Genomic DNA, 72089 nt, shown 5'->3' on the forward strand with positions numbered 1-72089 from the left:
GGCAGGGGTGGGGTGTTCTACTGTAGGTTCATGAAGATAAATGATCCTTTAAAAAACTGATGTACTTAAGCATATCCTCATTTACAATATGATCGTTCTCCACACAGTTATTTTACTTTCTTAGGCTAGTAAATTAATGTATTCCTGGCATTATTTTTACTACATTGTTTAGGCTAATTTATAGTTTATCTGCGCTATTGGATTTTAGAGTAAATACGAAGATATTTCCTAATTTCAAATACATCAGTCTTGTAATTGATCTGTCACCTATTCATATTTGTCGGTGGCAGTTCTCAGCAGACCATCCAGACAAACCAACATTAAGTTTATGAAGAGGAGGGTAGTTTTGCTTTCCTGCAACTACTCCTCAGCATACAGTGATTTGTGGTATAAACAGTATCCAGGATCAGCTCCTCAATTCCTCCTCTTCATCATCCATGCCTCTAGGACTCTAGTGAGAGCTAAACCTCCATACTCTCACCTCCCTGTTAAACTGAACAAAGAAAAGACCTGTGTAGATCTGGAGATCTCCTCTGTTGAAGTGAGAGACTGCTCTGTACGACTGTGCTGTGCTCACATTGACATGAAACTGAGAAACACTGTACAAAAACCATACAACACTGCACTGTACTGCTGTGCTGTGACGTCCACAGTGACACATAACTTATTGACTCAGCAGTGAGATCAATTTTATGAATTTACAAGCATCTGCTGTCTTCTGTTAGACCACAGTGCCATCAAGTGGATTCTCTAGTGAATAAATCAAATGTATTTGAAACGTATTTGATTCTACATTGTCAGTAGGAGGAGCTAGAGTATAAAACTCAGGATTAGATCATGAATCCTCAAGATAAACATGATACTACCATGTAGATCATAGCCAGTTGATGCTGTGCTTTTCATCAGCAGCTAGTGCTTATTCTACACATCCTGCCATCTACAATGTTGTTCTGTTCACTATTACTCTTCTTTGACTTGATAGGTAAGTAATTACATTTTTCATTTAAAATTAGTGTGATTATGTTTTGGTGTATTTATTTTTCAAATCAAGGAATATAAAGATAATGCACAACATTTTTGTCTTTACACTGCTTTTGGAATTAATCCATTCTGCCATGTGGTTTTAAAGTGTTAAATGTAATATGTGTTTTATGTTTTACAGGTCTCAGTTGTGAACAGGTATTAACACCCTACACTGATGTAGAAGTGGCTTCAGAAAGGGAAAGAGTTACTCTTTCTTGTAATTACTCTTCTGGTGTCACTCTTCAGTGGTATCGACAATATCCACAATCAGCACCACAGTTACTGGTCATGGAACATATGCTTGCAAAAACACCAGGGTTCACTCTAAATCTTGACAAAAAAGCCAAACGTATGGATCTGGAGATCTCCTCTGCTGAAGTGACAGACTCTGCTCTGTACTACTGCGCCTTGGAGCCCACAGTGACAGGAAACCCATAAACACCGTACAAAAACCTGACAGCTCACGATAAACTCTTCTTATGCATATTTTAGGGCAGGGGTAGGGCTTAGTCAAGATAATACATTCTCCTTTAAAAAACTGTGCTGGAATTCACCCTAGCATCTAACCTCAGATACAGTATGGCATTTATCCACACAATTATATTACTTTCTGCACCCTCGCCTCACTGTAAAAGTGAATAAAGGGAAAACTGGGCAGATCTGGAGATCTCCTCTGCTGAAGGGAAAGACTCCACTCTGTATTGCTGTGTTGTAATGTCCACAGAGACACATAAGTCACTCACTCAGCAATCAGCAGAATATAGACCTGTCAGTTTGTGGTTTTACAAACATCTGCTATATTTCATTTGACCACAGCGCCATCAAATGGAGTTTCTTGAATAAATCATTTGTAAACTGCTTTCAAATCTATATGACACCTTTTTGTTTGATTCTACATAGTCAGTAGGAGGGGCTAGAGCATACAACTCAGGATAATGCACTACATGAGGATACATGTTTTTGAGGATACATGTTTTTACTTTGAATACATCTTATCTTTTCACTGCATTTGGAATTAATTCAATTTTCCATATGGGTTTAAGCATTAAATATAATGTTTTATAGGACTCAGTTCTGAACAGGTATTAACACCCTACACTGATGTAGAAGTGGCTTCAGAAAGGGACCGAGTTACTCTCTCTTGTAACTACACCTCTTCTGTTAACCTGTTATGGCTAGGGGGCAGTATTTTCACGGATGGATAAAAAACGTACCCGATTTAATCTGATTAGTACTCCTGCCCAGAAACTAGAATATGCATATAATTATTAGCTTTGGATAGAAAACACTCCAAAGTTTCTAAAACTGTTTGAATGGTGTCTGTGAGTATAACAGAACTCATTTGGCAGGCCAAAACCTGAGAAGATTCTGTACAGGAAGTACCCTGTCTGACCATTTCTTGGCCTTGTTGATTATCTCTATCTATTACAGGGGATCTCTGCTCTTACGTGACACTTTCTACGGCTCACATGGACTCTCAGAAGGCGGCAAAATGCTGAATCGTGGCTTTGCAGGCTCTGGCTGAAACAAAGTAGCGCGTTTGGATAGTGGCTGGTTACAGTACTGTGAGACTCAGGCTCGTGCCCGCGTCGACCGAAAGCTTTGTTTTCTTTCCTCTGTTTAGCTAAACGGAGATTCCCGGTCGGAATATTATCGCTTTTTTATGAGAAAAATTGCATAAAAATGGATTTTAAACAGCGGTTGACATGCTTCGAAGTACGGTAATGGAATATTTAGAAATCTTTTGTCACGAATTGCGCCATGCTCGCGACCCTGATTTACCATTTCGGATAGTGTCTTGGAACGCACGAACAAAAGGCCGCAATTTGGATATAACGATGGATTATTTTGGACCAAACCAACATTTGTTATTGAAGTAGCAGTCCTGGGAGTGCATTCTGACGAAGACAACAAAGGTAATGAATCTTTTGTAATAGTAAATCGGAGTTTGATCAGGGCTAAACTTGGTCGGTGTCTAAATGGCTAGCCGTGATGGCTGGGCTATCTACTGAGAATATTGCAAAATGTGCTTTCACCGAAAAGCTATTTTAAAATCGGACATATCGAGTGCATAGAGGAGTTCTGTATCTATAATTCTTAAAATAATTGTTATGTTTTTTGTGAACGTTTATCGTGAGTAATTTAGTAAATTCACCGGATGTTTGCGGGGGGTATGCTAGTTCTGAACGTCACATGCTAATGTAAAAAAGCTGTTTTTTGATATAAATATGAACTTGATTGAACAAAACATGCATGCATTGTATAACATAATGTCCTAGGGTTGTCATCTGATGAAGATCATCAAAGGTTAGTGCTGCATTTAGCTGTGGTTTTGTTTTTTGTGACATTATATGCTAGCTTGAAAAATGGGTGTCTGATTATTTCTGGCTGGGTACTCTGCTGACATAATCTAATGTTTTGCTTTCGTTGTAAAGCCTTTTTGAAATCGGACAGTGTGGTTAGATTAACGAGAGTCTTGTATTTAACCTGTTTGGGCTAGGGGGCAGTATTGAGAATTTTGGAAAAAATATGTGCCCATTTTTAACTGCCTCCTACACCAACTCAGAAGCTAGAATATGCATATTATTGTTCAGGTTTGGATAGAAAACACTCTAAAGTTTCTAAAACTGTTTGAATGGTGTCTGTGAGTATAACAGAACTCCTATGGCAGGCAAAAACCTGACAAGGTTTCATGCAGGAAGTGGCCTGTTTGACAAGGAGTCGTGCGTCTTGCATCTGTTTATTGAAGAGTAAGGATCTTAGCTGTAACGTGACAATTCCCAGGGCTCCAATAGGCTCTCAGGACCCGGGAAAATCATGAAGGTTGACGAGGCAGCCTCAGGCTGAAACAGATTATCACCTTATCCAAGTGTCCCATTAGGTGACAATGGAATGAGGCGCGTGCGCGATTAGCCCCCGTGGAGTATTTTAATTCGGCTGTTTAGTTTATTGCAGATTCCCGGTCGGAATATTATCGCTTTTCTACGAGATAAATGGCATAAAAATTGGTTTTAAACAGCGGTTGACATGCTTCGAAGTACGGTAATGGAATATTTAGACATTTTTTGTCACGCCATGCGCCATGCGCGCGACCGTGGATTACCATTCGTATAGTGTCTAGAACGCACAAACAAAACAACGCTATTTGGATATAACTATGGATTATTTGGGACCAAACCTACATTTGTTATTGAAGTAGAAGTCCTGGGCGTGCATTCTGACGAAGAACAGGAAAGGTAAGAACATTTTTCTTATAGGAAATGTTATTATGGTGAAGGCTAATCTTGCCGGGTGTCTAAATAGCTAGCCGTGATGGCTGGGCTATGTACTTACAATATTGCAAAATGTGCTTCATCCGAAAAGATATTTTAAAATCGGACATATCGAGTGCATAGAGGAGTAATGTATCTATAATTCTTAAAATAATTGTTATGCTTTTTGTGAACGTTTATCGTGAGTAATTTAGCAAACTGTTAGTAAATTCCCCGGAAGTTTGCGGGGGGTATGCTTTTTCTGAACGTCACATGCTAATGTAAAAAGCTGTTTTTTGATATAAATATGAACTTGATTGAACAGACATGCATGTATTGTATAACATAATGTCCTAGGTGTGTCATCTGATGAAGATCATAAAAGGTTAGTGCTGCATTTAGCTGTGGTTTGGGTTTTGGTGACATTATATGCTAGCTTGAAAAATGGGTGTCTGATTATTTCTGGCTGGGCACTCTCCTGACATCATCTAATGTTTTGCTTTCGTTGTAAAGCCTTTTTGAAATCGGACAGTGTGGTTAGATAAACGAGAGTCTTGTCTTTAAATAGCTGTAAAATAGTCATATGTTTGAGAAATTGAAGTAATAGTATTTCAAACGATTCAAAAATCGCGCCACTGGATTAGACTGGCTGTTACGTAGGTGGGACGAATTCGTCCCGCCTAGCCCATAGAGGTTAAATAGCTGTAAAATAGTCATATGTTTGAGAAATTGAAGTAATAGCATTTCAAAGGTTTTGAAAATCGCGCCACAGGATTCAACTGGCTGTTACGTAGGTGGGAAGAATTCGTCCCGCCTAGCCCAGAGAGGTTAATTGTTTTCAAATTTGGCGCTCTTGATATTTCACCTGTTGTTGATTGGGTGTACCAGGGGTGAGACGCTTACGTCCCACATAGCCCATAGAGGTTAAGGAATACCTAGGATAGGACAAAGTAATCCTTCTAACCCCCCCCCCCCCCTAAAAGATTTAGATGCACTATTGTAAAGTGGTTGTTCCACTGGATATCATAAGGTGAATGCACCAATTTGTAAGTCGCTCTGGATAAGAGCGTCTGCTAAATGACTTAAATGTAAATGTAATAATGATTTGAATTTTATAATCATTTCCTGATAATTCCTGTTTTCATAAATGTTTTCCAGGTGGCAGTCATGGGAATGACATTACTCTAACAACAGAAGGTGTTTGGGTGTGAGGGTGATGTCATAAATCTGTCCTGTAACTACTCCTCTGCTAGTACTCCAGTGGTATTGACAGTACCCTGGATCATCTCCCATCTTCCTCCTCCTCACTGGAGTGTCCTCAAACCCCTCTGTAGTGAAATCTAAACCTGAAGACCCTCGACTGTCTGTTAAACTGAACGATGAGAGAAACTGTGTTGATCTGGAGATCTCCTCTGCTGAAGAGAAAGTCTCCGCTCTGTACTACTGTGCCCTGGAGCCCACAGTGAAAGGAAACCTACAAACGCTTTACAAAAACCTAACCTGACACTTCCGATGCGCACATGACATGACCTACAGGAGATGGTGCATCTCATGGTTTTTCTTTTTGACAGGAAACCTGGTGGGTGTGTTTAAGAAGCAATGTCAAGAGGAGGAGCAACATTGTATATGCCTACTTATCATTTCAGAGTCATATCAGTGTTTTGGCTTTGCTGTTTTCTAAATTAGACATTCATGTCTGATCTGTCTGATCTGTAACATAGATCATGATTCTATTCTACTGATTTCAGCCCATGTAGGTGATACTTTAGAGGATGATATTACTCCAACCAGTCCTGAGGAGTATTATTTAGAGGGTAGCAGAGTTAAGATCTCCTGTAACTATAAAGTAATAGCAGATATTCTGCTGTGGTACAGACATTATTCTGGATCAGGTCTCCAATTCCTTTACCTCGTAACAACTATCAATAATCCATATGAATTGAGAGTTGATCCACAAGACATTCGACTGTCTGTTACACTGAACAAGGAGAGAACCTGTGTGGATCTGGAGATCTCCCAGGCTGAAGTGACAGACTCTGCTCTGTACTACTGTGCTCTGAGGCCCACAGTGACAGGAAACCCAGACGCACTTTACAAAAACCTGACAGCTCATGATAAACTCCGCGTATGCATATTTTAGAGCATGGGGGGCATCCTACTGTAGGTTCATGAAAATTAATTCTTCATGGGATCTCAGCATGATTCCGTGGGCCGTATTGAATTAGGTCGCTGGCCACAAACGGCCCCCGGGCCGTCTTTTGCCCAGGCCTGACGTAGATCATAGCCAGTTGATGCTGTGCTTTTCATCTGCGCTGGTGCTTACTCTACACATCCTGCAATCTACAATGTTATTCTGTTCACTATTACTGTTCTTTAACTTGATAGGTAAGTAATGACATTTTCATTTAAACTGAGTGTTATTATGTTAAGGTGTATTTATTACTAGAAATAAATAACATAAAGATGATGCACGACATGAGGATGCATGTTTTTTTTACATAGAAATTATTCAATTTTTACACTGCATGTGTAATTAATTCAATCTCCATATGTGTTTAAAGTATTAAATATAATGTATGTTTTATGGTTTATAGGTCTTAGTTCTGAACAGGTAATAACACCCTACACTGATGTAGAAGTGGCTTCAGAAAGGGACAGAGTTACTCTCTCGTAACTACACCTCTGGTAAAACTCTTCTATGGTATCGACAAAATCCCAAATCAGCACCACAGTTACTGGTTAAAAATCTAGAACATCTGATGTTGGGGAGATGAATGAATATGTCCTAAACACTAAACACCTCTATTCTACCCATAACCTGTACCCTAACTTGATGTCCACATAAATTACGAATGCTTAACTATTTTCTTCATTACGAAGTATAACATGAATGAAGTACCACTGCATCAAATACCCTAGTTTCATACTCCTAATTATCCTTACACCTCTGAAGACTAGTCACTTCCATGAAAGTCAGAAGAACTAGTCTTATCTCTGAACACTCAAAAGCAGCTTTATAAAAAGAAGAGTACAAGATATCATAAGAATTAAGTTGAAAGTATTCCCAAACCTTTAAAAAAAGAATAAGTAACAAAAAGTATAAGAAATAAACGTAACAAAATAACTAAGTTAAATGAAATAAAATCCAAAAAACAGCAACAATTGCACTGTATTGATTTTAAACTTTTTATCTTCGTGATGTAGTATAACATGAATGAAGTAGTAATGTTAAAAATGAATGAATGCACCAATCCTACGATTAAACAAGGATTGCATGGCACACACGTAAATAAATGTGGTTGCCCCCTGTCTTTGGCAGTAGGTGGAGATACAAAATTTTCTCCAATCATCAAGACTGAAAGATTGCAACAGAGAGAGATATTCAACTCTGCCTGTTTTGTGTTAGAAACGTTGGTATACTGTTTCTATCAGCTATGATGCTGCTTTCATAATTTCTCCTCCTCTCAGTCCTTGTTGGTGAGTGATTTTGGGTCAGTGATGTATTCACAAGTACACTCTCATAAACATCTGCTAACCATGTGTATGTGACAAATAAAACTTGATTTGATTTGATTCATTTTCATCATTTTAATTCCAAAGCCAGAATATATTTGATTGTTGTCAAAAAAGCTATTAAAACAGCAACACGTCTTTACTATTCTGACAGGTGGTAGTTTTGAAGATGACATTAATCCCACTAGGTCTATGGTGGGTGGTGTGACGGGTGATACCATTGTTACGCACGCCTCTAGAAAGAGGGAACGCAACACCCTGCTACAACTTAACTCTCCGTGTTGTGAAAGAGGTATGGAAGTGTAGGTGTGAGCAAGGATGACAAAAAGGCAGAGAATACCGTTTACTGGGAATTTATTCCTTCACGCGGTAAGTTGGGGAAAAGGGGCTGGACGGAACCAAAGCAAAGAAACTAAATATCAAAGCCCCCCCTCCTACCTTACCTGCCTACCCACTACTTACCTAACTAGCACCACCTGGTGCACTAACCAAAATACAGGGAATGGTCCGCCCAGGTCTTTCCTAGTGTGCATAGACAATAAATTACTACGGGTATATGTATGCCCGCGGGCCTCTTGCCTAAGCACTCCCTAGGTGCCTTCCCCTTCCCCCCTGGGAACAAATGAAACAGAATATTCCAAATGTCTTCACAACAAACCGAGAAAAAACTATTAACTCAGGACATTAAAGAAGCTCTCTCTGAGCAACAACTACACAGTACATACCAAATGTCTTAGCAACCACCAACATGCTATAACTCTCAACCATTATCTCTGGGTCTCCAAACAAATATCTATCTGCAATCATCTGTGTGTCTCCTCCTCTGAGTAACAGCACACTGGCTTATATAGCTTTAGGTGGGGTTGTTAATTGGAGACAGCTGCGTCCTGACGAGGGGGCGGGGTCAGCTCTCCAATCAGCAATGGGGCCGACCAATCAGCTGCTTCAGGAAGCCATTACCTGAAACACAAACTACAACACAGAAACTGGGGAACGTAACAACCATCACACTAGCCTGCAGCTACGCTGACTCTGTAAACAATCTACCGACCGCGTGGATCTGGAGATCTCCTCTGCTGAGGTAACAGACTCTGCTCTGTACTACTGTGCTCTAAGGCCCAGAGTGACAGGAAACCCAGAAACACTGTACAAAAACATGATCTGACACACATACATATACACAGTTCATTTTAATGCTATTCACAACACAATGCCTATAAACCAGCTATTTCCTGTCTGGGTAATGTACATCCCCTTTCTCTCTGCAGAAAACTCTCAGGAGCAAGCACTGCAGCAACAGAATCCAGTAACCAAGACAGAGATCTGATCTGGTATTTCTATGTTCCACATGGAGAACTCTCTGATACTGGTTCTCATTCTAGCCTCAGGTATCAATATTTAATATAATGTTTTATATCATGTTATGATGAATAATTATGTGCTTTTTTCCCTTTTTACTTTGTTAATATATAATTACTGTTAATACATTTCCACCCCAATTTCTACAGCACGTAGCTTTTACACTTTGTAAGTCACAATTTTACTGTTCTTTCTTTACAGGACAGATTGCTGGGGATCACATTAATCCTGTAAATAATGAAGTGATCAGTACAGAGGGAGAACTTGTGACTCTGAGCTGCTCATATGATACAAGCAGTGAAAATATTTGGCTGAACTGGTACCGGCATTATCCTCACCAGGCTCCTGAGTTACTACTGTATAAAGGTGCCAGATCACAGAGCGGGAGTGAATATATCCCTGATAAGAGATATAAATCCACAACATCCTCGACATCAACTGAACTGGTCATAACAAGCCTAACCCTGGCAGACACAGCTCTCTACTACTGTGCTCTTGACACAGTGATACAAATTGTATAATACACCATACAAAAACCTGCAGACCAAAATGCTTTGATGAAGTGGAAATCATGATTAAACAGCAACCACATTTGATGTCATGATGGCAGAAGTTGAGATCAGAGAACTCTGGTCACACCTGTGCTGTGTGCAATCACCAGCTGGTCTAGTGTTTATCTGTCTTCATATTCAATGCACTGTGAGAAATATGTATTCTTCACTCTTCAATCAGTAGTCTTCAATTTCACTTACCGTAGGCATATTTTTTATATATTGGTTGGATAATCACTTGGGAATATGACAAAGTGCAAAAATATTATTATTGTTAGCCCTATTCAAAATTCACACAGGTTGGTGGTGTAGTATGAAAGTCAACCTGAAGGGGGCAACCTAACAAAGCACACACACCCCTGAATCAGAAGATGCCATACAGACAGACATATTTGTTCATTTAATTTATATACGTTATTATTATATGTTGTGAAGACATATTTCTCTTTCTTTTCAGGGTGCACAGCAGAAGAGAATGTAACACAGCCAACAGAAGATGTAATGGTCGTAAGAAGGACAACCAACAACACTCACTTGTCTATTTGTGATCAATCACCATATCTCTTCTGGTACAAACAACTAGCAAATGTCAACTCCATGCTTATGCTGAGAAAGGATGTTCACCTGCAGACACTACTACTGAGTTCAAGGTGAGATTTGATGCACTTCTGAATGTCACAGCAAAATCAGTCCCCTTGATGATCCAGAGGTTACAGCTGTCTGACTCTGCGGTGTACTACTGTGCTCTGATGCCCCTTGTGACAACAGGATATACTGCCTGTTACAAAACACTGTGCGTGTGTTAAGTACTTTGTGTTGTGTGACGTTTTTTAAGGGGAGGTTTTACATAATTGAGGCGGAGGAAGAGAAATGCATGTTATACTGTAGAGTACAGTGAGAAACCAGGGGAGTCGTTTTGTCAGAATTATACTTCTGTTCACTCTTTTCACTGTGTCAAATAACACTTACCAGCATGTTACCAGGATACATTTTAATATATGCACTAGTGGGTGAGTTTGATACTATTCTTCATATCTAATTACATATCCCATGTAATTAACGGAGCCTGGAGTAATATTACTGTGAATGACATTTTATCAATTTTTAATACACTTGACTAATTTTTGTTTCATACATGTTTTCCAGGTGGCAGTCATGGGAATGGCATTACTCCAACAACAGAAGGTGTTTGGGTTGGAGGGTGATGTCATAAATCTGTCCTGTAACTACTCCTCTGCTAGTACTCTCCAGTGGTATCAACAGTACCCTGGATCATCTCCCATCTTCCTCCTCCTCACTGGAGTGTCATCCAACCCCTCTGTAGTGAAAGATAAACACGAAGACCCTCGACTGTCTGTTAACCTGAACGATGAGAGAACCCGTGTGGATCTGGAGATCTCCTCTGCTGAAGTGTTGGATTCTACTCTTTACTACCGTGCCCTGGAGCCCACAGTGAAACGAAACCCAGACACACTGTGACCTGAAAACACTGACATCCCCTAAGAGAAACATTTTCAATATTAGGTTTCCTTCAATAGACAAATAATATACATGTAGGCCGGAAATGAACAGTGAATTATTTGTTGAAACAAATGAACAAATAAAAACGTGACAGACCTGATGCCTGTTAATCTGACAGTTCTGACAGTTATTAATCTGAATAAAGGGAGAACCCATGTGGAACCCTTCTGTCCTAGCCGTAACCCTAGCCCTAATACTAACCCAAGATTCATGTCCACATCCCAGATAAACCCTGGCCATAACCCGAACCCGATCACTAACCCTAGTTTCATGTTCACACCCTGGATTAACACTAACCCTAGCCATAACCCTAAACCTAAATTCATGTTCAGATCAATTGTTATTTCAAACGTTTTTCTTCCTAATGCAGTATAACATGAATATAGTGGTATTGTTAAAAATAAATAAATGCTTCAATCCTAGGATGTAATTTAAACAAGGATTGCATGGCAATCAGGATCAGGATATCAATCAGGATATGTCCAGAAACGTGTCCCTCCTCGCCTTCCAGCTCAGGCTCATACAGACCGTTCATACAGACTCCTCTACTGAAGTGACAGACTCTGCTCTGTACTACTGTGACATGGAGTCTACAGTGACAGGAAACACTTCCTCATACAAAAAGCTGACAGTCTGACACAAATATTTGGGATGTAAGAATTCTGTTAAGAATTCACTTCATCCTTATCATCATACAATATTATACAATTCTTACTATTAGGGTTTATTTGCAGATTATATATATATATGGTATAGCATGGTATATACAGTATGGTGATTTTTTTAAAATAATGCATTTCCAAACCATATTATGAATCATATCATATGGTTTATTTTTCTATGTATAATAATGATACAATAGTTCCATCTAGTGTTCAACATTCTGCCCAACAAGGTGAAACCTTGACATTGCTTATATTTTCAAGGGCAAATTACTAGTGAGAGTCAATAGATGTCAGTGGAGTCTCATAGTTTGCTTCTTTTCCTTTAAGAGAGAGTTATCTATTTTGTCGCATGGGCTGCATCTCATTCCACCACGTCAGCCTATGGCAGTCTTCTGCATCTGCGGTGGAAGGTGGCCGAGCCACAGCTGTGTTTGTCAGACCATGAGACATCCTGAAAATCTGTCTTCTCCAAAAAACGTCTGTAGTGTCTGAACGGTTTGACCTAGAAAACTGATATGACCACTCTTTAGAAAGATGAGAGTCTCATGAAATACGATGGTGGTCTCTCCTCTGGTCTCTCCACTGTTTGGGCTACAAACTAATGTGACCCAATTGTTTAAAGGGACAATTCTTACAAACAAGATGGAAAGTTTAAGGGGTTAAATATGTGTAAAACATTTTTTACATACAGTACCAGTAAAAAGTTTGGACACACCTACTCATTCTGGATGAATGAGTAGGTGTTTTAAAACTTTTGACTAGTACTGTAAATATTTCCTGAGCTTTCTTGTATCTCCTAGAAATAAGACAGACACTTCAAAACCTTATTCCTTAAGATACATTTTTTTAAATGTTATTTTTTGCCATTCATGAATGTGTTATGAATGCGTTTCAACGGGAATTGGTAGTAAAGGCCAAATTCTATATTTTATCAAAATCAAATAGTTAAATGATCCATGGAATGATAAATGATCCATTTAAGATGGAATGACCATCTTAAAATAACCCTCCTCCCTCCCCAAACTCCAAAATAATATTGAATAAACAATTAGCTCCTCCCTTAATGCCGAGTCCCGCAATTATGAGACTTCTCAGCTAGAGTGGATGGAACATAAAGTCTATAACAGTCTACTCTTCCTCGATACATGAATCATAATGGAACATTGGCTTAAGAATACTTTACTTATCCTGACTGCATGCTATTTTGGTACTGTATCGTGCTTCTCCTTCCTATTCTCTTTGTCTGAACTTGAGCTAATAAGTTAATATACAATTATTGATGAATTATTATTTTAACAACTTTTAACAACTATTTTAACAACTTTTTCAGATTGCAGAGGTGAAGAGGCTGTTGACCAGCAGAGTGGACATGTTACTGCCCTTGAAGGAGGACTGGTAACACTCAGCTGTAACTACACTACCAGTAGTCCATCTCCTGATCTCTTCTGGTACATCCAGTTAACCAGGGACACTCCTCAGTATGTCCTGAGAAGAGATCGTTATTCAGAAGGGAGCAATAGTGATGAGTTCAAGAAGAGGTTTGATTCCAGGCTGAATTTCACATCTAGCTCTGTCCCCTTGCGATCCAGAGGTTGCAGCTGTCTGACTCTGCTGTGTACTACTGTGCTCTGAAGCCCACTGTGACGACAAGTGATTCAGTCACTGTACAACAACACAGGGTACAGGGTTGTTCAGACAATGTCACAAGCTTTATGAAATTTATCGACCTTTGAAAAGATTGTGGAGTGCCGGAAATATATATTTTTTTCAAACCCAAATCATGTTTGACGATACACAGAAAGAGGAGGAGACAAGGATTTCATCATCTCATCATGGCCTAGTTACATCAGAGTGGTATTACTCTTCTCTCACTGATCTCACAGTAGCAGACATGGAACCCTGGCTGAGGAATTTACTGATTCTTGCTGCATTTTGTTATGGTATTATAATGTTATTTAGTTAATATTATTATTATCTTATTTGTTTATGTCCTTTTCTCCAATCCCTTTCTTTTTTTCAAACATATTTTTCAGTTTTATACTACTATAAATGTTTATGCATTTCAATTCCCTCTATCATGTTGCTTACCTCCTCTTTCCCCTAATACAAATCTGTGTCCTTTTCCAGAATGCAGAGGAGAAGACTCAGTCATTCAGCCACCAGGAGATGTGATCGCTACTGAAGAAGGACAGGTCACACTGGACTGTCAATTTGATGCAGTTAATACTAATGATCTCTACCTGTTCTGGTACAAGCATGAAGTAAATGACTTCCCAAAGTTCATGCTGGGACGTTTTTCTTTTGGAAGTACAAATGCCACTGGATATGAAGAGAGATTTGATGCCCATCTAGATAAAGACTCAAAATCAGTCCCCTTGACGATCCAGAGGTTGCAGCTGTCTGACTCTGCTGTGTACTACTGTGCTCTGAGGTCCACTGTGACAACAGGATATACCACCCCCCTACAAAAACTATAGGTTTCACATGTGTACATTGAAACATACAGTACCACTGAAAAGTTGGGACAAAATAACAACATGTATTTCAATATACTGTGTGTACAGTAGCCGACCTGAATTAGAAACTCTGTGGGCTACATGAGTGTTTGAACATGAATTATAATATCATATCTGTAGGTTTTAACAACAACAAAATATATCTTTATTATACTCACTTCATGGAACATTTGTGTAATTGACAATTGCTTTAGGCTACTTTTCATTTCATGACAGCAAAACGTAAGCTTTCACTTTGGTTAATGTACTGCAAAGAGTGCTTACAACTAATATTAGCGAGGTAATATTTACCCATACATTTCCATTCAATCTTTCCTCTCTCTGAGCAGACTCCTCCTTCATGTCTGTCAGTTGATGGTGATATACAGGCTGAGATGGACATGGAAGAGAGAGAGAGGATCTCTACCTCTTACTGTAACTCACAGTCACTCTCAGTGTGTTCTGTATAACCATGGTACTCTGTCTGATCATCTGGCTGGTTCTTGATGTATTCTGCTTTGGTATGATGGAACCTTTTCTCTCATTGTTTCTATCTAATTATTTTATATTTATTTGTTATTATCACTCACTTCATCTTTTTTTTATCTTCCAGAGTGCACAGGAGACCATGTCCAACAGCAACCAGGAGGTGTGATTGCTACAGAAGGTGGATTGGTAACACTGAGTTGTCAATATAACACCACTAGTGCTAATAATGTTGCATATCTCTACTGGTACAAACAAGAAGCAAATTCTTTCCCTAAACATATGCTGAACCGTTATTCTATTGGATCTGGAGACAATGCTGCAGGGTTCAAGGAGAGATTCAATGCAAGTCTAAATGCCAAGACACAATCAGTCCCCTTGATGATCCAGAGGGTGCATCTGTCTGACTCTGCTGTGTACTACTGTGCTCTGAAGCCCACTGTGACAACAGGGTATACAGCTCCCTTACAAAAACACTGTCTGTACAGTACTTTGTGTTGTGTGCTATTTTTTAAGGGAATGTGTTACATAATTGAGGCAGAGGAAAGGAAATGCCTTTTATAGGTGACAGTCAGAAACCAGGGGAGTCATTCTGTCATAACTCTACTTGTGTTCACTCTTTTCACTGTGTTAAATAACACGTACCAGCATGTCACTGGGATCAATTTTAGCATACGCACTAGTGGGTGAGATTGATGCTATTCTTCATATCCAATCACATATCAAATGTAATTACTGGAGACTTGAGTAATATTACTGTGAAGGATATTTTGTCCATTATAAATACACTGAATAATGAATTGAATTTTGTAACAATTTCCTAAAACTAATTCCTGTTTCCATAACTGTTTTCCAGGTGGCAGTCATGGGAATGACATTACTCCAACATCAGATAAGGTGTTTGGGTTGGAGGGAGATGTCATAAATCTGTCCTGTAACTACTCCTCTGCTAGTACTCTCCAGTGGTATCAACAGTACCCTGGATCACCTCCCATCTTCCTCCTCCTCACTGGAGTGTCATCAAACCCCTATGTAATGAAATCTAAACCTGAAGACCCTCGACTGTCTGTTGGACTGAAAGATCAGAACCCGTGTGGCCATGGAGAGCTCCTCTGATGAAGTGTTAGACTCTACTCGGTACTACTGTGCCCTGGAGCCCACAATGAAAGAAACAAATGAAAAAGTGACAGAAACTCATTCGGTTGTCAGAATATATTGCAGATTTATACAGTAGATTCTAGATAATAAAGATGAAAACAAATAGACCTGTGAATGAATGAATTGCCTCGTGGTGAATACAGTAGATTAATTATCTTACAGATATGCCCTTCAATCAATGTTTTCCTGTTTGACATCACAGTAAACAGGTGTCACGTCCTGACCAGCAGAGGGAGCAATTGTATTAGTTTTGGTCAGGACGTGGCAGAGGGTTTGTGTTACGTGTGAGTTGGTTGTTGGACTCCCAATTGAATGCAGCTGTGTTGAGTTGCCTTTGATTGGAAGTCCTATATAGTAGTTTGTGTTTTTCCTTGTGGTTGTGGGTAATTGTTTCTGTTCAGTGTGTTATGCTGTCAGTACTGTTTAGCTGTCGGTTGCTTCTTGTTTTGTAGTGTTCCAGTGTTCTTTTTGAATTAAATCATGAACACTAACTCCGCTGCACGTTGATCTTCTCTCCATGACGACAGCCCTTAAAACAGGTCAGGTCCTTCTGGCAACTCTGTGCCATAAAATCATGAAAATAAATGGAGATAAATAACACAGTTTTATCCAATATCCAATTAAAAGGGGGAGACTAAGGAAATCATATTTCAGTTCAGCCCTGCATTTTGAGGATGTGGCATCGAGCAGCAGCAAGAAGTCTGCTGTTACTTCTGCTCATCTGACAACTCTCTGTATTTGGGGGTGGGGCTTCAAAGGTTTGAGAAGAGATGGTCCATTCAGAACTAGAAGGAGGAGGATGTTTTTTTCAGAATACACCAATCTGTTTGTGTTTTTTGTTTGTGTAAACACATCTTGCTGTGCTGTGTTATAATTTTAACTTCCAGTTTCAGCCACAATGTAAATCCCTACATATATTTTGCTTTTAGTAGTTGCATGTAAGTAATGTACTATTATTGGTGTTATGTTTAATCTAAACTAAGTGTTGATGTGTTAAATAGATCTATAACAGAGTAATAACAGAAGAATGACATATTTTGCATCTCTTGCAGGTGACAGTAATGGCCAGAACATTGAGCCAATCAGAGAGGAGGTGAATGCTCCTGCAGGTAGCAATATTACACTTTCATGCACCTACTCATCTGCAGTCTCTCTTCAATGCTATCTCCAGGACCCTGGATCACCTCCTTAGTATATCCTGCTTATCCTGCATGGTGTTGGGTCTCCATCACGGGCTCCAGGTCTGGATCCTAGACAGTCAGTCAAACTAAATGATGAGAAGAACCGTGTGGATCTGGAGATCTCCTCTGCTAAAGAGAAAGACTCTACGATGTACTACAGTGCACTGAAGCCCACAGTGAAAGGAGACCTACAAACGCTGTACAAAAACCTAATCTGACACATTCTATACGCACATGACATGACCTACAGGAGATGGTACATACGTTTTTAGGACACTGAGAAACCCTGTACAAAAACCATACGACACGCTGCACGGTACTGCTGTGCTGTGACATCCACAGTAACGCATAACTTGAGCTGAATTGTATGGATTTACAAGCATCTGCAATAACGTGGATTCTCTGGTGAATAAATGAAATGTCTATGAAACATCTCTGATTCTAAATTGTCAGTAGGAGGAGCTAGAGTATAAAACTCAGGATTAGATTGTCACGGCTGTCTGAAGGAGCGGACCAAGATGCAGCGCTGGTGTAGTTCCACATTTTATTAAATTCGTGAAACTTTGCAAAACATAACTGAATTACAAAACAACAAAACCGTGACGTAGAGAGAGAAACAAACACTACTCAAAATATTATCACCCACAAAACCCAGGAAGAAAAACCCCTACTGAATATGATCTCCAATCAGAGGCAACGAGGACCAGCTGCCTCCAATTGGAGATCAACCCAAAAAAACAACAACGTAGAAAAACTAGAACTAAAACATAGAAATAGAAAACACAAAACACCCCCTGTCACGACCTGACCTACTCTACTATAGAAAATTACATCTTACAAGGGTCAGGACGTGACATAGAGTATGAATCCTCAAGATAAAACATGATACTACCATGAAGATCATAGCCAGTTGATGCTGTGCTTTTCATCAGCAGCTGGTGCTTATTCTACACATCCTGCCATCTACAATGTTGTTCTGTTCACTTTTACTCTTCTTTGATAAAAAAAAAGGTTTTAAACATGTATTTAATTAGGCAAGTCAGTTAAGAACACATTCTTAGTACAATGACAGCCTACCGGGGAACAGTGGGTTAAGTTTATTCAAGGTCAAGTGTCATTTGAAAATAGCACTTCCTAGAAGAAATGTAATTGAGTGATTATCTTTCACTTGTATTGAAGATGACACAGAGTATGTAATAATGTCCCATGAACTGAAAATGTTTATCTAAACTTTTATCAGCGCCCCAATTCCTCCTCTACACTACAGTCACCTCAAAGCCCTCTGTAGTTAAAGCTGATCCTCCATACCCTCGACTGTCTGTTTGTTGTGCGGAGTGGAACCGGGGAACCCAAGATCAGACTCAGATGAGGAGACTGGGATGAAGTAACCAAGGTATTTATTGAAACACAGGGGGAGATGGAGTGCAGGTTAGGGGAAGATCGGGCGGGTTGCTGGAAACCAGGTGCGGAGGCTGAGGCTGGAGCGAGAGGGGTTGAGACATGGTATGCAGGTCCGGAGGGGAATCCAAGGGAGTAGTAGAGTGGGGACTCCAGGACAGAGTAGCAGGATGACGAGACATGGAACTGGAGACAGGGACCAGAGTCAGAGCGGGCAGAACTGTAGTGGAGAGGAAAACAGCATCAGGCAAGGAGAACAGGCACATCAGGATAACAGGATCTGAATAGTAACAAACTAGAACCGTAGACTGACTGAGATTACGATATGGAACAGGTTTCAGCTGGTAGGGATTTGCTCTGACTCCAGCACTCCTGTCTCCACCCACACAATCACACACACACACACACACACACACACACAGAGAGAGAGGGAAAGGGAGAGACTACTGGGGGAGTGACGGCAGGTCAAGGAGACACAGGATGAGCAGTAGAGGGTGTTGCAGCAGCAGATGTGACACTGTTAATCTGAATAAAGAGAGAACCTGTGTGGATCTGGAGATCTCCTCTGCTGACGTAACAATGTAATACAGTGCTACAGTAAAACTTTGCAGATTAAGTTGGGTTGGAGTATTCAGCTTCTGTTGAGCTATTAGTCAGTTTGACTTCCAACCATGTTGTTAATTTGTTCAATTATTATGTTCTCAGCAATAGGTAAGTTATATATCACTTCCAAAGTAACGTCTTATTTTCTCTTTTGAAAATTACAACAATACATTTTTATTTCATTTAAAAAAATGACTCAATGTTCATCTCTTCCCATTTGCAGGAGGCAGTTATGAGCAGACTATCGAGCCAAACCAACATGAAGTGTATGCAGAAGTGGGTAGTAATGTTCTTCTTTCCTGCAACTACTCCTCAGCAAACATTCTACTATGGTATAAACAGTCTCCAGGATCAGCTCCCCAATACCTTCTGCTCATCCCACACTACACTGGGACTGGACAGAGAGCTGATTCTCTTGACTCTCGCATCTCTGGTAAACTGAACAAAGAGAAGACTCGTGTGGATCTAGATATCACCTCTGCTGAAGTGACAGACTCTGCTCTGTACTACTGTGCTCTGAGGCCCACAGTGACAGGAAACCCAGAAACACTGTACAAAAACCTAACATCGTCTAAGAGAGTATTTCTACATTTCTAGACACGGGAGACCGGTGTAATTTCATAGTTGTGATGTCTTCACTATTATTCTACAATGTAGAAAATAATAAAAATAAAGAAAATTCCATCAAAGAGTAGGTGTGTCCAAACTTTTGACTGGTACTTGCTTAATTAATTTTAATAATATTATGGTGTTTCTATTCCATGAAAAACGAAACCCTCAGGGTTTCCGGTAGGATGGAATGGAAAGAGAATTTTTTTATCATTATTTTATTAACAAAATGTGTTTCTTTGTTTATTAGGCTACTGTGCAATCTACAATACATACTGTAGTAAACATGGGAGAGTGCCTAATTCCTTACATAAGGGAGAGCAAGCCATGTCTGTACTACAGAATGCAGGGCATGTAGGAGACCGGGGTACAAATCCCTCTGGGTTTCTGTTAGGATGGAAAGGAAAATATGGTGCTGTACAACGTGATGTCCGGCAGTACAGTACTGGGGTATTTAGCTAAAGAATCCCTGTGTCGTGCTTGTCTCAGAGCAGCGTGAAACAGTGCTAAAATAGTTGTAGGCTTTTGCTTCTAACTTCAATATGCTCTTTAAATAAATAAGACCTACACCATTCTTAACAGTATATCTAAAAATATTTTTTCAATGATGTCACTCTCTGCCAATAATTACATTTAGAGGATTGGCGGACTCTATATTAATATCTAAGGGGCATTTTCCTTACATTTAGAGGATTGGAGGACTCTATATTAATATCTAAGGTGCGTTTTCCTTTAGGATCTGTGAGAATATCTGAGAATATCTAAGGGGATTTTATATAATTCTAAATTAATTAATAATAATAATCGCTTTGTTTAAAAAGTAACGATATTTTGGAGATTTTGTTTTAATTTAACCTCGAGTGAGTGAGAAAAAGGCAATTCTTGAACATGGGGTGAGACATTGTCATTAATTTGTAAATAAAGCCAGTTGTTTATTATTATACATGTCTGGACAAACCTAACTTGATTATTTAGCAGACATCACTTGCTTATATTCAATCAACACATATCTTAAGAATATCATGGAATAGTTTAACATTTTTGTTTCTCCATGCTTGTCTCAGAACAGCTCGAAATTGTGCTGAAATAGACAGCCACATCGAGAAGGCTATGTATTCTGTGCCCACTCATGGTATCTCTCTTCGGGTTACACATCCTTGGAATGGCAGAACAGTATAAAGGTCCGGGCGCACCTTGCTGTGCCTGGTGAGCAGTTAGTCAAGTTCTGTTGTCAGAAGAGGAATGGAAATGTCAGGGTGAACCGAAAACCTGACGAACCCGCCACATATGTTGCCTCTGCCTGTCGGAGGTGGAGATACACAGCTCACAGGTGTGCCTGGCATGGCATGGACTCCATCTCATTACTCACCCTTTTCAACGCGTGAGTGAGTCGACTGTTCAAGCCATTGACTCACTGGTGAATGAAGATGATGAGCGATTGGCAAAGGCAATTTGTAATTACTTTTAGAGTTTAGGAATTACAAATGTGCGCTTTCTTTTTAGTTACATTGTTTTAGTTTCAACGTGCAGACTTATTTTCTTTAAATGACTGTCTTATGTAGAATGCTACATTTTTTGACCAGTTGCAATTGTAAGTAGGCCTAATAAAAACAATCCTACTTCTTTTAGGCTGTTAAGCTTCATAGCCTACCTCAGCCAGTTAAGTTCTTTTATATAGGTCTAGGCTCCGAAGAAATACTCCAATTAACTTGACAAAGTGCAACAATATTATTGTTTGCAGTTACTCCTCCTCACAATTCTGACAGGCTTGGTGGTGTAGTATGAAAGTCAACCTGAAGGGGGCAACCTAACAAAGCACACACCCCCCTGAATCAGAGGATGCCGTACAGACAGACACCTCCCCATGGTCTACTACTGCATGTAATACAGAACAACATGAAGCATCAACAGTAGGACAGAGGGTGTCAAAGCTCTGTGATAGATAGATCAGCATTGTTCTGCTCCTTTTCCACTTCAAACTGACTGACTAGTCATGAGAAACTGGCTGATCCTGCATGTTCTGGCTGCATCCTTCTTTGGTATAACATCACTCTGTTCATCTGTCTCTTTCTGTGCATTTGTTAATTTTATTTATATACATTATTATTATATGTTGTGAAGATATATTTATTTTCTTTTCAGGGTGTAGAGCAGGAGAGAATGTAAGACAGCCAAAAGAAGACGTAATGGTCGTAGAAGGACACCCAACAACACTCACTTGTCTATTTGATACAACTTCTCAATCACAATATCTCTTCTGGTACAAACAACTAGTAAATGGCAAGCCCATTTCTATGCTGAGAAGGGATACATTTTCACCTGGGGAAACTACTACTGAGTTCAAGTACAGATTTGATGCCCATCTGAATGTCACAGCAAAGTCAGTCCCCTTGACGATCCTGAGGGTGCACCTGTCTGACTCTGCTGTGTACTACTGTGCTCTGAGGCCCACTGTGTCAACAGGATATACAGCCCCCTTACAGAAACTATAGGTTTCACGTGTCCATACAAACATACAGTACCACTGAAAAGTTGGGACCAAAGCACAAAATGTATTTCAATATACTTTGTGTATAGTAGTTGTCCTGAATTAGATACTCTGTAGATTACATTAGTGTTTATACATGAATAATAACAGAATATCTGTAGGTTTATTAACATAAAAAAAAATGAATCAGACTAACTTCATGGAACATTTAAGTAAATTCCTTTAGGCTACTTTCTATGTCAATTAAGCTAGACGTGTAGGCTTTTCACTTTGTCTATTGTACTGGAAAAAGTGCTAATGTAATATTGACAAGGTAATATTGTCTCATAAAATTCATTACAATCTTACCTCTCTCTGAACAGGCTCCTCCTTCATGTCTGTCAGTTGATGGTGATATACAGGCTGAGATGGACATGGAAGAGAGAGAGAGGATCTCTACCTCTTACTGTAACTCACAGTCACTCTCAGTGTGTTCTGTATAACCATGGTACTCTGTCTGATCATCTGGCTGGTTCTTGTTGTATTCTGCTTCGGTATGATGGAACCTTTTCTCTAATTGGTTAATATAATCGTCAAGTATCTTTTATTATCACTCAATGTACCTTTTTTTATCTTCCAGAGTGCACAGCAGACCATGTTCAACAGCAATCAGGAGGTGTGATTGCTACAGGAGGATTGTTAGCAGTGAGTTGTCAATATAACACCAGTGCTAATAATAATGCATATCCCCCGCGCATCCCGCAAAGGCGGAGGTGTTGCTAACATTTACGATAGCAAATTTCAATTTACAAAAAAGAAACTGATGTTTTTGTCTTTTGAGCTTCGAGTCATGAAATCTATGCAGCCTACTCAATCACTTTTTATAGCTACTGTTTACAGGCCTCCTGGGCCATATACAGCGTTCCTCACTGAGTTCCCTGAATTCCTATTGGACCTTGTAGTCATAGCAGATAATATTCACATTTTTGGTGAATTTAACATTCACATGGAAAAGTCCACAGACCCACTCCAAAAGGCTTTCGGAGCCATCATCGACTCAGTGGGTTTTGTCCAACATGTCTCCGGACCTACTCACTGCCACAGTCATACTCTGGACCTAGTTTTGTCCCATGGAATAAATGTTGTGGATCTTAATGTTTATCCTCATAATCCCGGACCATCGGACCACCATTTTATTATGTTTGCAATCGCTCAGACAATCTGCTCAGACAACCCAAAGATTCCTTGATGCCCTTCCAGACTCCTTCTGCCTACCCAAGGACGTCAGAGGACAAAAATCAATTAACCTCTATGGGCTAGGTGGGACGCTTACTCAACAGCCAGTGTAATCCCGTGGCGCGATATTCAAATACCTTAGAAATGCTATTACTTCAATTTCTCAAACATATGACTATTTTACACCATTTTAAAGACAAGACTCTCGTTAATCTAACCACACTGTCCGATTTCAAAAAGGCTTTACAACGAAAGCAAAACATTAGATTACGTCAGCAGAGTACCCAGCCAGAAATAATCAGACACCCATTTTTCAAGCTAGCATATAATGTCACAAAAAACAAAACCACAGCTAAATGCAGCACTACCTTTGATGATCTTCATCAGATGACAACCCTAGGACATTATGTTATACAATGCATGCATGTTTTGTTCAATCAAGTTCATATTTATATCAAAAACCAGCTTTTTTACATTAGCATGTGATGTTCAGAACTAGCATACCCACCGAAAACGTCCGGTGAATTTACTAAATTACTCATGAATAACGTTCACAAAATACATAACAATTATTTTAAGAATTATACATACAGAACTCCTTTATGCAATCGCGGTGTCAGATTTTAAAAAGCTTTTCGGCGAAAGCACATTTTGCAGTATTCTGAGTACATAGCCCGGCCATCACGGCTAGCTAATTTGACACCCACCAAGTTTGGCCCTCACCAAACTCCGATTTACTATTAGAAAAATGTGATTACCTTTGCTGTTCTTCGTCAGAATGCACTCCCAGGACTTCTACTTCAACAACAAATGTTGTTTTGGTTCCAAAAAATCCATAGTTGTATTGAAATAGCTCTGTGCTGTTTGTGTGTTCAGGTCACAATCCGAAGGGTGACGCGCTAGCGCATTTCGTGACAAAAAAAAGCAAAATATTCCATTACCTTACTTTGAAGCATGTCAAACGCTGTTTAAAATCTATTTTTATGCGATTTTTCTCGTAAAATAGCGATAATATTCCAACTGGACAATAGTGTATTCATTCAAAGAGGAAAATAAAAAACAGCATGGTCGCGGGACCACGCATATCCAATCTCTTAGTCACCAGGCAGACCACTGACAAACTGAGCTACCATACTCTGCCCAGAGACAGGAGACGCCTCAATCCACTTTCTGAAGGCTTTAGAGAGCCAATGGAAGCCTTAGAAAGTGCAACGTAACCCCTGAGATACTGTAGTTTCGAAAGGGACTTGAAAGAAGAACGACAAATTCTCAGACAGGCCACTTCCTGTTTGGAATTTTCTCAGGTTTTTGCCTGCCATATGAGTTCTGTTATACTCACAGACACCATTGAAACAGTTTTAGAAACGTCAGTGTTTTCTATCCAAATCTACTAATAACATGCATATTCTCGTTTCTAGGAAAGAGTAGTAACCAGTTTAACCTGTTTGGGCTAGGGGGCAGTATTGAGAATTTTGGAAAAAATATGTGCCCATTTTTAACTGCCTCCTACACCAACTCAGAAGCTAGAATATGCATATTATTGTTCAGGTTTGGATAGAAAACACCCTAAAGTTTCTAAAACTGTTTGAATGGTGTCTGTGAGTATAACAGAACTCCTATGGCAGGCAAAAACCTGACAAGGTTTCATGCAGGAAGTGGCCTGTCTGACAAGGAGTTGTGCGTCTTGCATCTGTTTATTGAAGAGTAAGGATCTTAGCTGTAACGTGACAATTCCCAGGGCTCCAATAGGCTCTCAGAACCCGGGAAAAACCTGAACGATGACGAGGCAGCCTCTGGCTGAAACAGATTATCGCCTTATCCAAGTGGCCGATCAGAGGACCATTGAATGAGGAGCGTGCACGATTCGCCCCCGTGGAGAAATTTCATTCGGCTGTTTAGCTTATTGCAGATTCCCGGTCGGAATATTATCGCTTTTCTACGAGATAAATGGCATAAAAATTGGTTTTAAACAGCGGTTGACATGCTTCGAAGTACGGTAATGGAATATTTAGACATTTTTTGTCACGCCATGCGCCATGCGTGCGACCGTTATTTACCATTCGTATAGTGTCTAGAACGCACGAACAAAACAGAGGATATTTGGATATAACGATGGATTATTTGGGACCAAACCTACATTTGTTATTGAAGTAGAAGTCCTGGGAGTGCATTCTGACGAAGAACAGGAAAGGTAAGAACATTTTTCTTATAGGAAATAGGATTTTGGTGAAGGCTAATCTTGCCGGGTGTCTAAATAGCTAGCCGTGATGGCTGGGCTATGTACTTAGAATATTGCAAAATGTGCTTCATCCGAAAAGCTATTTTAAAATCGGACATATCGAGTGCATAGAGGAGTAATGTATCTATAATTCTTAAAATAATTGTTATGCTTTTTGTGAACGTTTATCGTGAGTAATTTAGCAAACTGTTAGTAAATTCCCCGGGAATGTTTGCGGGGGGTATGCTTTTTCTGAATGTCACATGCTAATGTAAAAAGCTGTTTTTTGATATAAATATGAACTTGATTGAACAGACATGCATGTATTGTATAACATAATGTCCTAGGTGTGTCATCTGATGAAGATCATAAAAGGTTAGTGCTGCATTTAGCTGTGGTTTGGGTTTTTGTGACATTATATGCTAGCTTGAAAAATGGGTGTCTGATTATTTCTGGCTGGGCACTCTCCTGACATAATCTAATGTTTTTCTTTCGTTGTAAAGCCTTTTTGAAATCGGACAGTGTGGTTAGATTAAGGAGAGTCTTGTCTTTAAATAGCTGTAAAATAGTCATATGTTTGAGAAATTGAAGTAATAGTATTTCAAACGATTCAAAAATCGCGCCACTGAATTCAGGTGGCTGTTACGTAGGTGGGACGAATTCGTCCGCCTTGCCCATAGAGGTTAAATCGGGTACGTTTTTTATCAGGCCGTGAAAATACTGCCCCCTAGCCCAGACAGGTTAAGTAGTATTGTTAAAAATGTTTGAATACATCAATCCTACAATTAAACAAGAATTGCATTGCACACATATTAGGAAAAGTGTTTTTTTACCACCCCCTGTCTTTGGCAGTAGATGGAGCTACAACATTTCATCCAATCATCAAGACTGAAAGATTGCTACAGAGAGATATTCAACACTGCTTGTTTTGTGTTAGAAACGTTTGTATACTGTATCAATCAGCTATGTTGCTGCTTTCATAATTTCTCCTCCTCTCAGTACTTGTTGGTGAGCGATGTTTTTTTGTGTCAGTGATGTATTCACAAGCATTTCGCTACACTCGCATTTACATCTGCTAACCATGTTTATATGACCAATAAAATTTGATTTGATTTGATTCAATTTCAGCATTTTAATTCCAACTCCAGAATATATTTGATATTTATCAAAAAAGCTAGCAAAGCAGCAAAACGTGTTTCCTTTTCTGACAGGTTGTAGTTTTGAAGATGACAAACCCACTAGGTTAAAATGCAAATCAATTTATAACATTTTTGACATGAGTTTTTCTGGATATTTTTGTTGTTATTCTGTCTCTCACTGTTCAAATAAACCTACCATTAAAATTATAGACTGATCCTTTCTTTGTCAGTGGGCAAACGTATAAAATCAGCAGGGGATCAAATACATTTTTCCCCCACTGTATATATATATATATATATATATATATATATATATATGCACATATATATATATATATATATATATATATATACATATATTTATATATATCCCGCTTAAGACCCACCTCCTTCTCTCCGATGGTTACATCTTATTGTTTCACAGGAAGAGAATAAAGATGGTAACCAGATACCAACCCTGATTACTCCCTTAAGGGGAACTGACCTCACCTCCTGACCTCAACCCCTCCTTCATCTAATACACAATGTCCATCTGTCTTCCCTGTATCAACACATCGCTCTCCTCTCCTCCATCAAACACATTCCAAAGCCTTCTGTCTTTCTTCATAGAACCATTAACTTCTAACATAACCCAGTCTCTTTCATTTCCTATCATTCATTTAATATCTCAATGTTCAAAGTTTAGACGATCCCAACACCCAACACCAGCTAGGATCATTTTTAATATATGCACTAGTGAGTGAGTTTGATGCTATTCTTCATATCCAATCACATATCAAATGTAATTAATGGAGACTTGAGTAATATTACTGTGAAGGATATTTTGTGCATGTTTAATACACTAGACTGAATAATGAGTAGATTTTATGATAATAATTCCTGTTTTCATAAATGTTTTCCAGGTGGCAGTCATGGGAATGACATCACTCCAACAACAGATAAGGTGTTTGGGTTGGAGGGTGATGTCATAAATCTGTCCTGTAACTACTCCTCTGCTAGTACTCTCCAGTGGTATCAACAGTACCCTGGATCATCTCCCATCTTCCTCCTCCTCACTGGAGTGACTGTAAACCCCTCTGTAGTGAAAGATAAACACAAAGACCCTCGACTGTCTGTTAAACTGAACGATGAGAGAACCTGTGTGGATCTGGAGATCTCCTCTGCTGAAGTGGTAGACTCTGCTCTGTACTACTGTGCCCTGGAGCCCGCAGTGAAAGGAAACCCAGACACACTGTACAGAAATGTGAACTGAAAACACTGACATCCCCTAAGAGAAACATGTTCATTATTAGGTTACCTTCAATAGACAAAGCATATACATGTAGGCTGTTACGTTCTTCCTTGTAGGAGGGAGGTGCAGGAATCAGGAGCAGGAGAGCAAGGAAGTCCCAGTGGCACAATTGTTTATTTAAGGAGTCCCAAACAAACAACAACATGTGGGAAAACACGCTGAAACGAAGTCGCCACACACAGTGAAGAAACGCAACACACGGAGGAGAAACTTAAGTCCTAGACTAAAATAAATCAAAACGGTACCATTACCGTGAGCAAAGAAAACCCCGTGGTGCAATACACGCACCCTTAACAAAGTAACACAGAATAATCCCGCACAAAGACTAGCAGGCAGCGGGGTGTAAATAAACCCATCGAAATCAACTAAATGAACACAGGTGTGATAAAACAGACAGACACAAACGAAAAGGAAAAATGGATCGGTGGCAGCTAGTAGGGCGGCGACGACGACCGCCGAGCACCGCCCGGACAGGGAGAGGAGCCACCTTCGGTGGATGTCGTGACATAGGCTGGAAATGAACAGTGAATTATTTGTTGAAACAAATGAAAAAGTGAGATAAACAAACAGTTTTATGTAATATGCAATAGAGGGAGACTAAGGTATTCAGTGCAGCCCTACATTTTCAGGATGTGACAGTGGAATCAAGCAGCAACAAGACATCTGTTGTTACTTCTGCTCATCTGACAACTCTCTGTATTTGGGGTGGGGCTTCAAAGGTTTGAGAAGAGATGGTCCATTCAGAACTAGAAGGAGGAGGATGTTACTTTAGTATACACAAATCTTGCTGTGCTGTGTGTTATCATTTTAACTTCCAGTTTCAGCCACAATGTCAATCCCCACATTTATGTTGCTTTTAGTAGTTGCATGTAAGTAATCTATAATCTGTCAATTTTAATTGGTGTTATGTTGAATGTGAACTAAGTGTTGATGCGTTGAAAATAGATCTATAACAGAGTAATAATAGAATAATAACATATTTTGCATCTCTTGCAGGTGACAGTAATGGTCAGATCATTGAGCCAATCAGAGAGGAGGTGTATGCTCCAGCAGGTAGCAATATTACACTTTCATGCACCTACTCATCTGCAGTCTCTCTTCAATGGTATCTCCAGGACCCTGGATCACCTCCTCAGTATATCCTGCTTATCCTGCATGGTGTTGGGTCTCCATCACGGGCTCCAGGTCTGGATCCTCCACTGTCAGTCAAACTAAATGATGAGAAGAACCGTGTGGATCTGGAGATCTCCTCTGCTAAAGAGAAAGACTCTACTATGTACTACTGTGCACTGACGCCCACAGTGAAAGGTAACCTACAAACGCTGTACAAAAACCTAACCTGACACATTCTATACGTACATGACTTGACCTACAGGAGATGGAATATCTCAAGGTTTTTCTTTTTGACATGAAACCTGGTGGGTGTGTTTAAAAACCTACAATATGTGAAGAGGAGGAGCAACATTGTGTATGCCTACTTATCATTTCAAAGTCATCGCAGTGATTTGACTTGGCTGTTTTCTAAATAACACATTTATGTCTGTTCTGTAACATAGACCATGATGCTACTCTGCTATATTCTACTGATTTCAACCCTTGTAGGTGATACTTTAGAGGATGATATTACTCCAACCAGTCCTGAGGAGTATTATTTAGAGGGTAGCAGAGTTAAGATCTCCTGTAACTATACAGTAAAGGCTAATAATCTCCAGTGGAACAGACAGTACCCTGGATCAGCACCCAAGTTCCTCCTTCTCCTCACAGACACTGCAACTCCACTTGTAGTGGAAGCTACTCCTCCATACCCAAGAATGACTGCTAAACTGAACGATGAGAGAACCCGTGTGGATCTGGAGATTTCCTCTGCTGTTGTAACAGACTCTGCTCTGTACTACTGTGTTCTGGAGCCCACAGTGACAGGAAACCTGCCAACACTGTTCAAAAACTGCTATCTCTTCAAGAGGAGGAGCTAAGCTAAGCAGACCACAGGGGGATATCATTTAGTCTGTCACAGGGGAGTGCTACCTCCGTGTTAATGGGAGAGCTGCTGAACTTCCACCATCATGTTCCTCTATCCACTGTTATTAATTTCTGCACTTGTTGGTGAGTTTTCTCAACGTTCATTATAGCCACTGTTTAAACAAGGTTGAAAATGAAAGAGTAACACTGATAGTGAGCTGCAGTTCGAAACGTTAGTAAATAATGATGGTGGAGAAGGATTTATTTGAATGCCTTAAACATGAACAGAGTCCAGTACTCAGATTCAATCTCTTTTTCAGGTGTCAGTTACCAGGAAGAAATTCAACCAATCGCAAAGATAATGCATGGTGATGAAGGAGGCTTTGTAACACTCTCTTGCAACTACTCTGGTTCACCATACAGCCTCCAATGGTATCGTCAGTATCCCAGATCAGCTCCCAAATTCCTTCTCCTCACTACAGTCTCCTCAAACCCCTCTGTAGTGAACGCTACTCCTCCATACCCACATCTGTCTATTAAACTGAATAAGGAGAGAACCCGTGTGGATCTGGAGATCTCCTCTGCTGTTGTAACAGACTCTGCTCTGTACTACTGCGCCTTGCAGCCCACATTGACAGGAAACCCAGAAACACTGTACAAAAACCTGACAGCTCACGATAAACTCTTCTTATGCTTATTTTAGGGAAAGGGTGGTGTTTACAACTGCCGGTTAAAAAAAAGTAATTATGTGCTACACAATTATTTTACTTTCTTCACTGACTAGTTAGTAAATTACTGTATTCCTGTAATTCTTTTAACATTTTTTAGGATAATATATAGTTTATCTGTATTATTGGATTGTTGAGTAAACACCGAGATCTTTCCTCCTTTCAAATACATCTACCTTGTGATTTATCCATCACCTCATCACATCAGCAGGTGACAGTTTTCAGCAGACTATCCAGCCAAACCAACATGAAGTGTATGGAGAGGAGAGTGGTAATGTTCAACTTTCCTGCATATTCATATTTGTCGGTGGCAGTTATCAGCAGACAATCCAGACAAACTAACATAAAGTTTATGAAGAGGAGGGTAGTTTTGCTTACCTGAAACTACTCCTCAGCATACAGTGAGTGTACTGTGGTATAAACATTATCCAGGATCAGTTCCCCAAGTCCTCCTCTTCATCCTCCATGCCTCTAGGACTGTAGTGAGAGATAAACCTCCATCCTCTCACCTCACTGTTAAACTGAACAAAGAGAAGACCTATACAGATCTGGAGATCTCCTCTGTTGAACTGCTCTGTACTACTGTACTGTGGAGCCCACAATGACAGGAAACTGAGAAACACTGTACAAAAACCATACGACACTCTGCACTGTACTGCTGTGCTGTGACGTCCACAGTGACACATAACTTATTGACTCAACAGCGAGGTGAATATTTTGGACTTGTCTTCTGTTAGACCACAGTGCCATCAAGTGGATTCTCTAGTGAATAAATCAAATGTATATGAAATGTCTTTGATTCAACATTGTCAGTAGGAGGAGCTAAAGTATAAAACAGGATTAGATTATGAATCCTCAAGATAAACATGATACTACCATGAAGATCATAGCCAGTTGATGCTGTGTTTTTCATCAGCAGCTGGTGCTTATTCTACACATCCTGCCATCTACAATGTTGTTCTGTTCACTACTACTCTTCTTTAACTTGATACTTGGTAAGTATCAATATTTTCATTTAATATGATTTGATTATGTTAAGGTGTATTTATTTTTCAAATCAAAGATTATAATTATAATGCAATAATTGAGGATGCATGTTTTTTTACTTTGAATTGTTTTTATCTTTACACTGCAGTTGGAATTAATTAATTTCTCCATGTGTGTTTAAAGTATTAAATATAATGTATTTTTTACAGGTGTCAGTTCTGAACAGGTATTATCACCCTACACTGATGTAGAAGTGGCTTCAGAAAGAGACAGAGTTACTCTCTCTTGTAACTACTCCTCTATTGTTAATTCTCTTCTATGGTATCGACAATATCCCAAATCAGCGCCCCAGTTACTGGTTATGGAGTCCATGGATATTACACCAGGGTTCACTCTAAATCATGACAAAAATGCCAAACGTACGGATCTGAAGATCTCCTCTGCTGAAGTGACAGACTCTGCTCTGTACTACTGTGCTCTGAGGCCCACAGTGACAGGAAACTCAGAAATACCATACAAAAACCTAACATCGCCTGAGAGAGTATTTCAACTCTGTAGTTGCAGGTTTTATTTAACCTGTTTAGGATAGGGGGCAGTATTGACACGGCTGGATAAAAAACGTACCCGATTTAATCTGGTTACCACTCCTACCCAGTAACTAGAATATGCATATACTTATTACACATGGATAGAAAACACCCTAAAGTTTCTAAAACTGTTTGAATGGTGTCTGTGAGTATAACAGAACTCATTTGGCAGACAAAAACCTGACAAGGTTTCAGGCAGGAAGTGGCCTGTCTGACAAGGTGTCGTTCTTCTTGTCTCTGTTTATTGAAGAGTGAGGATCTTAGCTGTCCCGTGACACTTCCTACGGCTGCCATAGGGTCTCAGAAGGCGGCAAAAAGCTGAATCGTGGCTTTGCAGGCTCTGGCTGAAAAAAAGTAGCGCATTTGGGTAGTGGCTGGTTACAGTACTGTGAGACTCAGGCGCGTGCCCGCGTCGACCGAAAGCTTTGTTTACTTTCCTCAGTTTAGCTAAATGGACATTCCCGGTTGGAATATTATCGCTTTTCTACGAAAAAAATGGCATAAAAATGGATTTTAAACAGTGGTTGACATGCTTCGAAGTACGGTAATGGAATATTTAGATTTTTTTTGTCACGAATTGCGCCATGCGCGCGACCCTGATTTACCATTTCAGATAGTGTCTGGGACGCACGAACAAAACGCCGCTATTCGGATATAACGATGGATTATTTTGGACCAAACCAACATTTGTTATTGAAGTAGCAGTCCTGGGAGTGCATTCTGACGAAGACAACAAAAGGTAATCAAACTTTTATAATAGTAAAGCTGATATTGGTGAGTGCTAAACTTGCCGGGTGTCTAAATAGCTAGCCCGTGATGCCTGGGCTATGTACTTAGAATATTGCAAAATGTGCTTTCACCAAAAAGCTATTTTAAAATCGGACATATCGAGTGCATAGAGGAGTTCTGTATCTATAATTCTTAAAATAATTGTTATGCTTTTTGTGAACGTTTATCGTGTGTAATTTAGTAAAATGTTAGCGAATTCCCCGGAAGTTTGCTATTTCTGAACATCACATGCTAATGTAAAAAGCTGGTTTTTGATATAAATATGAACTTGATTGAACAAAACATGCATGTATTGTATAACATAATGTCCTAGGGTTGTCATCTGATGAAGATCATCAAAGGTGAGTGCTGCATTTAGCTGTCTTCTGGGTTTTTGTGACATTATATGCTAGCTTGAAAAATGGGTGTCTGATTATTTCTGGCTTGGTACTCTGCTGACATAATCTAATGTTTTGCTTTCGTTGTAAAGCCTTTTTGAAATCGGACAGTGTGGTTAGATTAACGAGAGTCTTGTCTTTAAATAGCTGTAAAATAGTCATATGTTTGAGAAACTGAAGTAATAGGATTTTTAAGGTTTTGAAAATCGCGCCACAGGCTGCAAGTGGCTGTTACGTAGGTGGGACGAATTCGTCCCGCCTAGCCCATAGAGGTTAATAATACTGCCATCAAGTGGAGTCAACATGCACCCATTCTATTGTTTCCAAGAGGAGGTTAGTGTTAAACATAACATATAATGAGTGGAACTGATTCACCCAGAGAGTGAATGTTCCAAGAGAAGATCATTTTACTGAGAAGTCTCTGTTTATTGCCCAGTGGCTATGATGCTGCTCTAATCAGTCTTGTTTATGTGCACTTGTAGGTAAGAATTCACTCTCCATTAACTGAATGTGTACTAACAGAATATACACTGTTTAGTATTCATTACAATATGGTATTATCAATATCAAGTGGTAATACACTTTGAAACACCAAGTGTGTTAATACACTTTGAAACACCAAGTGTGGATATACTGTACACTGTCTACATTGACTCAGTAATACATGTTGTTCTTTTTTATAGGTACAAGTGTTCAAGACATAATTACTCCAGACAGAGATGTAGTGGATGTTATGGAGGGTAGTAGTTTTAACAGAATGACAATACTTATGTTGTTGCAGCTGATAGTATGGAGCAGGAAACAATAACTCCTGTGAAGCCTGAAGTCAATGCTCTCCAAGGAACAGACATCACTCTCTCCTGCAACTACAAGGGCAATGTTAACTATCTTCAATGGTACCATCAATACCCCGGATCTAGACCAGAATGTCTTCTTTGGATCCTACAAACCAACAAGTATGTACAGAATACATCCATTACGACTCCACGACACACTGGTAGACTGAATGAAGAGAAGACCCGTGTTGACTTGATGATCTCATCTGTTGAATTGGAGGACTCTGCTCTGTACCACTGCGCCTTGCAGCCCACAGTGACAGGAAACCCAGACACACTGTACAAAAACCTGTCAAGACCCTTGGGGGTGAACAGTGCATTGTGTTCTAAACAATCAGTTATTTTTTAGAGTACATTAATACATATTTTTTCCTGTATCTCAACATTAAAACACATTTAATATAAATATTATTCAGGAAATAATCATTAATATTTTCCTCATCTTCCTGTTCTGATATAACATGATCAAAGATACTAGTCTGAATAAATACAGAATGAAGAGCATTTGTGGTGTTGTTTTGCTTCCTTTTAGCAAAGCTTCCCAAAATGTTTCAATCGGTGACCCCATTCCAGCATTGTGGAACATCACGCCATGTTTATTCATGTGATTTTTGAGTGACAATTTTTCCAATATCTATGGGCTAAAAAACATAAAAAAACTTTAGCTGACATGGGCTAGTTGATCTATACATTGCTGACAAGTTATAAATAGCTCTCTAAGGTATGCAATAAATAACAAGACAAGAGGAACTGATGATGCACTTTTTCAACATTGCACCTCGTGCATTCTACTATTACAACTAATACAACTTTCAAGAGTAAGTTTAAAGCCGGACTGGCCGACCCCTCGCCCCACAGTTTGGGAACCACTGCCGTAGAGGATTAAGGGCAGTAATAGTCTTATTCTTTTCCATTGGTTTTTGTGAAGAGCAGACATTTTGAGACAATATCAATAGAGGGCAGTCATGAGCTTAAATGTCTCTATTCAGAACTACAGCAAAACCATGAAGATGACATTTAGCAGCAATCCAACCCAGAAAGACAGTTGAACTCAAATACCCGACTACCTTTAGGGTAGAGAGGTGGAGCTACAAAGTCAATGAGTGCTTTGACATTACAGTATGTAGTCTACAATATGTTTGAAGAGAGGATAGTGATACACTCTTACTTGATAGCGCATGAAGCCAGTCATTCAGTCCCCATAAAGATGTTTTATACAATTCTGCTTTTTTCAATGTCATTGGTAAGTGCATAGGTTTTGCACTGGAGTTTTGGATTGCACACATACAGTATCTCACAAAAGTGAGTACACCCCTCACATTTTTGTAAATATTTGAGTATATATTTTCATGTGATAACACTGACGAAATAACACTTTGCTACAATGTAAAGTAGTGAGTGTACAGCTTGTATAACAGTGTACATTTGCTGTCCCCTCAAAATAACTCAACAGACAGCCATTAATGTCTAAACCGCTGGCAACAAAAGTGAGTACACCCCTAAGTGAAAATATCCAAATTGGGCCCAAAGTGTCAATATTTTGTGTGGCCACAATCATTTTCCAGCACTGCCTTAACCCTCTTGGGCATAGAGTTCACCAGAGCTTCACAGGTTGCCATTAGAGTCCTCTTCCACTCCTCCATGACAACATCACGGAGCTGGTGGATGTTAGAGACCTTGCACTCCTCCACCTTCCGTTTGAGGATGCCCCACAGATGCTCAATAGGGTTTAGGTCTGGAGACATGCTTGGCCAGTCCATAACCTTTACCCTCAGCTTCTTTAGCAAGGCAGTGGTCGTCTTGGAGGTGTGTTTGGGGTCGTTATCATGTTGGAATACTGCCCTGCGGCCCAGTCTTCGAAGGGAGGGGATCATGCTCTGCTTCAGTATGTCACAGTACATGTTGGCTTTCATGGTTCCCTCAATGAACTGTAGCTCCCCAGTGCCGGCAGCACTCATGCAGCCCCAGACCATGACACTCCCACCACCATGCTTGACTGTAGGCAAGACACACTTGTTTTTGTACTCCTCACCTGGTTGCCGCCACACACGCTTGACACCATCTGAACCAAATAAGTTTATCTTGGTCTCATCAGACCACAGGACATGGTTCCAGGAATCCATGTCCTTAGTCTGCTTGTCTTCAGCAAACTGTTTGCGGGCTTTCTTGTGCATCATCTTTAGAAGAGGCTTCCTTCTGGGACGACAGCCATGCAGACCAATTTGATGCAGTGTGCGGCGTATGGTCTGAGCACTGACAGGCCGACCCCCCACCCTTTCAACCTCTGCAGCAATGCTGGCAGCACTCATACGTCTATTTCCCAAAGACAACCTCTGGATATGACGCTGAGCACGTGCACTCAACTTCTTTGGTCGACCATGGCGAGGCCTGTTCTGAGTGGAACCTGTCCTGTTAAACCGCTGTATGTTCTTGGCCACCGTGCTGCAGCTCAGTTTCAGGGTCTTGGCAATCTTCTTATAGCCCAGGCCATCTTTATGTAGAGCAACAATTCTTTTTTTCAGATCCTCAGAGAGTTCTTTGCCATGAGGAGCCATGTCGAACTTCCAGTGACCAGTCAGTATGAGGGAGTGTGAGAGCGATGACACCAAATGTAACACACCTGCTCCCCATTCACACCTGAGACCTTATAACACTAACGAGTCACATGACACCGGGGAGGGAAAATGGCTAATTGGGCCCAATTTAGGGGTGTACTCACTTTTGTTGCCAGCGGTTTAGACATTAATGGCTGTGTGTTGAGTTATTTTGAGGGGACAGCAAATTTACACTGTTATACAAGCTGTACACTCACTACTTTACATTGTAGCAAAGTGTCATTTCTTCAGTGTTGCCACATGAAAAGATGTACTCAAATATTTACAAAAATGTGAGGGGTGTACTCACTTTTGTGAGATACTGTATGTCTATATAGCATTTACGGTGCATGAATTGCAATATGATTCATTCAAAACATGTCTAACATTATTTATTTCAGGTAGCAGTAATGAGGAGGAAATAATATCAGCCACAACTGAAGAGTGTGTATTTGAGGGTGATGGTGTTACTCTGTCCTGCAACTACACTGGCTCCTACAGTAGTGATACTTTACTGTGGTACCAACAATACACCAGATCAGAACCAGAAATCCTGCTTCTACTCACTGAAGGAGGGTTAAAGACACATAATGAATCGACCCATCCTCGACTGTCTGTTAAACAAAATGAAGATAAGACCCATGTGGATCTGGAGATCACCTCCACTGAAGTGACTGACTCTGCTCTGTACTACTGTGCTCTGAGGCCCACAGTGACAGGAAACCACTAAACAATGTACAAGAACCTGACAACACACAATATACTGTAGAAAGAAAGCCATAACATAAAACATTTCATGTTGGTGTCAAGAGGAGGGGCTGTATAATCAAAGACCCACATATAGCTTATGGATGTTTTGTTCAGGAAGTAGCTAGTTAGTCAGGTCTCTCAGTGCTGTCTATTGGTTTCTCAAAGGTCTAGCAAGATGTTTTTCTTCTCATTTGTTCTCTTTTCAGCTTTTTTAGGTGAGTTGTTATTATATGAATTGAAATCTTTTAATTTAATCTTACAGTGAACGAACAGCACAAAAACATGGTAATTCCACATTCATAATTTTTAAATGTCAGTTACAACTGCACAGTTGTACAGTTACAGATGTTATTTGACCAAATCTTTTTGCAGAAAACAGTTTTGTGGAAAAAATAAACCCTTCGACTCCAGAAGAGCTTGTTCAGGAGGGAAGGAATGTCCATCTCTCCTGCAAATATGATGGCATTGTGTACAATCTACAGTGGTACCGCCAATATCCCAGATCCCAACCAGAATTCCTCTTGTACATCACACCAAAGGGGTCTGGTCTGACAGTTTCCATTGACAAAGTGGACAAACGTGTGGATCTCTTCTGCTAATGTGACAGACTCTGCTCTTTACTACTGTGCCATGAAGACCACAGTGACAGGAAACTGTGACACTGTACAAAAACCATGGGAGGAAACAGACATCCTGTATGACATACTTAAGTAACATACCTACTGTATGTTAAGTTGTGTTTTCTATGTATAATAATAGTTCCATCCAGTGTTCAACATTCTGCCCAACAAGGTGAAACCTTGACATTGCTTGTATTTTCAAGGGCAAGTTACTAGTGAGAGTCAATAGGTGTCAGTGGAGTCTCATAGTTTGCTTCTATTCTTTTAACCTCTTCGCTATAGGGGGCAGTATTTTCTCGGCCGGATAAAAAAACGTACCCAAATTAAACGGCCTACTTCTCGGGCCCAGAGTCAAATATTTGCATATTATTAGTAGATTTGGATAGAAAACACTCTGAATGGTGTCTGTGAGTATAACATAACTCATATGGCAGGCAAAAACCTGAGAAAAAGTCAACCAGGAAGTGTAGGATCTGAGAAATGTAGTTCTTCTTTCTAGTCCCTTTCGAAACTACAGTATCTGTGCTGTTATGTTGCACTTTCTAAGGCTTCCATTGGCTGTCTAAAGCCTTCAGAAAGTGGATTGAGCCTTCTCCTGTCTCTGGGCAGAGTATAGGAGCTCAGTTACTGAGTGGTCTGCCTGAGGACAAAGAGATTGGATATGCGCGTTCCCGCGAGCACGCTGTTTTTTCTTTTCCTCCTTGAATGAATACACTATTGTCCGGTTGGAATATTATCGCAATTTTACGTTAAAAATAGCATAAAAATAGATTTTCAACAGCGTTTGACATGCTTGTAAGTACGGTAATGGAACATTTTGACTTTCTGTGTCTCGAATTGCGCCCTTTTTGATAGTGACCTGAATGCACGGACAAAACGGAGGTATTTGGACATAACTATGGATTATTTCGAACAAAAACAACATTTCTTGTGTAAGTAGCAGTCCTGGGAGTGCATTCTGACGAAGATCAGCAAAGGTAATACAATATTTCTAATACCGCGATGGCGAGCTATGTACTCAGAATATTGAAAAATGTGCTTTCTCTGAAAAGCTATTTTAAAATCTGACACAGCGGTTGCATAAAGGAGTAGTCTATCTATAATTCTTAAAATAATTGTTATGTATTTTGTCAACGTTTATGATGAGTATTTTTTAAAATTCACCAGAAGTTTTTGGTGGGAAATACATTTTCTGAACATCAAGCGCCAATGTAAAATGCTGTTTTTGGATATAAATATGAACTTTATCGAATAAAACATACATATATTGTGTAACATAATGTCCTAGGAGTGTCATCTGATGAAGATCGTCAAAGGTTAGTGCATATTTTAGCTGTGTTTTCGGTTTCTGTGACATATACCCTTGCTTGGAAAATGGCTGTGTGATTATTTGTGTCTATCTACTCTCCTAACATAATCTAATGTTTTGCTTTCGCTGTAAAGCCTTTTTGAAATCGGACAATGTGGTTAGATTAACGAGTGTCTTATCTTTAAAATGGTGTAAAATAGTTGATTGTTTGAGAAAACTGAATTGTAGTATTTTAGTTGTTTTTGTATTCGCGCCATGCGATCCCATTGGCTGTTGGCTAGGGGTCCCGCTGGCGGAACTGGGTTCCGCTAGCGGAACGCCTAGATGTAAGAAGTTAACCCCTTAAATTCTCCATTGTGTTCGTTAGAATCTACCCTTTCCACAGTGGGGTCACATTAGTGGTACGCTACAAACAGAAGTTGGCACATCGACAGTGAGTCTCATCTTTCCATAGAGTGGTCACATACATTTTTTTGGCCAAACCGTTCTGACGCTACAGACATATTTGTGAGAAGATCGATTTTCAGGACGTCTCATGGTCTGACGAACACCGCTGCAGCTCAGCCACCTTCCACCGCAGATGCAGAACACCGCCATAGGCTGATGTGGTGGATTGAGACGCATCCCATGAAAAAAAATGATATCTCTATCTTAAATATTTGAAATATATATATATATATATATATATATATATATATATATATATATATATATATATATATATATATATATATTCTGAGCTTTCTTATATTTCATAGTTAAAGGACAGACACTTCTTTTTTGCCATTTATGAATGTGTTTTTAAATCTGTTTTTATGGGATTTTGGTAGTATAGGGCAAATTCAATATTTTATCAAATCATCTTGTTATATATTTTTTATACCTAAAGGTGTTCTAAAATTCCAAATCAAATAGCTTAATGATCCATTCAGTATGTCCTGAGAAGAGATCGTTATGCAGAAGGGAGCAATAGTGATGAGTTTAAAACCTGTTGGGGTTACAGGTTAGCAATGAACCCCGAGCCGGGATTGCTAACAAGGCTGGAAATTGAAAACATCAAAAATCTAATAGTTTCAATTTCTCAAACAATCAACTATTTTACACAATTTAAATGATAAACATCTCCTTAATCTAACCACATTGTTCGATTTTCAAAGAGGCTTTACGGCAAAAGCATAAAGTTAGATTATGTTAGGACAGTACATAGCCACAAAAGTACAAACATCCATTTTCAATTCAAGGTCAGGCATCACCAAAAAGCAGAAACCAGCTTGAATTATGCACTAACTTTTGTCAATCTCCATCAGATGACACTCCTAGGACATTATGTTATACAATACATGCATTTTTTGTTCCATCAAGTTCATATTTATATCCAAAAACAGCATTTTACAGTAGCGTGAAATTCAGATTTTTTTTCTTCTCTGAAATGCTTCCGGTGAACATAACAAAATTACTATTCGAAAACATTGGTAAATTATAATATTGTCATTCAAAGAATAATATATTATCATCTCGTAATTGCTACCGAATGGCCAGATCTCAAAATAACTTTACTGGGAAATCACATTTTGCAATAAACGGGGTGCTATGCTAAGAACAACAGGCTATGCTATACAGTTAGCATCATCTAAAATCGATAATAACATTGTAAATACCCCCTTACCTTTGATTATCTCCATCAGAAGGCAGGATCCCAGGTCCGGAAGGCATTCCAGGTCCGGAACAAATGTGGTTTCTTTTGACAAAGTTCATAATTTATGTCCAAATAACACCAAGTACTTAGCGTTCATTATGCTCCCACAAAACGTGGTGTGGGGCTGGTAAAATCACGCCGAAATGCTAAAAAAACCTAGTAAATAATCTATTTATGTTCGTTCAAACATGTCAAATGTTGTTTAGCATTAATCTTTTGGTCCATTTTTAACGTTAAACATCAGTAATATTTTCACACAACCTATCCTATGTCTAGATAAAAAATGATGACAAACTCACGTCTCTCAGATTTATGCGCAGGCGCAAAAAAATGAAGTGATGACATGTCAACTTCCTTGGATTCTAATTTGCTCTCTGTTTATCATAGACGCTTCAAACAACTTTATAAAGATCGTTGACATCTAGTGGAAGCCGTAGGTGTTGCGAAATGAATCCTTTCTCACTATGGTATCTATAAAACAATGACACTAAATAGTACAGTCACAAAATCCACATTTTTTTGGATCTATTTTTCACAGGTTTTTGCCTGCAATATGAGTTTTGTTATACTTACAGACACCATTCAAACTGTGTTAGAAAATTCAGAGTGTTTTCTATCCGAATGTGTTAATAATATGCATATCCTAGCTTCTGAGTTGGTGTAGGAGGCAGTTAAAAATGGGCACATATTTTTTTCAAAATGTCTCAATACTGCCCCCGAGCCCCAACAGGTTAAGAAGAGGTTTGATTCCAGGCTGAATTTCACTTCTAGCTCTGTCCCTTTGACTATCCAGAGGTTGCAGTTGTCTGAATCTGCTGTGTACTACTCTGCTCTGAGGCCCAGTGTGACAACAGGATATACAGCCCCCCTACAAAAACGAGTGTATCCTTGGCACCAGTGTAGAAAAAATCTAAGCCTTACGTCTGTGGTAGGTGTGATGTTAGCAGGGCTGTACACCTCACACAGTGACACACAGAAGGACATTTCAGAGGAGAGTGAAAGCATGCAAACATCCATCTGAAGATGGAGAAATCAATCAGTGTATTGATCATTCTGATTATGACTACAGGTAAACAACACCTAAACATTTGAAATCCTTGCATCCTTATAATCAAATTATTACATTATGGTATTTGTAATAAAACATATTTTGTTGAAGTAAAGTCATTTAAATGTGAATAACTTACTTGATTTCTAAAAAGTCTTTAAAAATAAGCATGTGTCATCAATCACTTTTATTATATGTTTTTCTCTGCAGGAATGATATCTGGAGATAGTGTGACTCCTGACAAGGAGAAGTACACCCCCACTGAGGGATCATCAGTGTCTCTGAGCTGTAAATATGAAACAAGCAGCGATTATGTTTCCCTTTACTGGTACCGGCATTATCCTAACCAGGCTCCTCAGTTTCTACTGTATAAAAGTGCCAGATCAAGGAAGCGTGAATATATCCCTGATGAGAGATATACATCCACAACATCCTGGACATCAACTGAACTGGTGATAACAAGACTAACCCTGGCAGACACAGCTCTCTACTACTGTGCTCTTGACACAATGATAAAAAGTGTATAGTACACCATACAAAAACCTGCAGACCAAAATGCTTTGATGAAGTGGAAATCATAATTAAACATTAACCACATTTGATGTCATGATGGCAGAAATTGAAATCAAAGAACTGTGGTCACACCTGTGCTGTGTGCTATCACCAGGTGGTCTAGTGTTTATCTGTCTTCATATTCAATGCACTGTGAGAAATATGTATTCTTCACTCTTCAATCAGTAGTGCTCAATTTCACTTAGCGTAGGCATTTTTTTTAATATTGGTTGGATAATCACTTGGGAATATGACAAAGTGCAAAAATATTATTATTTATTGTTGGCCCTATTCACAATTCACACAGCTTGGTGGTGTAGTATGAAAGTCAACCTGAAGGGGGCAACCTAACAAAGCACACACACCCCTGAATCAGAGCATGCCATACAGACAGACACCTCCCCATGGTCTACTACTGCATGTAATACAGAACAACATGAAGCATCAACAGTAAGACAGAGGGTGTCAGAGCTCTGTGATAGATAGATCACCATTGTTCTGATCCTAACCTTTTCCACTTCGAACTGACTGACTAGTCATGAGAAATTGGCTGATCCTGCATGTTCTGGCTGCATGCTGCTTTGGTATAACATCACTCTGTTCATCTGACTCTTCCTGTGCATTTGCTCATTTAATTTAACTACATTATTATTATATGTTGTGAAGATATATTCATCTTTCTTTTCAGTGTGCAGAGCAGAAGAGAATGTAACACAGCCAACAGAAGATGTAATGGTCGTAGAAAGATAAATAACAACACTCACTTGTCCATTCGTCAGAATTAATTAATCACCATATCTCTTCTGGTACAAACAACTAGCAAATATCACCTCCATGTTTATGCTGAGAAAGGATGTTCACCTGCAGACACTACTACTGAGTTCAAGGAGAGATTTGATGCCCTGCTGAATGTCACAGCAAAATCAGTCCCCTTAAAGATCCAGAGGTTACAGCTGTCTGAATTTTAGAGTAAATACGAAGATTTTCCTCATTTCAATTACATCAATCTGGTAATTGATCTGTCACCTATTCATATTTGTCAGTGGCAGTTATCAGCAGACCATCCAGACAAACTAACATAAAGTGTATGAAGAGGAGGGTAGTTTTGCTTACCTGAAACTACTCCTCAGCATACAGTGTACTGTGGTATAAACAGGATCCAGTATCAGCTCCCCAATTCCTCCTCTTCATCTTCCATGCCTCTAGGACTGTAGTGAGAGATAAACCTCCATACTCTTACCTCACTGTTAACCTGTTGGGGATAGGGGGCAGTATTTGCACGGCCGGATAAAAAACGTACCCGATTTAATCTGGTTACTACTCCTGCTCAGTAACTAGAATATGCATATAATTGTTTGATTTGGATAGAAAACACCCTAAAGTTTCTAAAACTGTTTGAATGGTGTCTGTGAGTATAACAGAACTCATTTGGCAGGCAAAAACCTGAGAAGATTCCAAACAGGAAGCGCTCTCTCTGACCATTTCATGGCCTTCTTGATCATCTCTAACCAAAACAGGGGATCTCTGGCATAACGTGACATTTTGTAACGCTCCCATAGGCTCTCAGAAGGTGCCAGAACGATGAATGGTGGCTTTGCAGGCCCTGGCTGAAAAACATTAGCGCATTTGGATAGTGGTCGATCTGAGGACAATGAGACTGAAGGCGTGTGCATGAGCCGACACCATGTTTACTTTCTCTGTCTTTGAATGAAAACAACGACTCCCGGTCGGAATATTATCGCTTTTTTATGAGAAAAATAGCATAAAAATTTATTTTAAACAGCGGTTGACATGCTTCGAAGTACGGTAATGAAATATTTTGAATTTTTTTGTCACGAAACGTGTCGGGCGCGTCACTTCTTTACCCTTCGGATAGTGTCTTGAACGCACGAACAAAACGCCGCTATTTGGATATAACTATGGATTATTTGGAACCAAACCAACATTTGTTATTGAAGTAGAAGTCCTGGGAGTGCATTTTGATGAAGAACAGCAAAGGTAATCAAACTTTTCTAATAGTAAATCGGAGTTTGGTGAGTACCACACTTGGTGGGTGTCAAAATAGCTAGCCTGTGATGGCCGGGCTATGTACTCAGAATATTGCAAAATGTGCTTTCACCGAAAAGCTATTTTAAAATCGGACACCGCGATTGCATAAAGGAGTTCTGTATCTATAATTCTTAAAATAATTGTTATGTTTTTTGTGAATGTTTATCGTGAGTAATTTAGTAAATTCACCGGAAGTGTTCGGTGGGAATGCTAGTCACATGCTAGTCACATGCTAATGTAAAAAGCTGGTTTTTGATATAAATATGAACTTGATTGAACAAAACATGCATGTATTGTATAACATAATGTTCTAGGATTGTCATCTGATGAAGATCATCAAAGGTTAGTGCTGCATTTAGCTGTGGTTTGGGTTTATGTGACATTATATGCTAGCTTGAAAAATGGGTGTCTGATTATTTCTGGCTGGGTACTCTGCTGACATTATCTAATGTTTTGCTTTCAATGTAAAGCCTTTTTGAAATCGGACAGTGTGGTTAGATTAACGAGAGTCTTGTCTTTAAAATGGTGTAAAATAGTCATATGTTTGAGAAATTGAAGTAATAGCATTTCTAAGGTATTTGAATATCGCGCCACGGGATTACACTGGCTGTTGAGTAAGCGTCCCACCTAGCCCATAGAGGTTAACTGATTTTTGTCCTCTGGCGTCCTTGGGTAGGCAGAAGGAGTCTGGAAGGGCAAGCGTCCCACCTAGCCCATAGAGGTTAACCTCTCTGGGCTAGGCGGGACGAATTCGTCCCACCTACGTAACAGCCACTTGGAGCCTGTGGCGCGATTTTATAAGTATTATAAAATAAGTATTATAAGTATAAGTATTATAATGGCCTAGTTGATTCAGATTGGTATTATGCTTCTCCCACTGATCTCACAGGAGCAGACATGGAACCCTGGCTGAGGAATGTACTGATTCTTGCTGCATTTTGTTATGGTATGATCATATGTTTCTAATTTGTTTACTGCCTTTGCTCTCTTATTTTACAATACAATACTACCATTTTTCCCCTCTCAATCATGTTGCTACATGATTTTCCTCCTAATACAATTGTGTATTACATTATTTTCCAGAATGCAGAGGAGAAGACTCAGTCATTCAGCAACCAGGAGATGTTATTGCTACTGAGGGAGAACAGGTAGCACTGGACTGTCAATTTGATACTGTGGATACAAATCCATACCTGTTCTGGTACAAGCAGGAAGCTAATGACTTCCCAAAGTTTATGCTGAAGCGGGCGACTTTTGGATCAGATAATGCCATTGAATTCCAGGGGAGATTCGATGCCCATCTCAATTTAACAACATTTAAATCAGCATCAAAATCAGTCCCCTTGTTGATCCAGAGGTTACAGCTGTCTGACTCTGCTGTGTACTACTGTGCTCTGAGGCCCACTGTGACAACAGGATATACAGCTCCCTTACAAAAACATACTGAGCTACAGTACACAATGACAGTACACCTTTCTGTACAGTATACAACACCACTTTGAAATGTACACAGTAACTTTCTCACTACCTCCCTGATACTACCAAGACTAGTGGTAGCAGATTATGATAATCATAGTGATGATGATGATGATTATGATGATGATCATGGTGAGGATGATTAAGTCATTTTTTATTCAATAAAAGTGCCTCTCAATTCAGCTTGAAATGTGGAAAAACTGTATGTCATTTATTAGAAAATATTATATTGGTTTTGGAATGTATCTTTAGGAGACTAGAGCAATACACAGTATTGTGTATAACACAGGAATGAAAAAGAAAGCATCAACCACAAGGGGACGACATTATCAAGTTGGTGTTGATTTCTATTCTGAAATGACTTGTCTATTTGAGCAACCCCTCTGTGCTGTGCTTCATGGTCTTGGCCTGTGCTGCCACAAAGACATTAATCAAGAGAGTACCAGCTTCATACAATCTAATATTTCATTTTGCTCTTGCTGTTGCTACAGTATCAGAATACAGCGAACAGTAGCTGAGGTTTGATCTTCAGTGTAAGATTGTCATGCAGAAATGTCTAATTTTCCTTGTGGTCTCAGGTAAATGTATATGATATATAGAGAACCTAACTTTTAACATGAGAAGCATTACTAGAATAGAAAAGGATGCTGCTACCATTAGATGATATGTTACAGTGAGACAGAATGTTATGTATAGTATTATCATTTGGATTTTATTGTTCTGTTTCTGTTCACTGCATTATCTTTACAGAACTGATTGCTGGGGATCACATTACTCCTGTAAAGCCCAGAGTCATCTGTACAGAAGAAGACGCTGTGACACTGAGTTGCTCATATTATACAAGCAGCGATAAAATGATGCTTTATTGGTACGATCACGTTTACTCCCGCACCCCCTCTCCCACGCTCAACGTCGCCCGTCTATTAACCACCTGTCCTGGCAACCCATCATTACTTACACATGGCAACCTTCATTACGCACACCTGCGTCTCATCATTAGGCACAACTGGACTCCATCACTTCCCTGATTTCTTCCCCTTTATTTAGCCCTCTGTTGTCATCAGTCCTTAACCTGTTAGGGCTAGGGGGCAGCATTTGCACGTCTGGATAAAAAAAATGTACCCGATTTAATCTGGTTACTAATCCTACCCAGTAACTAGAATATGCATATACTTATTATATATGGATAGAAAACACTCTAAAGTTTCTAAAACTGTTTGAATGGTGTCTGTGAGTATAACAGAACTCATTTGGCAGGCAAAACCCTGAGACATTTTCTGACAGGAAGTGGATACCTGATGTGTTGTATTACCTTTAAACCTATCCCATTGAAAAACACAGGGGCTGAGGAATATTTTGGCACTTCATTTTGCTTCCACTAGATGTCACCAGCCTTTACAAAGTGTTTTGAGTCTTCTGGAGGGAGATCTGACCGAACAAGAGCCATGGAACGATGATGTCCCATTAGACACCTGGCGCGCGAGTTCATGTTGGGTACCCTCGTTCCAATACGTTATAAAAGAGTATGCATTCGTCCACCTTGAATATTATTCATGTTCTGGTTAAAAAAGGCCCTAATGATTTATGCTATACAACGTTTGACATGTTTGAACGAACGTAAATATATTTTTTCCCCTCGTTCATGACGAGAAGTCCGGCTGGCTTAGATCATGTGCTAACAAGACGGAGATTTTTGGACATAAATGATGAGCTTTTTTGAACAAAACTACATTCGTTATGGACCTGTGATACCTGGAAGTGACATCTGATGAAGAGAATCAAAGGTAATGGATTATTTACATAGTATTTTCGATTTTAGATCTCCCCAACATGACGCCTAGTCTGTATCGCAACGCGTATTTTTCTGGGCGCAGTGCTCAGATTATTGCAAAGTGTGATTTCCCAGTAAGGTTATTTTTAAATCTGGCAAGTTGATTGCGTTCAAGAGATGTAAATCTATAATTCTTTAAATGACAATATAATATTTTACCAATGTTTTCTAATTTTAATTATTTAATTTGTGATGCTGACTTGACTGCCGGTTATTGGAGGGAAACGATTTCCTCAACATCAATGCCATAGTAAAACGCTGTTTTTGGATATAAATATGAACTTGATAGAACTAAAAATGCATGCATTGTCTAACATAATGTCCTAGGAGTGTCATCTGATGGAGATTGTAAAAGGTTAGTGCATCATTTTAGCTGGTTTTATGGTTTTGGTTACCCTGTCTTCGAATTGACAAAACATTACACACAACTCTTGTAAATGTACTGTCCTAACATACTCTAAATTTATGCTTTCGCCGTAAAACCTTTTTGAAATCGTAAAACGTGGTTAGATGTTCTGGTTAAAAAAGGCCCTAATGATTTATGCTATACAACGTTTGACATGTTTGAACGAACGGAAATATATTTTTTCCCCTCGTTCATGACGAGAAGTCCGGCTGGCTTACATCATGTGCTAACGAGACGGAGATTTTTGGACATAAATGATGAGCTTTTTTGAACAAAACTACATTCGTTATGGACCTGTGATACCTGGAAGTGACATCTGATGAAGAGAATCAAAGGTAATGGATTATTTACATAGTATTTTCGATTTTAGATCTCCCCAACATGACGTCTAGTCTGTATCGCAACGCGTATTTTTCTGGGCACAGTGCTCAGATTATTGCAAAGTGTGATTTCCCAGTAAGGTTATTTTTAAATCTGGCAAGTTGATTGCGTTCAAAAGATGTAAATCTATAATTCTTTAAATGACAATATAATATTTTAACAATGTTTTCTAATTTTAATTATTTAATTTCTGACGCTGACTTGACTGCCGGTTATTGGAGGGAAACGATTTCCTCAACATCAATGCCATAGTAAAACGCTGTTTTTGTATATAAATATGAACTTGATAGAACTAAAAATGCATGCATTGTCTAACATAATGTCCTAGGAGTGTCATCTGATGGAGATTGTAAAAGGTTAGTGTATCATTTTAGCTGGTTTTATGGTTTTGGTGACCCTGTCTTTGACTTGACAAAACATTACACACAACTCTTGTAAATGTACTGTCCTAACATACTCTAAATTTATGCTTTCGCCGTAAAACCTTTTTGAAATCGTAAAACGTGGTTAGATTAAGGAGATGTTTATCTTTCAAATGGTGTAACATAGTTGTATTTTTGAAAAATTTGAATTTTGACATTTATTTGGATTCAAATTTGCCGCTCTTGAAATGCACCTGCTGTTGATGGAGTGCACCACAGGTGGCACGCTAGCGTCCCACCTAGCCCCAAGAGGTTAAGGAGATGTTTATCTTTCAAAGGGTGTAAAATAGTTGTATGTTTGAAAAATTTGAATTTTGACATTTATTTGGATTCAAATTTGCCGCTCTTGAAATGCACCTGCTGTTGATGGAGTGCACCACGGGTGGCACGCTAGCGTCCCACCTAGCCCATAGAGGTTAAGTGTTATTGGTTTTTCTGTCACGTTCAGTAGGCTTCCCGTGTTTGTTCTTTTGTATCTGTTCAGTCTTAAAACTTCTCTAGGATAGGGGGCAGTATTTTGACGTCCAGATGAAAGGCGTGCCCAAATTAAACTGCCTGCTTCTCGGGCCCAAAAGGCAGGATATGCATATTATTAGTAGATTTGGATAGAAAACACTCTGACGTTTCTAAAACTGTTTGAATGATGTCTGTGAGAATAACAGAACTCATATGGCAGGCAAAAACCTGAGAAAGAATCCAACCAGGAAGTGACTTGTAGTTCTTCTATCTAATCCCTATTCAAAGTAGTGTCTATGGGGTCATTTTGCACTTCCTAAGGCTTCCATTGGCTGTCAACAGCCTTTAGAAACTTATTTCATCCGTCTACTGTTACTGGGCAGAGAATAGGAGCTCAGTCAATCAGTTGACTGCCTGGGACCAGTAAGTTGTTTACTGTGCGGGCACATTGGCGCGCCTCTCCTTCTTTTTCCTCTGTAATGAATACGCTATTGTCCGGTTGGAATATTATCGAAGTTGTATGTTAAAAAGACCCTAAGGATTGATTGTTAACATCGTTTGACAACTTTCTAGGAACGGTAATGGAACTATTTGACTTTTCGTCTCTGGTTTTGTACTCTCTCGTTATGCCTTTGGATTAGGGATCTAAACGCGCGAACAAAATGGAGGTATTTGGACATAAATATGGAGTTTTTTGAACAAAAATAACATTTCTTGTGGGAGTCCTGGGAGTGCATTCCGATGAAAATCAGCAAAGGTAAGGGAAGATTTATAATACTAATTCTGAGTTTAGTTGACTCCAGAACGTGGCGGGTAACTGTATAGCTTGCTTTGATGGCTGAGCTCTGTTCTCAGAATATTGAAAAATGTGCTTTCGCCGTAAAGCTATTTTAAAATCTGACACAGCACTTGCATTAACGCTACTCCTCCATACCCACATCTGTCTATTAAACTGAATAAGGAGAGAACCCGCGTGGATCTGGAGATCTCCTCTGCTGATGTACCAGACTCGGCTCTGTACTACTGCGCCTTGCAGCCCACAGTGACAGGAAATTGAGAAACACTGTACAAAAACCTGACAGCTCATGATAAACTCCTCTTATTCATATTTTAGGGCAGGGGTGTGGCTCACTACTGTAGGTAAAAAAAAATCTCCAGCAAAACTATTATTTTCCTTTGTGTACCGACATATTAGTAAATTACTGTATTCTTGTAATTCATTTAACTACATTTGTTAGGCTAATGTATAGTTTCTGTATTATTGGATTTTAGAGTAAATACCTAGATATTTTCTAACTTCAAATACATCTACCTTGTGATTTATCCAACACCTCTTCACATGTGTAAGTGTCAGTTTTCAGCAGACCATCCAGCCAAACCAACATGAAGTGTATGAAGAGGAGGGCAGTAATGTTCAGCTTTCCTGCTACTGCACCTCAGCATACAGTGAACTGTGGTATTGTGACGGTCGTCGTATGTAGTGGACCTCGCTCCACCTTCGGCGTTGCCCACTTTGATGGCGCCGATAGCTGCGCCGGGCAGGAGGGCCCCTCGGGCTGGGCCGGGGGGCAGGAGGTTCCCTCGGGCTGGGTCTAGGGGCAGGAGGGCCCCTCGGGCTGGGCCGGGGGGCAGGAGGGCCCCTCGGGCTGGGCCGGGGGGCAGGAGGGCCCCTCGGGCTGGGCCGGAGGGCAGTCTGGCCACTCTGGCAGTTCCGGGCAGTCTGGCCACTCTGGCAGTTCCGGGCAGTCTGGCCACTCTGGCAGTTCCGGGCAGTCTGGCCACTCTGGCAGTTCCGGGCAGTCTGGCCACTCTGGCAGTTCTGGCTCAGGATTCACCAGGCTGGGGAGACATAACGGAGCCCTGGCTCTGGGCGCAGGCCCTGGACTCACCAGTCTGGGAAGACCTGCTGGAGGCCTGGTTTGAGGAGGTGGCACAGGAGAGACCAGGGTGGAGAGACCCACTGGAGGACTGGTCCGTGGAGGAGACACGGGCTTGACCAGGATAGGGAGACCCACTGGAGGACTGGTCCGTGGAGGAGGCACGGGCTTGACCAGGATAGGGAGACCCACTGGAGTACTGGTCCGTGGAGGAGCCACGGGCTTGACCAGGATGGGAAGACATGCAGGAGGCTTGGTTCTGGGCGTAGGCACAGGACGTGCAGGACTGGGAAGACATGCAGGAGGCCTGTTTCTGGGCGCAGGCACAGTCTTTACTAGACAACCAGCACGCACCTCAGGACGAGGATGGAGAGCTGCCTCAGGTGACATCATTCCCACGACACGCTCATTAGGGCGTATGCCGTATTTTATGCACCATACTAGCAGCTCTCTCATCTCTCTCTCTCCTAATTTCCCCATTAACCCCGTCACACTCTCTGCCTCATATCCCTCACTCACCTCCAATGTCATCCCGACTGGCTCTGGTTCCGACCTCAGCTCCACCGACTGTCCCGTGTGCCCCCCCCAAAAAAATTATTGGGGCTGCCTCTCGCGCTCGTTGCGCTCTCTCTCCTCGTAATAGCGCCTCTCCGCTCTCGCCGCTTCAATCTCCCACTGCGGGAGGCGATAATCCCCAGCCTGAGTCCATGGTCCCTCTCCGTCCAGGATCTGTTCCCAAGTCCATTGGTCCATCACGCTGTACTCCTGCTGCTCCTTCCTCTTCCGCCGCTTGGTCCTGGTTTGGTGGGTAATTCTGTAACGGCTGTCTGAGGAAGAAGTGGACCAAAATGCGGCGGAGTTAGGGTTCGTCATATTTAATACACGAACACTATGCAATTCACAAAAAACAACAAAACTGACAGCCAACACAGTCCTGTCAGGTGCAACCACAATGACAAGAACAATTACCCACGAAACACAAAGGAAACGTAGGCAACTTATGTGTGACTCAACCACAACCCTCTACAGCTGTGCCTGATTGGAATTCACACGGCCAAAATCAATGAAACAATAAAACACACACACTCCCTTCTGCCACGTCCTGACCCAACTACACCCTCTACTGGTCAGGACGTGACAGCCAGGGGCTGCCTCGACATCATTCAGCTTTTTCCCGGATTCTGAGAGCCTATGGGAGCCGTAGGAAGTGTCACGTTACAGCAAAGATCCTAAGTTTTCAATAAAAAGAGTCAAGAAGCTCAAGGAATGGTCAGAGAGGGCGCTTCCTGTACAGAATCTTCTCAGGTTTTTGCCTGCCATATGAGTTCTGTTATACTCACAGACACCATTCAAACAGTTTTAGAAACTTTAGGGTGTTTTCTATCCAAAGCCAATAATTGTATGCATATTCTAGTTTCTGGGCAGTAGTAATAACCAGATTAAATCGGGTACGTTTTTAATCCGGCCGTGTACATACTGCCCCCTAGCCCTAACAGGTTAAAAGATTCAGGGCAGTAATTGTTTTATTCTTCTTATTTTGGTGAACAGCATACATTTTGAGACAATACCAGTAGAGGGCAGTCATGAGCTGAAATGTCTCTATTCAGAACTACAGCAAAACCATGAAGATGACATTTAGCAGCAATCCAACCCAGAAAGACAGTTGAACTCAAATACCTTTAGTGTAGAGAGGTGGAGCTACAAAGTCAATGAGTGCTTTGACATTACAGTATGTAGTCTACAATATGTTTGAAGAGAGGATAGCGATACACTCTTACTTGACAGCGCATGAAGCCAGTCATTCAGACCCCATGAAGATGTTTTATACAATTCTGCTTTTTTCAATGTTCATTGGTAAGTGCACAGGTTTTGCACTGCAGTTTTTGATTGCACACATATGTCTATATTGCATTTATTGTGCATGAATTGCAATATGATTTATTCAAAACATGTCTAACATTATTTATTTCAGGTAGCAGTAATGAGGAGGAAATAATATCAGCCACAACTGAAGAGTGTGTATTCGAGGGTGAAGGTGTTACTTTATCCTGCAACTATACTGGCTCCTACACTACTGATACTTTACTGTGGTACCAACAATACCCCAGATCAAAACCAGAATTCCTGCTCCTCCTCACTGAAGGAGGGTTAAAGACACATAATGAATCGACCCACCCTCGCCTGTCTGTTAAACTGAATGAAGATAAGACCCATGTGGATCTGGAGATCTCCTCCACTGAAGTGACTGACTCTGCTCTGTACTACTGTGCTCTGAGGCCCACAGTGACAGGAAACCAAAAAACACTGTACAAAAACCTGACAACACACAATATACTGTAGAAAGAAAGCCATAACATAAAAAATGTCATGTTGGTGTCAAGAGGAGGGGCTGTAAAATAAATGATCCACATGTAGCTTATGGATGTTTTGTTCAGGATGTAGCTAGTTAGTCAGGTCTCTCAGTGCTGTCTATTGGTTTCTCAAAGGTCTAGCAATATGTTTTTCTTCTCATTTGTTCTCTTTTCAGCTTTTTTAGGTGAGTTATTATATGAATTGAAATCTTTTAATTTAATCTTACAGTGAACGAACAGCACAAAAACATGGTAATTCCACATACATAATTTTTAAATGTCAGTTACAACTGCACAGTTGTACAGTTACAGATGTTATTTGACCAAATAGTTTTGCAGAAAACAGTTTTGTGGATAAAATAAACCCTTCGACTCCAGAAGAGCTTGTTCAGGAGGGAAGGAATGTCCATCTCTCCTGCAAATATGATGGCATTGTCTACAATCTACAGTGGTACCGCCAATATCCCAGATCCCAACCAGAAATCCTCTTGTACATCACACCAAAGGGGTCTCGTCTGACAGTTTCCATTGACAAAGTGGACAAACGTGTGGATCTCTTCTGCTGATGTGACAGACTCTGCTCTTTACTACTGTGCCATGAAGACCACAGTGACAGGAAACTGTGAAACTGTACAAAAACCTGTCAAGAACCATTGGAGGAAACTGACATCCTGTATGACATACTTAAGTAACATACCTACTGTATGTTAAGTTATGTGACAGATCTTCTGTGTCTGTGCTCCTCCTATAGACTGCCCTCCACAGTCATGAAGTCCAGTGACAAGGTTTTCTATGTATAATAATGATACAATAGTTCCATCCAGTGTTCAACATTCTGCCCAACAAGGTGAAACCTTGACATTGCTTGTATTTTCAAGGGCAAGTTACTAGTGCGAGTCAATAGGTGTCAGTGGAGTCTCATAGTTTGCTTCTATTCTTTTAACCTGTTAGGGCTAGGGGGCAGTATTGACACGGCTGGATAAAAAACATACCCGATTTAATCTGGTTACCACTCCTACCCAGTAACTAGAATATGCATATACTTATTACATATGGATAGAAAACACCCTAAATTTTCTAAAACTGTTTGAATGGTGTCTGTGAGTATAACAGAACTCAAATGGCAGGTCAAAACCTGAGAGATTCCTTTACAGGAAGTGGCCTGTCTGACCATTTCTTGAACTTCTTTTCCATCTCTATCATTTACTAAGGATCTCTGCTCTAACGTGACACTTCCCACGTCGTCCATAGGCGCTCAGAGCCCGGGAAAAAACAGAATGTCGTCATTCCAGCCCCAGGCTGAAACACATTATCGCCTTTCTCAAGTGGCCGATCAAGGGACACTGGCTTATGCGCGTGACCCCGACCGCCCCCGCCTTTGGGATTTTTTCCTCTGTTTGCCGAAAAGGAGATTCCCTGTCGGAATATTATCGCTTTTCTACGAGAAAAATGTCGTAAAAATTGATTTTAAACAGCGGTTGACATGCTTCGAAGTACGGTAATGGAATACTTAGAATTTTATTGTCACGAATTGCGCCATGCGCGCGACACTTCTTTACTATTTCGGATAGTGTCTGGAACGCACGAACAAAACGCCGCTATTCGGATATAACGATGGATTATTTTGGACCAAACCAACATTTGTTATTGAAGTAGCAGTCCTGGGTGTGTATTCTGACGAAGACAACAAAAGGTAATCAAACTTTTATAATAGTAAATATGATTATGGTGAGTGCTAAACTTGCTGGGTGTCTAAATAGCGAGCCCGTGTTGCCTGGGCTATGTACTTAGAATATTGCAAAATGTGCATTCACCAAAAAGCTATTTTAAAATCGGACATATCGAGTGCATAGAGGAGGTCTGTATCTATAATTCTTAAAATAATTGTTATGCTTTTTGTGAACGTTTATCGTGAGTAATTTAGTAAAATGTTAGCGAATTCCCCGGAAGTTTGCGGGGGGTATGCTAGTTCTGAACGTCACATGCTAATGTAAAAAGCTGGTTTTTGATATAAATATGAACTTGATTGAACAAAACATGCATGTATTGTATAACATAATGTCCTAGGGTTGTCATCTGATGAAGATCATCAAAGGTGAGTGCTGCATTTAGCTGTCTTCTGGGTTTTGGTGACATTATATGCTGGCTTGAAAAATGGGTGTCTGATTATTTCTGGCTTGGTACTCTGCTGACATAATCTAATGTTTTGCTTTCGTTGTAAAGCCTTTTTGAAATCGGACAGTGTGGTTAGATTAACGAGAGTCTTGTCTTTAAATGGCTGTAAAATAGTCATATGTTTGAGAAATTGAAGTAATAGGATTTTTAAGGTTTTGAAAATCGCGCCACAGAATAGCAGTGGCTGTTACGTAGGTGGGACGAATTCGTCCCGCCTAGCCTAGAGAGGTTAACCTCTTTGCTATAGGGGGCAGTATTTTCACGGCTGGATGAAAAACGTACCCAAATTAAACGGCCTACTTCTCAGGCCCAGAGTCAAATATTTGCATATTATTAGTAGATTTGGATAGAAAACACTCTGTTTGAATGGTGTCTGTGAGTATAACAGAACTCATATGGCAGTCAAAAACCTGAGAAAAAGTCAACCAGGAAGTGTAGGATCTGAGAAATGTAGTTCTTCTTTCTAGGTCCCTTTCGAAACTACAGTATCTGTGTGTAACAGAAGTTGTCATGGAGAGAAGACCAAGGCGCAGCAGGTATGTGAATACTCATATTTAATTTAAAAAAAGGAGTAAAGCATCCACTTGACAAAACAATAAAGGTGACAACAGCAACAGTTCTGCAGGCTATTAAACGCAGTGCAAAAACAAACACCCACAACCCCAAAGAAAAACACACACACCTATATAGGACTTCAAATCAAAGGCAACTCAACAAACCTGCCTTCAATTGGAAATCCCAATCAACAACACAATCATTCACATACACAAAAACTGCCACGTCCTGACCCCAAAACTAATACAATAGCTCCATCTGCTGGTCAGGATGTGACAGTACCCCCCCCTCAAGGTGCAGACCCCGGAATGCACCTACCAACAGAAAACACCAACAAAAAACCCATAAACAATAACCCCTAAACAATAAGGGAGGGAAGGGAGGGTGGCTGCCGCCACCGACTGCACTGTGCTACACTCTCCCTCCCTCCCCAACCCACCTATCCTGGAGGTGGCTCAGGTGCAGGACGTGGACCTCGCTCCACCTTCGGCGTCGCCCACTTTGGTGGCGCCGATAGCTGCACCGGGCAGACGGGCCACTCGGGCTGACCCTGGCAGACGGACCACTCGGGCTGGGCCGGAGGACAGGCGGGCCACTCGGGCTGGGCCGGAGGACAGGCGGGCCACTCGGGCTGGGCCGGAGGACAGGCGGGCCACTCGGGCTGGGCCGGAGGACAGGCGGGCCACTCGGGCTGGGCCGGAGGACAGGAGGGCCACTCGGGCTGGGCCGGAGGGCAGGAGGGCCACTCGGGCTGGGCCGGAGGGCAGGAGGGCCACTCGGGCAGGGCCGGAGGGCAGGAGGGCCACTCGGGCTGGGCCGGAGGGCAGGAGGGCCACTCGGGCTGGGCCGGAGGGCAGGAGGGCCACTCGGGCTGGGCCGGAGGGCAGGAGGGCCACTCTGGCAGCTCCGGGCAGTCTGGCCACTCTGGCAGCTCTGGGCAGTCTGGCCACTCTGGCAGCTCCGGGCAGTCTGGCCACTCTGGCAGCTCCGGGCAGTCTGGCCATTCTGGCAGCTCCGGGCAGTCTGGCCACTCTGGAAGTTCCGGGCAGTCTGGCCACTCTGGCAGCTCTGGGCAGTCAGGCCACTCTGGCGGCTCCGGGCAGCTGGGCCCCTCTGGTGGCTCCTGACTAGCGGGCGGCTCTGGCGGCTCCTGACTGGCGGGCGGCTCTGGCGACTCCTGACTGGCGGGCAGCTCTGGCGACTTACGACTGGCGGGCAGCTCTGGTGACTGTTGACTGGCGGGCAGCTCTGGTGACTGTTGACTGGCGGGCAGCTCTGGTGACTTACGACTGGCGGGCAGCTCTGGTGACTTACGACTGGCGGGCAGCTCTGGTGACTTTTGACTGGCGAGGCTGGGCTGACGCACTAGACTCCTGATGCGTGGGGCTGGTACTGGACGTGCCAGCCTGGAGACACGCACCTCCATGCTAGTGCGTCTAGCGGAAAACACCGGACCGAAAGGGCGCACTGGCGGTCTTGAGTGCAGGGTTGGCATCACCCCTTCCGGCTCGATGCTCACCTTGCCCTGGCACCTGCGGGGCGCTGGTACTGGGCGGACTGGGCTGTGCGTCCGTATAGGCGAGATGGTGCGTACCTCAGCGTAACATGGCGCCCTCCACCTCATACGCACCTCCCTGTAGTCACGGGTAGCTGGCTTACGGCTCTTCCCTGGCCTGGCCAAACTACCCGTGTGCCCCCCCAAAAAAAAATCTTGGGGCTGCCTCTCGGTTTCCCTTAGCTCCCTTAACTTGTCCTCCCAGAATTGTCTTTCGTCCTGCCAGGTCCATTCCTCCATTTTTTTCTCCCGTGGCTTCCTCCTCTTCTGCTGCTTGGTCCTTTGGTGGGTGGTTCTGTAACAGAAGTTGTCATGGAGAGAAGACCAAGGCGCAGCAGGTATGTGAATACTCATATTTAATTTTTAAAAAGGAGTAAAGCATCCACTTGACAAAACATTAAAGGTGACAACAGCAACAGTTCTGCAGGCTATTAAACGCAGTGCAAAAACAACCATCCACAACCCCAAAGAGAAACACACACACCTATATAGGACTTCCAATCAAAGGCAACTCAACACACCTGCCTTCAATTGGAAGTCCCAATCAACAACACAATCATTCACATACACAAAAACTGCCACGTCCTGACCCCAAAACTAATAAAATAGCTCCATCTGCTGGTCAGGACGTGACACTGTGCTGTTGTGTTGCACTTTCTAAGGCTTCCATTGGCTGTCTAAAGCCTTCAGAAAGTGGATTGAGCCTTCTCCTGTCTCTGGGCAGATTATAGGAGCTCAGTTACTGAGTGGTCTGCCTGAGGACAAAGAGATTGGATATGCGCGTTCCCGCGAGCACACTGTTTTTTCTTTTCCTCCTTGAATGAATACACTATTGTCAGGTTGGAGTATTATCGCAATTTTACATTAGAAATAGCATAAAAACTGATTTTAAACAGCGTTTGACGTGCTTGTAAGTTCGGTAATGGAACATTTGGACTTTCTGTGTGTCGAATTGCGCCCTTTTTGATAGTGACCTGAACGCACGAACAAAACGGAGGTATTTGGACATAACTATGGATTATTTCGAATAAAAACAACATTTCTTGTGGAAGTAGCAGTCTTGGGAGTGCATTCTGATGAAGAACAGCAAAGGTAATACAATATTTCTAATAACACGATGGAGAGCTATGTACTCAGAATATTGAAAAATGTGCTTTCTCCGAAAAGCTATTTTAAAATCTGACACAGCGGTTGCATAAAGGAGTAGTCTATCTATAATTCTTAAAATAATTGTTATGTATTTTGTCAACGTTTATTATGAGTATTTTTTCAAATTCACCAGAAGTTTTTGGTGGGAAATACATTTTCTGAACATCAAGCGCCAATGTAAAATGCTGTTTTTGAATATAAATATGAACTTTATTGAATAAAACATGCATGTATTGTGTAACATAATGTCCTAGGAGTGTCATCTGATGAAGATCGTCAAAGGTTAGTGCATAATTTAGCTGTGTTTTCAGTTTCTGTGACATATACCCTTGCTTGGAAAATGGCTGTGTGATTATTTGTGTCTATGTACTCTCCTAACATAATCTAATGTTTTGCTTTCGCTGTAAAGCCTTTTTGAAATCGGACAATGTGGTTAGATAAAGGAGAGTCTTATCTTTAAAATGGTGTAAAATAGTTGATTGTTTGAGAAAATTGAATTGTGGTATTTTAGTTGTTTTTGTATTTCGCGCCATGCGATCCCATTGGCTGTTGGCTAGGGGTCCCGCTAGCGGAACGCCTAGATGTAAGAAGTTAACCTGTTAGGGCTAGGGGGCAGCATTTGCACGTCTGGATAAAAAAAATGTACCCGATTTAATCTGGTTACTAATCCTACCCAGTAACTAGAATATGCATATACTTATTATGTATGGATAGAAAACACTCTAAAGTTTCTAAAACTGTTTGAATGGTGTCTGTGAGTATAACAGAACTCATTTGGCAGGCAAAACCCTGAGACATTTTCTGACAGGAAGTGGATACCTGATGTGTTGTATTGACTTTAAACCTATCCCATTGAAAAACACAGGGGCTGAGGAATATTTTGGCACTTCCTATTGCTTCCACTAGATGTCACCAGCCTTTACAAAGTGTTTTGAGTCTTCTGGAGGGAGATCTGACCGAACAAGAGCCATGGAACGATGATGTCCCATTAGACACCTGGCGCGCGAGTTCATGTTGGGTACCCTCGTTCCAATACGTTATAAAAGAGTATGCATTCGTCCACCTTGAATATTATTCATGTTCTGGTTAAAAAAGGCCCTAATGATTTATGCTATACAACGTTTGACATGTTTGAACGAACGGAAATATATTTTTTCCCCTCGTTCATGACGAGAAGTCCGGCTGGCTTACATCATGTGCTAACGAGACGGAGATTTTTGGACATAAATGATGAGCTTTTTTGAACAAAACTACATTCGTTATGGACCTGTGATACCTGGAAGTGACATCTGATGAAGAGAATCAAAGGTAATGGATTATTTACATAGTATTTTCGATTTTAGATCTCCCCAACATGACGTCTAGTCTGTATCGCAACGCGTATTTTTCTGGGCGCAGTGCTCAGATTATTGCAAAGTGTGATTTCCCAGTAAGGTTATTTTTAAATCTGGCAAGTTGATTGCGTTCAAGAGATGTAAATCTATAATTCTTTAAATGACAATATAATATTTTACCAATGTTTTCTAATTTTAATTATTTAATTTGTGACGCTGACTTGACTGACGGTTATTGGAGGGAAACGATTTCCTCAACATCAATGCCATAGTAAAACGCTGTTTTTGGATATAAATATGAACTTGATAGAACTAAAAATGCATGCATTGTCTAACATAATGTCCTAGGAGTGTCATCTGATGGAGATTGTAAAAGGTTAGTGCATCATTTTAGCTGGTTTTATGGTTTTGGTGACCCTGTCTTTGACTTGACAAAACATTACACACAACTCTTGTAAATGTACTGTCCTAACATACTCTAAATTTATGCTTTCGCCGTAAAACCTTTTTGAAATCGTAAAACGTGGTTAGATTAAGGAGATGTTTATCTTTCAAATGGTGTAAAATAGTTGTATTTTTGAAAAATTTGAATTTTGACATTTATTTGGATTCAAATTTGCCGCTCTTGAAATGCACCTGCTGTTGATGGAGTGCACCACGGGTGGCACGCTAGCGTCCCACCTAGCCCATAGAGGTTAACCCCTTAAATTCTCCATTGTGTTCGTTAGAATCTACCCTTTCCACAGTGGGGTCACATTAGTGGTACGCTACAAACAGAAGTTGGCACATCGACAGTGAGTCTCATCTTTCCATAGAGTGGTCACATACATTTTTTGGGCCAAACCGTTCTGACGCTACAGACATATTTGTGAGAAGATCGATTTTCAGGACGTCTCATGGTCTGACGAACACCGCTGCAGCTCAGCCACCTTTCACCGCAGATACAGAAGATCGCCATAGGCTGATGTGGTGGATTGAGACGCATCCCATGAAAAAAAATGATATCTCTATCTTAAATATTTGAAATATATATATATATATATATATATATATATATATATATATATATATATATATATATATATATATTCTGAGCTTTCTTATATTTTATAGTTAAAGGACAGACACTTCTTTTTTGCCATTTATGAATGTGTTTTTAAATCCGTTTCTATGGGATTTTGGTAGTATAGGGCAAATTCAATATTTTATCAAATCATCTTGTTATATATTTTTTATACCTAAAGGTGTTCTAAAATTCCAAATCAAATAGCTTAATGATCTATTCAGTATGTCCTGAGAAGAGATCGTTATGCAGAAGGGAGCAATAGTGATGAGTTTAAGAAGAGGTTTGATTACAGGCTGAATTTCACTTCTAGCTCTGTCCCCTTGACTATCCAGAGGTCGCAGTTGTCTGACTCTGCTGTGACAACTACTGTGCTCTGAGGCTCATTGTGACAACAGGATATACAGCCCCCCTACAAAAACGAGTGTATCCTTGGAACCAGTGTAGAAAAAATCTAAGCCTTACGTCTGTGGTAGGTGTGACGTTAGCAGGGCTGTACACCTCACACAGTGACACACAAAAGGACATTTCAGAGGAGAGTGAATGCATGTAAACATCAGTCTGAAGATGGAGATATCAATCAGTATATTAATCATTCTGATTATGACTACAGGTAAACAATACCTAACATTTGAATTCCTTGCATCCTTATAATCAGATTATTACATTATGGTATTGGTAATAAAACATATTTTGTTGAAGTAAAGTCATTTAAATGTGAATAACTTAGTTGATTTCTAAAAAGTCTAAAAATAAGCATGTGTCATCAATCACTTTTATTATATGTTTTTCTCTGCAGGAATGGTATCTGGAGATAGTGTGACTCCTGACAAGGAGGAGTACACACCCACTGAGGGATCATCAGTGTCTCTGAGCTGTACATATGAAACAAGCAGCAATGATATTTACCTTTACTGGTACCGGCATTATTCTAACCAGGCTCCTCAGTTTCTACTGTATAAAGGTGCCAGATCAAAGAGCGATAGGGAATATATCCCTGATGAGAGATATACATCCACAACATCCTGGACATCAACTGAACTGGTGATAACAAGCCTAACCCTGGCAGACACTGCTCTCTACTACTGTGCTCTTGACACAGTGATACAAAGTGTACAGTACACCATACAAAAACCTGCAGACCAATATGCTTTGATGAAGTGGAAATCATAATTAAACAGCAACCACATTTGATGTCATGATGGCAGAAGTTGAGATCAGAGAACTCTGATCACACCTGTGCTGTGTGCCATCACCAGGTGGTCTAGTGTTTCTCTGTCTTCATATTCAATGCACTGTGAGAAATATGTATTCTTCACTCTTCAATCAGTAGTCCTCAATTTCACTTACCGTAGGCATTTGTTTTATATTGGTTGAATAATCACTTGGGAATATGACAAAGTGCAAAAATATTATTATTTATTGTTGGCCCTATTCACATTTCACACAGCTTGGTGGTGTAGTATGAAAGTCAACCTGAAGGGGGCAACTTAACAAAGCACACACACCCCTGAATCAGAGGATGCCATACAGACAGACACCTCCCCATGGTCTACCACTGCATGTAATACAGAACAACATGAAGCATCAACAGTAGGACAGAGGGTGTTAAAGCTCTATGATAGATAGATCAGCATTGCACTGCTCCTTACCTTTTCCACTTCAAACTGACTGACTAGTCATGAGAAATTGGCTGATCCTGCATGTTCTGGCTGCATGCTGCTTTGGTATAACATCACTCTGTTCATCTGTCTCTTCCTGTGCATTTGCTCATTTAATTAATATACATTATTATTATATGTTGTGAAGATATATTTATCTTTCTTTTCAGGGTGCAGAGCAGAAGAGAATGTAACACAGCCAACAGAAGATATATTGGTCGTAGAAGGACAAATAACAACACTCACTTGTCTATTCGTCAGAATTAATTAATCACCATATCTCTTCTGGTACAAACAACTAGCAAATATCACCTCCATGTTTATGCTGAGAAAGGATGTTCACCTGCAGACACTACTACTGAGTTCAAGGAGAGATTTGATGCCCTTCTGAATGTCACAGCAAAATCAGTCCCCTTAAAGACCCAGAGGTTACAGCTGTCTGAATTTTAGAGTAAATACGAAGATTATCCTCATTTCAAATACATCAATCTGGTAATTGATCTGTCACCTATTCATATTTGTCGGTGGCAGTTATCAGCAGACCATCCAGACAAATTCACATAAAGTTTATGTAGAGGAGGGTAGTTTTGCTTACCTGAAACTACTCCTCAGCATACAGTGTACTGTGGTATAAACAGGATCCAGGATCAGCTCCTCAATTCCTCCTCTTCATCTTCCATGCCTCTAGGACTGTAGTGAGAGATAAACCCCCATACTCTCACCTCACTGTTAAACTGAACAAAGATCTGGAGATCTGCTCTGCTGAAGTGAGAGACTTTGCTCTGTAGGACTGTTCTGTAGAGCCCACATTGACATGAAACAGAGAAACTGTCACGTTCTGACCTTAGTATGAGGTCACTTTTCCATAGTAGATTGGTCAGGGCGTGACAGCCTGGGTGTTTTTGTCTATATATTTGGGGTTTTCTGTTTTCTATGTGGGTTGTCTAGATTGTCGTTCTATGTTGTATTTTCTATGTTGGTGCCGGGTATGGTTTCCAATCAGAGGCAGGTGTTTTTCGTTGTCTCTGATTGGAAGACATACTTAAGCAGCCTGTTTTTCATGTGGTTTTGTGGGTGGTTGTTTTCCGTTTCGTTGTTTGTACCTGACGGGACTGTTGTTGGTCGTTTTGTTATTTTGCTAAGTGTTTTCATTAAAAGTAATATGAGCACTTCACATGCCGCATTTTGGTCTCCTTTAGACGACCCTTAGTACAGAACCACCCACCGTGATTGGATCAAGCGGCGTGCCCGGGTAGATATGGACACCTGGTCAGTGGAAGAATGGTGGGAAAGGAGAAACTGGACTTGGGGCCAGGTAATCAAAAGATTTCGAACTTACCTGGAAGAAACGGGAGGCAAAAAATTTTGGGGGGGCACATGTGAGTAGTTTGGCTGGGCAAGGGTTGAGGCCTTAGTCAACTACTCCTGCTTTTTGTAGCGAGCATGTGCGTGCCTCTCTCCAGTGCGCCTCCGTAGCACAGTATGTCCAGTGTCTGTTCCTCGCATTCTTCCTCTAGTGCGTGTCCATAACCCGGTACGGCCAGTGCCTGCTGTGAGCACTCGGCCCTTAGTGCGTCTCCCCAGTCCGGTGAGAACGATTCCTGCTCCTCGTAAAAAGCCTCCAGTGATAGTCGACGGTCCAACGCCCGTAAGGATGATCCTTGGTGAGGAACCTATTGAAATGATACATGGCATGGAGTCAGTAGCAACGGTCATAAGTCCGGAACCGATGATGACGCCTCCTAGTCCGGAGCCTCCAGCGACGCTCCCCAGCCCGGAGCCTCCAGCGACGCTCCCCAGCCCGGAGCCTCCAGCGACGATCCCCAGTCCGGAGCCTCCAACGACGCTCCTCAGCCCTGAGCCTCCAGCGACGCTACCCAGCCCGGAGCCTCCAGCGACGCTCCCCAGTCCGGAGCCTCCAGCGACGCTCCTCGGCCCGGAGCCTTCAGCGGAGGTCTGCGGCCCAGAGCCTTCAGCGGATGTCTGCGGCCCAGAGCCTTCAGCGGAGGTCTGCGGCCCAGAGCCTTCAGCGGAGGTCTGCGACCCAGAGCCTTCAGCGGAGGTCTGCGGCCCAGAGCCTTCAGCGGATGTCTGCGGCCCAGAGCCTTCAGCGGATGTCTGCGGCCCAGAGCCTTCAGCGGAGGTCTGCGGCCCAGAGCCTTCAGCGGAGGTCTGCGGCCCAGAGCCTTCAGCGGAGGTCTGCGGCCCAGAGCCTTCAGCGGAGGTCTGCGGCCCAGAGCCTTCAGCGGAGGTCTGCGGCCCAGAGCCTTCAGCGGAGTTTTGCAGCCCAGAGCCTTCAGCGGAGTTTTGCAGCCCAGAGCCTTCAGCGGAGTTTTGCAGCCCAGAGCCTTCAGCGGTGGTCTGCAGCCCAGAGCCTTCAGTGGCGGCCTGCAGCCCAGATCCTCCAGCGGCGGCTTGGAGGTCGATTCCTCCAATAATGATCTACAGGCTTACGTTACAGAAGCAGAGGAATCTACGGGCGGAATGGAGGTTTCGCCCTGAGCCAGAGCCCAGAAGGTTCTGGGTGTTGCATATGAGCCGCCATAGACTGTTGTCACCCTCCCTGCCCTCCCTTTCTGTTTGGGGTTGTTGTTTTTTGGGGGGGTTTAGGTGCAGTCGGAGTCTGCACCTTTGGAGGGGGGTACTGTCACGTTCTGACCTTAGTATGAGGTCATTTTTCCATAGTAGATTGGTCAGGGTGTGACAGGGGGGTGTTTTTGTCTATGTATTTTGGGTTTTCTGTTTTCTATGTGGGTTGTCTAGAATGTCGTTCTATGTTGGTGCCGGGTATGGTTTCCAGTCAGAGGCAGGTGTTTTTCGTTGTCTCTGATTGGAAGCCTTACTTAGGCAGCCTGTTTTTCATGGGGTTTTGTGGGTGGTTGTTTTCCGTTTCATTGTATGTACCTGAAGGGACTGTTGGTCGTTTTGTTACTTTGCTAAGTGTTTTCATTAAAAGTAATATGAGCACTTCACATGCCGCATTTTGGTCTCCTTTAGACGACCCTTATTACAGAAACACTGTACAAAAACCATACAACACTCTGCACTGTACTGCTGTGCTGTGACCTCCACAGTGCTGCAAAACATACTGACTCAGTAGTGCGCTGAATTTCATGGATTTACAAGCATCTGCTGTCTTCTGTTAGACCACAGTGCCATCAAGAAGATTCTCTAGTGAATAAATCAAATGTATATGAAACATCTTTGTTTCTACACTGTCAGTAGGAGGAGCTAAAGTGTAAAACTCAGGATTAGATCATGAATCCTCAAGATAAACATGATACTACCATGTAGATCATAGCCAGTTGATGCTGTGCTTTTCATCAGCAGCTGGTGCTTATTCTACACATCCTGCCATCTACAATGTTGTTCTGTTCACTACTACTCTTCTTTGACTTGATAGGTAAGTAATTACATTTTCATTGAAACTGAGTGTTATTATGTCGAGAGTTATTTATTTTTCAAATCAAAGATCATGAAGGTAACGCATGGCATGAGGATAAACGTTTTTTTTACTTTGAATACTTTTTATCTTTACATTGCATTTGAAATGAATTAATTCTCCCATGTGGGTTTAAAGTAATATATATAATATAATGTTTTTACAGGTGTCAGTTCTGAACAGCTATTAACACCCTACACTGATGAAGAAGTGGCTTCAGAAAGGGACAGAGTTACTCTCTCTTGCAACTACACCTCCACTGGTAGCATTCTATGGTATCGACAATATCCCAAATCAGCACCACAGTTACTGGTTATGGAGTATGCGGATATTACAACAGGGTTCACTCTAAATCATGACAAAAATGTCAAACTTACGGATCTGAAGATCTCCTCTGCTGAAGTGACAGACTCTGCTATGTACTACTGTGCTCTGAAGCCCACAGTGACAGGAAACCCAGAAACACTGTACAAAAACCTAACATCGCCTCTATTTACGCTCTGTAGTTCCAGGTTGAATTTGACAATAGTGCCATCAAGTGGAGTCAACATGCACACATTCTATTGTTTCCAAGAGGAGGAGAATAGTGTTATTCATAACATGTAATGAGTGGAACTGATTCACCCAGAGAGTGAATGTTTCAATAGAAGATCATTAGAGAAATCTCTGTCTAACACCCAGTCGCTATGATGCTGCTCTTTTCAGTCTTGTTTATGTGCACGTATAGGTAAGAATTCACTCTCCAGTAACTGAATGTGTACTAACAGAATGTACACTGTTCAGTATTCATTACAATATGCTATTATCAATATCAAGAGGTAATACACTTTGAAACACCAAGTGTGGATATACTGTACACTGTCTACATTGACTCAGTAATCCATGTTTTTCTTTTATACAGGTACAAGTGTTGAAGACATAATTACTCCAGACAGAGATGTAGTGGATATTATGGAGGGTAGTAGTGTTCAACTCTCCTGTAGATACAACAGCTCCTTAAACCTGTTGGGGATAGGGGGCAGTATTTGCACGGCCAGATAAAAAACATACCCAATTTAATCTGGTTACTACTCCTGCCCAGTAACTAGAATATGCATATAATTATTGGCTTTGGATAGAAAACACCCTAAAGTTTCTAAAACTGTTTGAATGGTGTCTGTGAGTATAACAGAACTCATATGGCAGGCAAAAACCTGAGAAGATTCCTTACAGGAAGTGGCCTGTCTGACAAGTTCTTGTTCATCTTGGCTCTGTTTATTGAAGACTGAGGATCTTTGCTGTAACGTGACACTTCCTACGGCTCCCATAGGCTCTCAGAGCCCGGGAAAAAGCTGAATGATATCGAGGCAGCCCCAGGCTGAAACACATTTGCGCTTTTGGCAAGTGGCCGATCAGAGGACAATGGGCTTAGGCGCGTGCACGAGTCGACCCCGTGCTTTATTTTCTTTCAAAGTTGTCAAAAATACAATTATAATGCAGATTTGAGTATCACTAAATTGTATTATGATAATGAGAAGGGGAAAGAAATCATCAACAGACCAAAAAGTCAAGAACAGCCGCATGTTTTTCCTTTCTTGACAAGTAGCAGTTTTGAAGATGCCAAAAGATGCCCACCCTATGGTGGGTGGTGTGGAGGGTGATACCATCACACTGTCCTGTAGCTACACTGGCTCTGTAAACAATCTACAGTGGTATCGTTAGTATCCCAGGTCTAAACCAGTGTTCCTGATTCTCAGCACGAAATCAGGATATGTCCAGAAACTTGTCCCTCCTCGCCTTCCAGCTCAGGTTCATACAGACCGTGTAAAAAAAAACAACAAAGACTACAGCAAAAACTACACATTTTCAGATAGAAATTAAGTCTAAAATAAACTGAGGAGGCCAATAGGAACTGAAAACCCTTAAGCACAAACCACAGAAGAAGAGTTACATATCCAGTTATCAGAGGAGGGGCCTCATAGTCAAACACTGGTATAGGCTGGGTATACCTGCAACCATGAGGATGTCTCTGTAGAGGAACTACTCAACTCTCTCACTGTCTTATCTCTCAGTTGGTTTATCTAGTCTGTGTCAGGATGTCACTCATATTACTGTTGTTCCCTCAGCGTTTGTAAGTGAGTGCTGAATTCAATTATTTCTCTTGTCAGACTTTATGGGCACCTAACCCATGTATTGTTTCTCATTTGGAATAAACATTAAGGGGATTCAGTTCATTTGCATGGCAAAGAGGGACTTTGCAATTAAATGCAATTCATCTGATCACTCTTCATAACATTCTGGAGTAAAGGCATATTGCCATCATACAAACTGAGGCAGTAGACTTTGTGAAAATGAATATTTGTGTCATTCTCAAAACTTTTGGCCACGACTGTACAGTACTCTGTGTTGTGTGCCGTTTTTTAAGTCAAGGGGAGGTGTTATTTAACTTCACTAGGGTAGGGGGCACTATTCTCTCTTCCGGATGAAAAGCGTGCCCAAAGTAAACTGCCTGCTACTCAGGCCCAGAAGCTAGGATATGCATATGATTTGGATAGAAAACACTGTAAAGTTTCCAAAACTGTTAAAAAAAATTCTGAGTATAACAGAACTGATATGGCAGGCGAAAACCTGAGAAAAATCCATCCAGGAAGTGGGATTGTTTTATTTTCTAGTTGTCTATTGAATGCCATTACAGAATCCATTGACTTAGGACTCAAATTGCACTTCCGATGGCTTCCACTAGATGTCAACAGTCTTTAGAAATTGTTTCAGGGTTGTGTTCTGAAAAATGAGGGAGTAAGAACACTTTGAATGAGTGGACACTGCAGTGGCCCAGATCTTTTTCATGCATGAGACTGAGAGAGCGCCTTTCTTGTTTACCTTTTATATTGATGACGTTATTGTCCGGTTGAAATATTATCGATTACTTAGGCTAAAAACAACATGAGGTTTGAATATAAACATCGTTTGACATGTTTCTACAAACTTTACGGATACTATTTGGATTTTTCATCTGCCTGTTGTGACTGCATTTGAGCCTGTGGATTCCTGAAGAAAACATGCGAACAAAACGGAGGTTTTTGGATATAAAAATGGACTTTATCGAACTAAATTAACATTTATTGAGTAAATGGGAGTCTCGTGAGTGCAACCATAGGAAAATCATCAAAGGTAAGTGATTACTTTTATCACTATTTCTGACTTGTGTAACTCCTCTACTTGACTGGTTACTGTTTGTAATGATTTGTCTGCTGGGCGCTGTCGCCAGATAATGGCATGGTATGCTTTCACCATAAAGCCTTTTTGAAATCTGACACCGTGGTTGAATTAACAAGAAGTTCATCTTTAACCTGTTATGGCTAGGGGGCAGTATTTTCACGGCTGGATAAAAAACGTACCCGATTTAATCTGGTTACCACTCCTACCCAGTAACTAGAATATGCATATACTTATTACATATGGATAGAAAACACCCTAAAGTTTCTAAAACTGTTTGAATGGTGTCTGTGAGTATAACAGAACTCATTTGGCAGGCAAAAATGTGAGAAGGTTTCATTCAGGAAGTGGCCTGTCTGACAAGGTGTCGTTCTTCTTGTCTCTGTTTATTGAAGAGTGAGGATCTTAGCTGTCCCGTGACACTTCCTACGGCTGCCATAGGGTCTCAGAAGGCGGTAAAAAGCTGAGTCGTGGCTTTGCAGGCTCTGGCTGAAAAAAAGTAGCGCGTTTGGGTAGTGGCTGGTTACAGTACTGTGAGACTCAGGCTCGTGCCCGCGTCGACCGAAAGCTTTGTTTACTTTCCTCTGTTTAGCTAAATGGACATTCCCGGTCGGAATATTATCGCTTTTTTACGAGAAAAATTGCATAAAAATTGATTTTAAACAGCAGTTGACATGCTTCGAAGTACGGTAATGGAATATTTAGATTTTTTTTGTCACGAATTGCGCCATGCGCACGACCCTGATTTACCATTTCAGATAGTGTCTGGGACGCACGAACAAAACGCCGCTATTCGGATATAACGATGGATTATTTTGGACCAAATCAACATTTGTTATTGAAGTAGCAGTCCTGGGAGTGCATTCTGACGAAGACAACAAAAGGTAATCAAACTTTTATAATAGTAAACCTGATATTGGTGAGTGCTAAACTTGCCGGGTGTCTAAATAGCTAGCCCGTGATGCCTGGGCTATGTACTTAGAATATTGCAAAATGTGCTTTCACCAAAAAGCTAGCATCAGGAGTGGTAACCAGATTAAATCGGGTACGTTTTTTATCCAGCCGTGAAAATACTGCCCCCTAGCCATAACAGGTTAAACTGAACGATGAGAGAACCCGTGTGAATCTGGAGATCTCCTCTGCTGAAGTGTTAGACTCTGCTCTTTACTACTGTGCCCTGGAGCCCACAATGAAGCGAAACCCAGACACACAGTACAAAAATGTGAACTGAAAACACTGACATCCCCTAAGAGAAACATGTTCATTATTAGGTCCCTTCAGTAGACAGTGGTTTCATCCAATATCCAATAGAGGGAGACTAAGGTAATCACATTTCAGTGCAGCCCTGCATTTTGAGGATGTGACAGTGGCATCATGCAGGAACAAGATGTCTGTTGTTACTTCTGCTCATCTGACAAGTCTCTATATTTTCGGTGAGGCTTCAAAGGTTTGAGAAGAGATGTTCCATTCAGAACTAGAAGGAGGAGGATTTTTTTTTATTCACACAAATCTTGCTGTGCTGTGTGCTATCATTTTAAATTCCAGTTTCAGCCACAATGTCAATCCCCACATTTATTTAGCTTTAACCTGTTAGGGCTAGAGGGCAGTATTGACACGGCCGGATAAAAAACGTACCCGATTTAATCTGGTTACTACTCCTGCCCAGTAACTAGAATATGCATATAATTATTGGCTTTGGATAGAAAACACCCTAA

The 72089-nt window shown here is 40.9% G+C and overlaps 1 protein-coding gene, 1 long non-coding RNA gene, 1 pseudogene and 1 gene segment (V, D, J or C); 3 read left to right on the forward strand and 1 right to left on the reverse strand.

The window, feature by feature from the left end:
- Positions 1-20140: 20140 nt before the first annotated feature.
- On the forward strand, positions 20141-28125 carry LOC145860316 (T cell receptor alpha variable 9-1-like). The segment is given in 2 exon segments: positions 20141-20180; positions 27776-28125. Coding segments are annotated over 2 exon segments (390 nt in total).
- Positions 28126-28259: 134 nt separating this feature from the next.
- Positions 28260-31536, reverse strand: LOC106597106 (uncharacterized). Of its 2 annotated transcripts, none has more exons than XR_001326878.3 (4): positions 31230-31536; positions 29243-29375; positions 28786-28910; positions 28260-28675 (listed from the first exon to the last, which is right to left on the reverse strand). It is a non-coding gene; the product is annotated as an uncharacterized LOC106597106 (long non-coding RNA). The 2 variants fall into 2 exon arrangements; XR_001326852.3 differs by having other exon boundaries at positions 29247-29375; positions 31230-31532.
- Positions 31537-42037: 10501 nt separating this feature from the next.
- On the forward strand, positions 42038-54234 carry LOC106569104 (uncharacterized). The gene is made up of 3 exons (XM_082960680.1): positions 42038-42465; positions 42655-42963; positions 53867-54234. Exons 1-3 carry the CDS (start codon positions 42420-42422, stop codon positions 54232-54234), a joined length of 723 nt encoding a protein of 240 aa, XP_082816806.1. The 5' UTR covers positions 42038-42419.
- A 14541-nt stretch (positions 54235-68775) lies between these two features.
- Positions 68776-72089, forward strand: part of LOC145860317 (T cell receptor alpha variable 27-like) — a 10526-nt pseudogene continuing 7212 nt past the window's right edge.

Source organism: Salmo salar, chromosome 14, assembly GCF_965601325.2.
Source record: "Salmo salar chromosome 14, fSalSal1, whole genome shotgun sequence".
Classification (NCBI taxonomy): domain Eukaryota; kingdom Metazoa; phylum Chordata; class Actinopteri; order Salmoniformes; family Salmonidae; genus Salmo; species Salmo salar.

Bases quoted from the DNA above. Each gene is read 5' to 3' on its own strand.
- LOC106569104 (XM_082960680.1), top strand. From the start codon at position 42,420: ATGGAGAAATCAATCAGTGTATTGATCATTCTGATTATGACTACAG. The intron at 42,466-42,654 runs GTAAACAACACC...TTTTCTCTGCAG, and splicing joins CATTCTGATTATGACTACAG to GAATGATATCTGGAGATAGT. The intron at 42,964-53,866 runs GTGTATAGTACA...TATTTATTTCAG, and splicing joins TCTTGACACAATGATAAAAA to GTAGCAGTAATGAGGAGGAA.